The 72,089-nt window shown below is 39.0% G+C and overlaps 1 protein-coding gene and 1 long non-coding RNA gene across 2 annotated transcripts; both read left to right on the plus strand.

Annotated features, from left to right (window-relative positions):
* The first annotated feature begins 3,002 nt into the window (after positions 1 to 3,002).
* On the plus strand, positions 3,003 to 19,699 carry LOC139721309 (uncharacterized). Its single transcript, XM_071632634.1, has 14 exons — positions 3,003 to 3,088; positions 3,542 to 3,652; positions 5,468 to 5,587; positions 5,977 to 6,093; positions 6,867 to 6,986; positions 7,861 to 7,977; positions 12,562 to 12,681; positions 13,107 to 13,223; positions 14,092 to 14,208; positions 14,610 to 14,720; positions 15,468 to 15,584; positions 16,784 to 16,912; positions 18,249 to 18,368; positions 19,524 to 19,699. Exons 4-14 carry the CDS (start codon positions 5,994 to 5,996, stop codon positions 19,697 to 19,699), a joined length of 1,344 nt encoding a protein of 447 aa, XP_071488735.1. The 5' UTR covers positions 3,003 to 3,088; positions 3,542 to 3,652; positions 5,468 to 5,587; positions 5,977 to 5,993.
* A 37,248-nt stretch (positions 19,700 to 56,947) lies between these two features.
* LOC139721159 (uncharacterized) lies at positions 56,948 to 61,473 on the plus strand. The gene is made up of 3 exons (XR_011710209.1): positions 56,948 to 57,273; positions 59,629 to 59,726; positions 60,168 to 61,473. It is a non-coding gene; the product is annotated as an uncharacterized lncRNA (long non-coding RNA).
* The last annotated feature ends 10,616 nt before the right edge of the window (positions 61,474 to 72,089 follow it).

The following is a 72,089-nucleotide window of genomic DNA, read 5'->3' on the forward strand; positions in this document are numbered from 1 at the left end:
CATCGGGAGCAGTGATTTGCTCGTGTAGAATGTTTGAGTCGTCACTTTAGATGCATATATTAGGTCAGCTGTGTCACAAAACATTTTACCATTTAAAAAATTTGCAATAAAGCCTAAAATGTAAGGAAAATATCTCTAATTTTCTTTCTAAACCATAAGTGTAAACATGGTAAAGACGGTTTAGTCTGGAAACAATTTTATTATAACTATCATATTGTTGATGTTTTGTATACTTAACAATACTTAACCTTGATTATACTGATTGAAGATTTTACATTGCTTTTTTCCAACTCATATTTTAGAACCATTTTGAAGCTTTAAAGCTGGGTTTTGGTTTATTTGCAAATGATAAATAATGCCTTCAATGAAAATATCCATACAATGGCGGGGGATGAACAGTTCAGATATTTAAAAAAAAATTATAACAGCGGGCACTGAAAAGTTAAAATGTGGTAATATAGATGTGTAGGTGCGTCGCAGGTGTAAAATTTTCAATTGTCTATTTGATTAATCATAGTTGATCTTAGTTTTGGGTCTGGCATTTGGGATTCTGGTAATGGCTTCTTCAGTAGGCCTAAGAAACTAACGTCATTCCCGTTTTTACCAACATTTCATTACCACCAGCATCAGTAGATCCCTGCTTTTCACTACCGTGTCTGCATGGAGGATCGTGTCGGAATGCAACATTTGGCGTGTATGGAGGCTTCGTGTGCGATTGTCTACCAAACTTTTCTGGTCTATTCTGTGAAGGTATTAGATTGAAACTCAAGCTTCTCGTTTTCATTCAGGTTTTTTTTTTCATCAACTATTTTTAACAAAACAAGGAAAGCAAAAGGTATTATACTGAGACAATGATTGTACCTTCGCCAACTAATTTTATCATGTATATGATGCCGGCTTATAGAGCATTGATTACTTAATTCTCAAGAAGGCAGCATTACACTATTACTTAGTCACGTTTATTAAACAAGACACCGATATAACATGTGAACTCACGAGATTACAGTGCACTCCCGTTTTAACGAAGTCCTTTGTTATATTGAAATAATTTCTTTATAGCCGAACATTAGAGTGTAAAAAGATATCTAGATTACATATATCAGACATGGATTTTATTTTTTTTTTTTGTAATGAGAATTTCGTTATAATCATGTTCGTTATAACGGTAGTGCACTTTGGCATGTATTTTGGTTCCCATCAAATGTGATGTTTACTTATTGTAATAATCTATATGTTCCATTTGAGCATCCATGATCATTGCGCTTCTTTAACTGCAGTGATTTTGAGTGGGCTTTGTAAATATTTGTGCTATTTGATGTTATGTTACGAAAGTGAAAAGTATATCCGCCTTGAGTTTGGATTCTTTTAATGCATGTTTCGAGAAACTAGAGAAACTAGTAAACTTTCCCTTCATACAATAGTGCCATCCGGACCAACAGATTATTGCCTATCACAACCGTGTCTGAATGGGGGATCGTGTACGAATGATATGTATGGAGGCTTCACGTGCGAGTGTCCACCAAACTTCTACGGTCACATGTGTGAAGGTATCGGATAATTCATATTGCAACTTTATTGCTGTGTTTTCCGTCAGAGCTGGGTGGGACTATTTTCAATAAACCCATACCCACAGAAATCCGTTCTAATATTCTGGAGGTGAAAATGATTATGGTATGTTGACAGGTTGAAAAGTTTTGGAAGAGAACGAAAAGATATAAGGGGTCGTACAACAGTGGAATATTCAGATTTATGACAGACAATAACAGGGGGCTTCCTTGCGATATTTTTTTTTCTCAGGTGTTAGGGTAAAATTTCCTTACGTGAGTTCTTCATGTGATACAAGCATTTTCGAAATTACGAAATAATCAATGTTTTAAAATGAATGACACTAAGACCAACGGAATGCTGGCAAGCAAAAACCATAAGATATGGAAGTATTTTCAGGAGGCAGAGATAACCAAATGAAATTTCCTTAAAAAAATCCGCCACAGCGTCAACACTCGTCGAGCAACATATGGACAAAAAGTATAAACTTATCATATTTGCATATAAAGTACAGTAGGTTAAGAATTTTGCACATTCACTGAAGCAAGTTAATCAGAAGATACCAACGAATGTCATCTTTTTTAATTACCTGGTCAAAAAATGTCAAAAACGGTTTGTACACTGAGAAACAAATCGTATTGTTCGCCTTGTTGTTTCGCAGTGTATCACGTTGTAGTTTAAAAAGGAGGCTCTTCACCACTCCTCCAACATCACACATTAATAATGAAACCTTATTCATCGACAGGCACCCATCCAAGTAGCTGTGACCCCCAACCCTTGTCTTAACGGAGGCACCTGTTGGAGCGGCAGCTACGGCAGCTGGTATTGTCAATGTCTTTCTGGATACTACGGGACATCATGTGAACATTCAAGTAAATATATATCATATTATCATAATGCGTATTGAACTTTAATGATAGAAAAAAGGGAATTGTGTCACGTTTATTGCATGATGTTGGACTTAATTCCAGAGTCATAGCTCAGCAACGTTGCGTGTAATCATAACGTTTGTGTGACCCATACCGTCCGATCTAGTATAAGAGGCAAAATACTCTGACCTCGGAGAGGACATAAATGAATCTCCTGTGTGTGAGAGAGTCGCAACTCATGTAGGTAAAAGATCCCGCTTCTTTCTCCATCATGAAGAACAGGGTACATCAGTTGATGCAGTGGACCCGCCTCACACCCAAATGGACCCCATGTTAGTCCAGTTGGTGCAGCTGAATATGGGCTATCCAGCCATTTTGATTCTTCTCAGATGAAGAATGAAAACAAACAAATTTCAACTCATCAGCCTAGAATACTGAGAAGTGAAAAGTGTTGTTCCTCTCTTGTCTCATTATCTTGTATAGTTCACAGACAAATACCCAAAACAACTCTTCCAACATAACGCACGATGGAATCTTATTTATCGCAGGTACCCAGCCAAGTAATTGTGACTCCCATCCCTGCCTTAATGGAGGTACCTGTTGGAACAAAAGCTCCGGCGGCTGGTACTGTCAGTGTCCTGTTGGATACTCTGGGACATCGTGTGAACATCCAGGTATGAAATGGAGCTGAACATTAAAGACACAAAAAAGCCATCTTTTTGTATTTATCATAATGATGTTAGACTGCAACTTATTATTATTACATGATACATATACAAATATTTTTAAACATACGTGTTAATAAGATTATGTGCTTAAACTGTGCACATTTAGCTGATAACACAATATGTAAGTTTGTGTATAACTACAAGGGATTGCATGTAAAGGCATGTGCATCATTTGGAACACCAAGGGTTGCATGAGAAGTCTTCCCCCTTAAATTATAATTTTCTTTTTTGATAATCATCAAGTCTGTCCAACAATAAATAAGTTCAGTGAATAAGAGTATAACCAATTGCCATTCCTCTGGAGATTTCCGAAATAGGGGAATAACCCCCACACTTACAGCATTCAAATATTCAAGTACCTCTAACATTTCAACCCTGCATGCCACCCATCTGTTCCAGGCGATCCCTGTTTCTCCCAACCGTGTCTTAATGGAGGAACGTGTAGGAATGCAACTGACGGAGGATTCGCGTGTGACTGTCTACCCAGTTTCCATGGTGCGAGGTGCGAAGGTACGAAGAAAGGAAAGAAAGATATCTAGATGCGTGTATATTCAAATATATATTTGTAGCTCCCGTATTTACAGATTTACTTGAAATAACAAGGCTTTGGATTAACTTGGATTTACGTGAAATAAGTCGATCTTGCGTTGTGGTGTTAATCCTTGCTCTAGATGAAACAAGAGCGCACAAAATTTTAATCGTAGCTTTGAGCGACCCCAGTTTCAATTGATCCCTGCCTGTCACACCGTGGTTTATAAAAATTGTTGAGTTTGCTGAAATGGCGTGTAAACGAACTTAGAATGTCTGCTGAACTTTCACAGTTCGTTATGTGAGGGAAGAGAAACCAGCCACAAACACGGGAAAAGTCAATAGAGAATCTATCAATGGCCCACCGTAGTCAGAAATCACACGTTTTGGTCAGAGCACTGTGATTTCATGACAAGTAGATAGATGAGGTTGCGATCGTTCAGTACTGTCGGCTCATTTTGACTGATTCTTCTGATTCTGATTCTGATGATAAAATGTGAGACCATACAGCATCAAAAAGGGAAATTTGTTCAGAATGTGAATAAAGTGCAATGACAGCGTTCAACTCCAGGTGTTCAACTCATATCAGGCGCGCCGGAAGCAGTTTTGGATTGGGGGGGGGGGGGGGGGGCAAATATTGGAGGAGGCTCACGATAGACCATTTATGTTACACAATACACACACACACACACACACACACGCACACACGCACACACACACACACACACACATATATATTATATGTACAGTGGCGTACCGTGGGTCGAGACATTTGGGGGGGGGGGCACCTTGTGGAAAAGTAATCTTGAGGGTGTGTATGCTTGTGCGTGTGTGCGTACGCTGTCAGTCTCTGCAAACTTAATGGGACTACCATACATTACGGAGTGTGATACATTCAACAACGCAGTCATTGAACAACATTGTAAGTTTTCCTTACATGGATTATGGAATGACGGTGTGAAACGGCAAATTACTGTCAGCAACATCAGGAGAATTGCATAACAATAAAATGCGAGCGAGCTTGAAAATTTGACATTTTACAGTCCCAAAACTGCCGTTTGTAGCTATATCTTTCGCTTTGGAAATTAAGGGGGGGGGGGGCACCGGGCGCAACTGCTGGCAATTACTGGCAGCAACATTAGGAGAATGGCATAACTATTCAATGCGAGCGAGCGAAGCGAGCGAGCTTGAAAATTTTGACATTCTACAGTCCAAAAACTGCCGTTTGTAGCTATGTTTTTTTTTTCGCTTTAGAAATTAAGGGGGGGGGGGGGTGGCCCAGGCCCACCTGCTTGCAATTACTGGTAGCAACATCAGGAGAATGGCATAGCGAGCTTGAAAATTTTGACATTTTACAGTCCAAAAACTGCCGTTTGTAGCTATATTTTTTCGCTTTGGAAATTAAGAAGGGGGGGGGGGGAGCGGTGCAGGCGGGGGTTAAAACTATTTTCCGCCGGTCGCGCTACCTACGTCAGGTGTCACGTTAGTAACAACTAGCGGTGAAAGAGGGACGTATGGAAGATTTTTTTTTTTCTCAAGGGGGGCACACGTTTAAAAATGACATAACAAAGAAGAATTTTTAAAAATTGCTTTAAAAGGAGGGTTGGCATGGGCCGGTTTTGCCCACCTCTAAATCCGCCAGTGCTTAAAGCTAATATTTTGATATTTACACGATTTTCCTAGCCAAAGGCCTCTAAAACTGCAACGGTTACATCATCGGCTGACAATATTCAGATGTTTGAATGAAATAGTCCATCAATACCCCCTGACTAATGTGTTTGGGTTTATTTCCATCAGCGTTCATACATGATCCTTGTTACGGTTTGATCTGCGAGAATGGTGGAACTTGTTCGGCCCCCGCCGATTACCCATACTGCATCTGTGCCCATGGATTCACGGGAGAGCATTGTCAAGATGGTAAGTAACTCGTAAAACAGACAGCAAACAGAAAGACAGACAGACAGACAGACAGATAAACCAACAGAAAATAAATTTTTATGACCATACATTTAAGCTGAACTCATTTGTATAATGCATATCAACACTGGCTAAAGTAGTGATGATAGATATATTATATTGCACATTAATATTCATATACATAAAATGAATAAACCCATAGATACTGTACATCAATTCATATCAATATTCTGGATAGACAAAATTTTGTATAGATTAAGATATCATTTTGTAACTTCCGTTTCACAGTTGTCCGAGCAGAAGTCTGTTTGTCATGTTTAATTTGTTGTTTTTAAAATGCCCTTACGATGAGAAACGCATATTTCACTTTCTACTTTGTTTACCACCAGTCATAACTGATCCATGCATGTCACAACCGTGTCTCAATGGGGGATTCTGCGTGTATGACGTGTACACCGGATTACAATGTCATTGTCTGCCAGGCTATCACGGTCTGAGATGTGAAGGTAAGAAACCAGAGACAGACACAGTCATACCAGGTGGAAAAGTCAGTGGAGATTTTTTCTCATGTTCATGACAACAATTAGATTGTTACTCTTGCAACTGTCTTGTGAGCACCATTTCGCTTGGCAAAAAAAAAAAAAAAATGTTCTGTTACGCGTAAGGGGATCATTCTCTATAAATGTTTTATACAACACCTCGGAGCAATGATCGGAACAATGGTCCGAGCCAAGACCTGAAAATAACAACGATCGTTTCTCTCGGGCGAAGATAACAGGAAATACTAGTTTGATGACGAGTCTGCTCCTTCGGAATGAAGTATACATGCTTGGTGACGTCATCTTTCACTATCTGAGAATGCTTCGCAGTGGTATTACATACTGACTATAGAGATAGTGTGCACCGGTCCTTTTTAAAGCTAAATTCAGGAGATGTGCAATAGGTCCATGAAACAAGTGGATATAGATATTGTAACTTCGGGATGTTTAAAAAATCACTTCAAAATAATATACTATCATAATCTGCTTTTGAGAATAACTATGTGGTTGCAAACTTATTGTCAATTCTAAACATTAACAATTGTTAAAGTAGGGTCTATACTCTTGCCCTAACTCTTGACCTTATTCTATGCTCTTGACATTCATCCCATAATGTGATGGAACTTGTTTAAGTTTAGTCAGTTTTAAGAGCATAATATGCTCAGAAGTTGACAGCAGCCAAGAAGTACAGCACACTGTGTCATTCGGGGTTTGATTGTTGCTGTTTTTTTTTTCATCAGAGCACGTATCTAATCCTTGTGACGGTTTAATCTGCGAGAATGGCGGATCCTGTTTGGCCACAGCCGATTACCCATATTGCATCTGTCCACATGGATACACAGGAGAACACTGCCAATATGGTAAGTATAACTGGTACGAATGAACACACATAGACAAACAGATAGAATGACAGAAAATGCCATGATTTTATGATATTTACGTAAATTTATTCTCTTTTCCATTCATTATGAAATCCCCCCCAAGAAAAATTTTTTGTAACCTACGTCTATAGATCAGTGAATAGCAACAGATATGTTAAAAATCCAGTGTATACAGACTGAACTTTAAATAAAATTTCATGATATAGAATGGATTTGATGATATGTCATAATATTGCATATACACTGAAACATTAAAAGTATTGTTTACCATTGGGAGCAGTGATTAAAAAATGTCCGAAATATCACATTTATTTTGATGCAGATGTGTAGGTCAGTTGTATCACAAAACATACCATATAAAATGTTTGCAATAAAGCCTAAAATGTAAGGAGATATCACTATTTATCTCAATAAACCATTACTGTAGACGGTTTAGTCTAGAAACATTTTTATCATAACTATTGTTCACATTTTGTGTATTTAACAATTTAACATTGAATAAACTGATTTAAATTTTTACATTGATTGTTTTTATCCCTAACTCATATTCTAGAACTATTTTGAAACACTAAAGCTGGGTTTTTGTTTCATCTGCAAATGGTAAATAATGCCTTTAATACGAATTATAGCTATACACTGCTTTTATAGTATGCGATGTACAGAGATGTGTGCACACATCAAATCGATAAACAGATGAACTCATTTATGTAATGAGTTATGCACATATACTTCAGATTTGTTGTTGCCGTTTCACAATAGTGTCCCAGCAGAATCCTGATGTTTGTACTGTGAGGCCATCACCATCCTCACTGTGAGAAACGCATATTTCACTTCTTACTTTGTGTGCCACCAGATGTTACTGATCCCTGCCTGTCACAACCGTGTCTTAACGGCGGAGTGTGCGAAAATGTCATCTACCTGGGCTTCTCATGTCATTGTCTGCCGAACTTTTACGGTCCGACATGTCAAGGTAAGAAACCAGTGAAAAACATAAGTGGGAGAGTTAATGTAGTATCTATAATGGTACCTCTGCAGCCAAAGTCTTCAGGGGTCATCACAAAATCTTTATTCGACATTGGGTGATTTCAAGTTTGGTGCTAGTGCTAGTGCTAGTGCTAGTGATAGTGATAGTGATAGTGATAGTGATAGTGCTAGTGCTAGCCCCCAAATGACGGCCTTAAATCGAGCTCTAACACCGACGGTCAGATTAGCGAGGCGATACCGATCAAAATTATCGATCACCAGCACGAGGTGCTAGCATCGCTCCACCGCAAATTCCGCGGGAATTGTGCTACGAAAAAACTGATGGCGCATAGTTAAAGTCAAATATAAAAAGATGTAGCCATGACTGCTCAGTTTTAAACACATAATGAGGAAAAATGATTAAAATGCCACAAATTTCATCCGTTCATCAGGACCCAATTATCTTAATTTTGCTCCCAGGCTCAGATTTATAGCCATGTCGAGAGTGTTCGTGTACATTTATACTTGGGCGACCATTGCATTAGCATAGACTTTGCACGCAAAACGTGCATCTATTATGGAAGTGAATGTGGTCACGCACGGCAACGCTAACACCAGCACCGAACGTTGAATGACGAAAATGATAATCCCTAGGAAAAAGCATGTAAATCGCAAACACAAACGGCGGAGCTCGGTTCAGCAGACGACATTCAACACCGAGCCTAGCACCAGCAATCGGAAATACGTCATAATTTTGAGGTCAACTCCCAACACCGACGTGATTTCAAGTTAGGTTTTATCGCCGGCGCTATTGCTGAGATAGCACCGAACTTGAAATCTCCCGTTGTACGAGTAGATTGGTACAATAGTGTGAACGATTTCGCATGGTGAAAATTTGATCCGTTGTTCGAAAATAGACCATACTCTCTGAATGTTATATATATGTTTATTTATACATATATATTCTGTTAAGTTTTCTTTGTTTTTACTTTTCTCTCCTTGTTTTAAGCACTTTGCTTTAGTTTTGCTAGTTTAAGAATTAGATATTGTTCTTGAGGAGACTGCAAATTACAAGGAAGCTTTTCAGCGAACCCCTTCATTACCAACAACTTTTCTTTGATACAGTGAAGTCACAGTATATGACATGGGCGTCACCAGGGGGGGTGCGTTGGGTGCGAACGCACCCCCCTTCAGATTAAAAAAAAAAAATAAAAATCAGTCTACGAGCGACCTCAACGCCGGACACTAAATAATTATTCTTTTCTATTTTTTTTAATATTTTACACCAGGGACAAAAAAAGAAAAAAAAATCGTCGGCAAAAACAATTCGCACCCATGGTTCTGGCAGCACTGATTTTATACATAATATCTACTAGTATTCTACAGTGTTTGAAAGAAAACAAAAATGTTGCCCCCATAAAAATATTGGAAGGCAAGCACACCATTTGCCCCACCCCACATAATCATAATTCCCGCGATGAAAAGATTTTCTTGCTTTTTTGTTAGAATTCAAGAAATCTGTCCAATTATTTCACCCGAAAGCAGTGGCGTAACTACGGGGGGGGGGGGGGGGTGCGCCCCCTCCCAATCCGCTGGTAAAAAAAAAAAGACTTACCGAAATAGTATAATGCAAGTGTTAGTAAACTGCTTTTGAATGAAAGGATGATCAAGAGATAAGATATTTTTCTATGATTTCTTTTAACCATAATTGAATAGGTATATAATGTGAAACATTGTTCAAAAAGCCCGGACCCGACAAAAGATTGTGATTCAGCGTGATTCCTGGTTGGCATTCTACATATAAGCAGGATGTGCGCAGTGTACTCAGTACATCCGAACGAAGAGTCGCTACAATGTTGCGCAATGTGATGTAGAATGTACACAGGTCTGTGTACCTTACGCTTCGTTATATCAAAGCTAGATCATTGATTTTGCAGTGTTGCTTTACATACTAGTCTATATAAAAATGTCTTCCATTGCCAATAAAAAGACTTGACCTGGGCTAATTCCTAACTTTTCCATGTATATAATACACACACACAGTCACAAACAAACACGCACAATTAGTTTAGGGATGCTCTAAAGTGCAGATTTTGGACATCCTTCCCCCGCTTGGTCACTTCGACGCCACCTCGCTGGTCATCACCTCCCCCAGTCATGAACATAAACCCACACCTTTGACTATCAGTGGCGGATCCAGGGGGAGGGGCGCACCGGGCGTCCCCCTCCCCTTTAATTTCCAAAGAGAAACAAAAATAATATAGCTTCAAACGGCAGTTTTCGGACAGTAAAATGTCAAAATTTTCAAGCTCGCTCGCTCCGCTCGCTCGCATTTAGTCGTAATGCCATTTTCCTGAATTTGCTGCCAGTAATTGCCGGCACTTGCGCCTGGTGCGCCCCCCCCCTTAATTTCCCAGGCGAAAAAATATAGCTACAAACGGCAGTTTTTGGGACTGTAAAATGTCAAAATTTTCAAGCTCGCTCGCTTTTGATCTTTATGCCATTCTTCTGATGTTACTGCCAGTAATTGTCAGCAGTTGCGCCCGGTGCGCCCCCCCCTTAATTTCCAAAGCGAAAAAATATAGCTATAAACGGCAGGTTTTTTTACTGTAAAATTTCACAATTTTCAAGCTCGCTAGCTCGCATTTAAATTCTTCTGATATTGCTGCCAGTAATTGTCAGCAGTTGCGCCCGGTGCGCCCCCTTAATTTCGAAAGCAAAAAAGCTAGAGCTTCAAATGGCAGTTTTTGGACTGTAAAATGTCAAAATTTTCAAGCTCGCACGCTTTTGATCTTTATGCCATTCTTCTGATGTTACTGCCAGTAATTGTCAGCAGTTGGCCCCGGTGCGCCCCCCCCCCTTAATTTCCAAAGCGAAAAAATATGGCTCCAAATGGCAGTTTTGGGACTGTAAAATGTCAAAATTTTCAAGCTCGCTCTCTTCGCTCGCTCGCATTGAATCGTAATGCAATTCACCTGATGTTGCTGCTAGTAATTGCCTGCAGTTGCGCCCGGTGCGCCCCCCCCCCTTAATTTCCAAAGCGAAAAAATATGGCTAAGAACGGCAGTTTTTGGACTGTAAAATGTAAAATTTTCAAGCTCGCTCGCATTTAATCGTTATGCAATTCACCTGATGTTGCTGCCAGTAATTGCCTGCAGTTGGGCCCGGTGCGGCCCCCCCCCCTCCTTAATTTCCAAAGCGAAAAAATATGGCTAAGAACGGCAGTTTTTGGACGGTAAAATGTAAAATTTTCAAGCTCGCTCGTTCCGCTCGCTCGAATGTAATCATTATGCTCACCTGATATTGCTGCTGCCAGTATTTGCCAGCAGTTGCGCCCGATGCGCCCCCCTTAAATTCTAAAGCGAAGAAATATAGCTTAGTTTGTTTGTTTTTTAATGTAAAATGTCAAAATTTTCAAGCTCGCTTGCTCGCTCGCTCGCATTTAATTGTTATGCAATTCTCCTGATGTTGCTGCCAGTAATTGCCGGCAGTTGCGCCCGGTGCGCCCCCCCCCTCCCTTTACTTCCAAAGCGAAAAAATATGGCTCCAAATGGCAGTTTTGGGACTGTAATGTCAAAATTTTCAAGCTCGCTCTCTTCGCTCGCTCGCATTTACTGTTATGCCATTCACCTGATATTGCTGCCAGTAATTGCCAGCAGTTGCGCCCGGTGCGCCCCCCTTAATTTCCAAAGCAAAAAAAAAAAAAATATATGGCTACTAAACGGCAATTTTGGGACTGTAAAATGTCCAAAATAGTAATTTTCAAGCTCGCTCGCTCGCTCGCATTTAATTGTTATGCAATTATTCTCCTGATGTTGCTGCCAGTAATTGCCGGCAGTTGCGCCCCCACCCCTCCTTTATTTCCAAAGCGAAAAAAATATGGCTCCAAATGGCAGTTTTGGGACTGTAAAATGTCAAAATTTCCAAGCTCGCTCTCTTCGCTAGCTCGCATCTAATTATTATGCCATTCACCTGATGTTGCTGCCAGTAATTGCCAGCAGATGCGCCCGGTGCGCCCCCCTTAATTTACAAAGCAAAAAAATATGGCTACAAACGGCAGTTTCTGGACTGTAAAATGTCAAAATTTTCAAGCTCGCTCGCTCCGCTCGCTCGCATGTAGTCGTTATGCCATTCTCCTAGCTACGCCGGTGCCCTTTCCCCGCTTGGTTTCCCTCAAAAAACAGTAAAAGTCTTGGGATTGAGAGCTTCCTATATTCTGTCCAAAAAATCTCGTAAACATTTAGTGTCAAAACGCACCCCCCTTGAAAAAAAGCTGGTGACGCCCCTGTATGATTGTATTTCCTTACACAATATTTTCTTCTTTATTTGATAAATTGAATTGTATTGATTTTGTATAAATATGCTGTAATTATTCTTTTGTTGGAAATGAAATGAAAAAAAATACAGTGAAACGAAATAAATTCGATTTTTTATATTCTATTTCAATTTTCAAAATCTATTTCAAGGTTCATCCCATATGGTGCTAACTGATCGTCACCGTTTAATCAGTCGTACGAACTGACACAGATGAAGTTTCACGATTTCGTATCTATTTCAGTTTTCACAAGTTTTTTCTCTTTATTTCCATCAGATCAGGTATCTAATCCTTGCGACGGTTTTATCTGCGAGAATGGTGGATCCTGTCTGGCCACCGCCGATTACCCATACTGTAGCTGTGCTCATGGATACACGGGAGATCACTGCCAAGACGGTAAGTAACTCGTACCAATACAGACAGACACACAGACAGACAGACAATTTCGCAATCATACTTACGTATGTTTACTACGAAATGGATGAACACAAACACAGGGGCGGGTGGGGGAGGGAGTCGGAGAGAGAGAGATAAGTATAACTTACATTTGTTACTCCCTAAAATAAATGTAAGTGAATAGGATAAGGCGATGTATTTAATTTTCTTTTAACAGTAATCTGATAACATGGATAAGCCATCTAATCCGCGATAACGGCCTTTCACGTTGGCCCATTGCATCGTGTCCGCCCACAATTGTCTCGAGTTCATCCCGTTTTGTCCACGGTGGCTGAAACGGGACTGCCGTGGCCGACGGGAAAATGGTGTAAACATTGCCGTTAAAAAAATCAACATATTTCACTTGTTATTTTGTGTGCTACCAGTTATAACTGATCCCTGCCTGTCACAACCGTGTCACAACGGCGGATTCTGCCAGTATGACGTGTACTCCGGCCTAGAATGCCACTGTCTACCGAACTATCACGGCCTTAGATGTGAAGGTGAGAATCCAGATACAAACACTGGAGAGAAAATTCAATGGTACTGAATCATAGGCAGTCCATGTCTTCTGTGCCAATCAGAATCTACTACTCAAACAAAGTATAGATGCACACAAGTTGTGTTGTAAATATGGGAGTTCACACGAGGTGAAACCTTGTTGTATTGCACAAATAAATGTGATTCATAATTAATACAATAGTAATGCTCTGTAAGAAAAATATCTCAGAGCACCTCCGAAGTTAGTTACAGGCATGGTTCGTTTTTGCAAGAGAAAGCATCAGTAGTACGATCACATACAGACGTATCATGACTTCAATAGTATAGCTTAAACCGCAAGATACCAATTTTAATTTTATAGTTCACTTTCAAGAGCCGTGTATTACGGACGTTTAACAATATTTGCCTCTTTCATCAAACCCTTTGGCCCGAATTCACGAAGGTGGTACAATCTTTGTCCATGGTTTAAACCAAACCATGGACAAAGATTGAACCACCTTTGCGAATTCGAACCTTTCAGTCTCATGGTTACACCATTAAATGATCTTGTCTATATGCTTGTCTGCCATGTTTGCAGATTGATGTGAATATTAATAAAACGTTCTCAATTTTCAGGCTTTACCTTTAACATGTAGATGAAGTCAAGGTACTGTAGTTGGACTTTCCCTCATTTTTGGTTATCGATCGAGAATAGTGGATAATCGGTTCAGGCAATCTTTTGAACAATACAGTGAACTGACTTTTGTGATCACAAAAGTTTTTTACTTTTCTATTCTTTTCTCTTAATCTGTTGAATCATAAAGCAGAAAAAAAAGAACAAACCAAATTAGTGCGGTAATAAAATCATCAGCGTGCTTTTTCCCCCATCAGAATTCGAAAATCCTTGTGATGGTATGATCTGCGAGAATGGTGGTACTTGTTTCTCCGCTGTCGACCAACCACATTGCATCTGTGTTCATGGATACACGGGAGATCACTGCCAAGATGGTAAGTAATTCATACGAATAAACAAAGGCAGACAAACATACATAATTATGTTGTTTGTATGAAATCAAGAGTCGAAACTAACGGAACTTTTTGGTGGCCTGTTTGGGTCACCACATACACGACATACTCATCAAATTAATTCAATTTTGGTTGGCCAAACAAATAAATTTGGTATTTTTATACTAATGGGAAATGGAAATAATTCAAATCTACTTACAGAGAGAGATTTAGACGTGGATTTATTACTTCCACTTCATAACTTTACGTGAAAATTTGAGATGAGTATTTCGACTTCACAATAAGAGAAAAATTATGCTTCTGTTGCGTTCTTAGTCCCACCCCTTGCCCAAATAACTCACAAGTGTTTTATTTTTCATCCTGTTTGCCTATATTTTTTTCAGCAAATCCCTGCCTGTCACAACCGTGTCTTAATGGAGGATGGTGCGAGAACGACATGTACGGAGACTTCGAATGTCAATGTCTGCCGAATTATCACGGTTCAAGATGTGAAGGTAAGAAACCAGAGGTAAAATAAGAAGGTGCAAAAGTCACCGTACATGTCAAGGCACAAGCTGTTGTATATGCCGCTGAAGTCTTGCATGCTGATGATAGATACTATACACAAAAAGATGACGGTCGCAAAGTGCGATTATACAATTTTTCTCACCAGGTAGTTGAACCGAACATCATCGAAACAATACTATACACATCAAGGTGATGGTCGCAAAGTGTGATTATGCAATTTTTCTCACCAGTTACTTGATTCAAACATCATCAAACGTCGTGTTTGTGTAAATGCCCCTGCATCTAAGTCCGGTCCCCATTCTACGATGATTGCTGGTGATGCTGAAAGGTCCTTTGCATTGTTTGATCACAATGAATATCAAATGAATTGATTTGATATTGATGGACTTATTATTCCCATTAAAATGGTTGAAAAATTTGGGATTTGTAGATCTGTTCACTTCAGCAAAATTTAGTATGCGATAGTTTGTCACGACACTTATAAGGTCGGGGCTGTAACAAAACTGGATTAGAAGGTCACTTAGCCTATAGATGGTGATATATAGATATTCTGCACAATACAATACTGTAAAACACTTTCGAAAGGTAAATAAAGTAGTCGATGATCCTATCACGAATTACTGATCGATAGTAATCGACGTTTGAAAGAGATTCTCTATTCAATCATAAAAGCTAAGAAAATTAACAAACCTGATTTGTGCGGCAACGAAACCAAACGTGCTTATTTCCACCAGAATTCGTAAATCCCTGTGATGAACTGATCTGCGAGAACGGTGGAACTTGCATGGCCCCCACCGATTACGCATATTGCAGCTGTCCACACGGATTTATTGGAGCTCGCTGTCAGGATGGTAAGGGGCCTATACGTACCTCTATCTTTCTTTGCACAAAATTTATAGATATTTTTGAGTTCTGTTTTGGTGAATACTTATGTGATATTTTGAACTTCATTAGATGTAATTCAAGATTATGTCTAAAATTATTTAACTCACATGTTACTGATATAATTCTGTTTATGAGTGTTAATACAGGTTTACCGTAACTGTATTTATATCGGTTGTTTTATTTTTATTTTGTAATTTGTCTATGTGTCTATGCTGTGTGATTAATAGCGATTGCAACTGATAACGGATGAAACTAATAAAAAGATGCAACAAAACTAAAACATCCCTATAATTCACTCCTATAGTTACTCCACAAATAGGAATCCCTTGTACAAAGGTATAGGAATTTGTTCTGTTGGTATTCCAAAACCCTCAAATTTCCTGTACCTACACACACACACACACACACACACACATATATATATGTATATACACTCAGCAAAAAAAGTAAATTCCCCCCTAACATTTTTGGATATATCTCAAAAAGTATTTTACGGATTTTCATAATTCAAACGGGAATGGATAGGGAATTTCATTACTCATAACATGAATGGCATATCAGTGCCACCAGATATCATTATTGGTGTAAAAAACGCATTTTATGTCAAAAAGCATGGGAAAAAAGTTGCACTTCAGGCTATATGAAGCATATTGTATACATTTCCTATGTAGGTTAGCAAATGACCTTTTTAAATTGTGGAATTCTCAGGAATTTTTTCAGGTACAATGTGCTTCCCTATTAAACAGATGTAATGCATACTTTTTAAACAATATGTTGGTAGAAGCCATGTGATTTGTAATTTCAATCTGGGTTGATCACATAAATGTGCCTATGGCCATTTTGCATCATGCGCTCAAGTTGTAAATACATAAAGGCATTGTTTATGCTGTCACAAAGAGGGATGATAATTTGACTGGGCATTACATTTTTTATATAATTATGGGTAACTTTAAATGGCTCTGAACGTGGTTAGACATAACCATACTAGCATCATCGTTATTAGAGTTGTTTATTGGTATCAAGAAACATATTATATATATATATATATATATATATATATATATATATATATATATATTATTGGTATCAAGAAACATATTATATATATATATATATATATATATATATATATATATATATATATATATTTCTTCCTTTTTTTTAGCGTTGCCAACCCCTGCCCCTTCTCCGTGCGAGGCAAGTCCGTGTGAGAACAACGGTATCTGCATATCACTAGGAGAGGGGTACCAGTGCTACTGTGCTGATGGATTTTCCGGACCTCATTGCGAGCTGGGTACGTGTACTACGAATTTCCTTAAAGAGGAATTCTTGTCCTGTTATAAGTTAGTTAATAAAAAAGAGTAAGATCTTACGAGTACGACAGTGGAAATTTGATCAAATCGGATGAAAATTCAAGGAAGTTGTTAAATTCTATAAGTTTTCGCTAAATTTTGCTAAATAGTTCTCAAACAATTAGTGCGAATATGCAAATGAGTGATCCGATGATGATGATTTCATGACCTTACAATTTTAGAGTAATCGTTAAAAATGATAAAAAAACATTTTGTTATTCCTGGCTGAATATCTTAGAAATAATGATCACATACTGGGATTTGGAAATTTTATTATTCGTTGTTGAAAGTGAAAATGAGTAAATGACATGAGATGAAAATTTGAACATGAGGCAGAGTTACGTTTGAACAAAAATTATGGTTATTTGAAAATTTTTCATAACTGTTAACTTTAATATATTTAAAAACTTATTAGACACACCGCATTCGGGTTTTCTTTTTAATGTATAATGGAAATCCCGGCCTATTATGTATTTTTGCCAAAGATTTCATTGGCATTACCATGCCTCTAATATACTGCGGCATGCATTGAATATTCTTCTGTCAATTGAGTATTGTATTTCCCGTCATAAGTAGGCCTACATTAATACAAACAAGCAGCTGAGACGTCATTTTATCTGAAGTTGTCTGACATAAGTTGTATATCAACATTGAAAAAAGGAGAGAGTTGGGAGCTGAAATGTGGTGTATCCCTTGTGAACAGATACAGATTTATATAATGCATACACATCGTGCTCTCATCAACAAATGATTCAATAGATGCAGAACTGTCTGTTTATAATCTGATTATGTAAATTAAATCTGAATCCCCCTCCCCCCCCCCCCCCCCCCCCCCCCCGAAAGAAAAATGTACTATGGCAAAAACACTTCCTTGAAGATCACGAATTTTGTGTGAATCCAAATTTTGGTTCCGGGTGTATTTCATGCTGTATATGAAGGATGAACAAATAAGATTTATCTGGAATACCATTGAATACCATGGGTCTTTGTGTCGTGATTTCATGGCATAATATGAGTTTTTAATATTAGATCCGTAGATATGGCAATGCTTGTACGTGTGTTTATGTGCGTGTGTTAATTTTCAACTACAACAATTTTTTATTTGTATATGATATGAATGAAATCGGTGAAGATCACTGAAATAAAGTGTGTGTGTGTGTATGTGTATATATGCGTGTGCTTGTGAGTGTGTGCGTACACGCTATACCATTTCTTATCACAAAATGGTGACATTACCTGCTCTCGATCCCTTGTAACACATTCGCCTCTGTATTCTAGACGTGTCGGCGTGTTTGCCAAACCCGTGTGGAGAGGGAGTGCTGTGTGTCGGCGTACCGGAGACCGAGGACCCAACCGACTACATCTGCAAATGTCCAACGGGTGTCGACTGCTCAATAGGTAAGGCTTAAATATGACGACATTCACCCACAAGTAACATAATTATCCCAATGCTTTCCTTGTTCGCCTTCATGCAAACGAAGCTTGCATGTTTAAAGCTCATTGTGCATTTTTTCCCTAGAAATATTTTGAAAAACAACTTGTTGATCTGTTGATAGTAGTCTTTTCTTCATCACGGTTTGTAGCAGAAACGACATCACATATACAAAAAGTACATCGAAAATTATTCGAATGCAAATATTGCTATTGAAATATCTGAGAAGCAAGAGCCTTTCCAGGTGCACACACACGTACACACACACACACACATACGTACACACACACACACACACACACACACACACACAAACATGTCTGTTTGACGTCTGTTAGATCCAACTACACTTGGAAGCTGTTAACGGAAAACAATACCGCGACCCAAACGACAAGAGCATCATCCAGCCATTGACTCCCTTCCTCCTCTTTTTTTCTGAGGGTGTCAATGACGTAATTGCAATTGCTTGAAAATGAAATTGAAATATTTTCATATTCCATATTATATCATATACAAACAAAGTAAAATCTAAAGAAATATAGTGATTTTTTTCATATAATCACAAATGTGGAAGTTACTACTGAGAGGCGCTTCTTTTAAGATGTTGACCCCCTGCGGTATACAGATTATAATATCAAAGAAAAGGAAAAGTATTATAACTTAAAAATTAATGTACAAGGGCTCAATTAAGAACCCTGATATGAATATACATGTAATGTTACATAATGAAATATGTACAGTATATATAGTGTATATATTACAAGTTTATTCACATAATATTTACCGAGTGCATTGATATGTCATTGGAATAAGAATAAAGCAGAAAATAACCATTCGAGTATACGAAATTAAAATACTTCTACAAAATATACAGACATCAATTACCGTGAAATCGATTATCAATACTTATAAAAAAAAAACATTTTTTTTTTAATAGCTTACACTTGAAGCTATCAGAGCTTTGAGCTTTTTTCATTGAATGGTAGAAGGAATTCCAAAGCATGATAAGGACCCGTAAACATAAAATTTTTGTAGCCGTAACTAGTTCTGTTTTTAGGAAGATGACAATTATTCGCTTGCCTTATTCAGTAATCATGTATAACTTTATTCTTTCGGAACAGGTGGTGGGAATTCTCCTCTTACGACCACGGCCAAGATTATCGTCGGAGCTGGATCTGGTGCCGTCGTGATTCTGGTCGTCATCGTCGTCGCCGTGGTAGTTGCGCTCGCTCGTAGAACATCCACAGGCAGTTCCCTGAAGTCTGCCAAGCAGACGGAGAGTAAGGTGAGAATGTGAAAAACACAGGTTTATGCCCAGAACCCAAGTCCAACATGAAAAGTCGAAGGTTAATCGTTTTTTGATATTTCGTAGTCTAGAGGGGGACTGTCGTAATTGAGTACCATATGAAGTAGCTGCTGCACTGCAGCGGTATAATAGGCCTAAGTGTGTATGCAAGTTGTTTCTTTTAAGGCATAGATTTGTTTCTGCAAGTAATAGTAGAGGTAATGATATTAAATCACTACGTCTTTTCACGTTTTTTTTTATTGTGGGGGGGGGGGGGGGGCGGTGGCAGTGACTTTGCCAACAGTCAGAGTTTAACTACGTTACTGTCCTGAGACGAAGTCAGTATGGGTTTTGATATTGTGTGTACTCCTGACAATTATCATTATATTGTTTCGAGTGGAAAGTCACATATCTTCTCGAATGTGACTGTGTCCATATTATACATATGTGTTCATCATCTTCACTCTCGAGCTTACAAACGCAAATTGTACAGGAATTTTGTCCTTTTTTACTTCATGGTCTTGAATGAAACGGACATGTTACCTGTTATATTTTTTTAGACTGAAACAGAATAGTTGCTATTATGAAACAAGAACGTTGACGATGAAATGACTACACACATTCAACGAGGCAAGGCTTTAAGACTGCAACACTCACTTCCTTTTTTTTTTTAGGAGAAATTTGCTGAACCGGATGTTGACCTGCCTCCAACCAAAGAGGTGCTTGCTCCAACTGGGAAAGAAAACGAGTACGTGGTCTAGACACCAGTACTTCATGGAAAGACATGGTGGGTGCATTAATATCTCCTCCTTAATTCATATCTTCTTGAAACTAGTTTTTGTGTAGAGCTCATATGCAGACACACTTTTTATAGTTATGATCCATTTTGTTTTGTCTTTTGTCTTTTTATTGTTTTACTTCAATATCAAGTGAAATATGAAGATAAATATGCTGGAACTGTCCATTTACTATCGAGTGTGAGCCCGGTGCAGTTTTAGTATAAATCAAATTAAATAAAACAAAAATTTCAGTTCCACATTTTTTTTTCTGTTTGTTTGTTTGTTTGTTTGTGATTATTCCATTTTCTTGCTTGGTTAGTTGATAACATGGGTTGCGGGCGGAATATTTTTGTTCATTCTTTAGTGGGAGGGCTAGCCCAGATGGAGGTGATGAGGGGAGTAGAGATCGAAGGTGTTAGGGGTAGTGCTCGTGGTTGCTTTGAGGGGCAACGCCCCCCCCCCCCTCCCCCATTTATGTCATTCATAATGTGCACACAAAAAGTCACGCCAGTGATTAATGGTAACAGAGAAAAGAACGACAAACAATGAATCCACGACGCTTTTATCTGAAATTCGGAGTGTAAAGACAATTAGTGAGAGTGATCTGTAATTTTGATGTAGTCGTGAAATATTTTATTGTTTTTTCTCTATCTATCTATCTCCGTCTATTCCTTTTCTTCAGTGTCACCGTCATGATTGTAACCGACTTAATGACTGGACAACGGGATTCATAAGCAGATCCTGTATGTATCGTAATCAAGTACTGAATGTTGCAGCTGGACTCTTCATTTGATACTTCTGACATGATAATTAAAAGCACAATGGTTGTGCCAGTTGATGGAAGATGCGGTGTGATTTTTGTAAAATTGATATTATTTGATTTTATTTGTGCCTGCTTCGCTATATGTTTAAACGCTTTTAGACCGTATGCCTTGCCAGCTGAAATAGACACGAGGCTTTCTAAAGTGTGTAATATATTCGTACCTTTTTTCTTCCTTTCAATTCAGTTTATTTCCATCAAATACAAAGTGATATATAAAGCAACGTATACAATCAGACAATTGTCAACTCACATTGTTAGGCAATTTGAAAAAGAAAATACAAGTCATGGAATATGATTTAAAATAATTTTACGTACGGATAATTACGTAACGGAAAGCAATGCACACTTTGCAATAGTCACAAAAACAATAATCAAAGCGATGGATAAGAGTGATCTGAGATTTGATTGATTTGATTGAATTGATTTTTTATAGAGGGGAACTTTGCACATAACATAATTTTTGCATGAGACGTAAACGTGATGTATAAGTCAAGCTTAATAGTACGGCAAACTTTCTTTAAAAATTGAAAAAAAAAAACACTATAAGCAAAGTTAGATCATGAGAAATGCTCTTGTAAATGTCAGCGCTGAGATTAGATCAATCCGTAGATTTCTAGGATTCATTTTTCTCTCGTTACAGAGTATGCACTACACACGTATACAAGTACGATGAGCATAATACTAACCTGAAGCAATGGTGTATAGTTGAAAAGGAGCTGTTCACATGCGTACGAAGTAAGCAGTATAATGTCGGGTGTTCACAATATTTTTCGAATCACAGCTTCACTTCTTTAGCTCTCGCGTGGAATGAATAATTGGATGTCAAGTTTAGTACTGCATGACAGTCATACACCATCTCCACTATTTTAACTTTAATGACAACAAAATCAATGTTTTCTAATACATTTTTTTTTTCGGAATACATTGCCAATGTATTGTCCCCCATGGGAAAAATAGTATGACCATACAAATGTATATTTGCATTTCATATAAAAGCAAAAAAAAAAATATGATGGCCAGTAATTAAAATTCCAGAAGCAGATGCAGCTAACCATAATTTTCTACAGAAGCAGCTTTTCATATCATATCGATTCTATCACATATCTTGATAATTCGTAGACCTATGCATGTTATCTTAGTTATGTACACAATTAAGTAATGCATTGCAATTAAAATATCCACAAATTCTTGCGATTTTGTGTAGACTTTATTCCTTTGTTCGTTTGTTTGTTTGTTTTTGCATGTGAACTTTGCATTCTTGTCCGTATATTATGAAGATTTTAGAACATTGCATCGGGCAACACACATGTACACATACATACCTGAAATATATATATATATATACACCAAAAGGTGCCGAATCCGCTTGAGATGGTGGGGGGAAAATGGATTTTAATTTCGTATGTGTCCACAGTGATTTTTACAGAATCTGTATTTTGATGAGATTAAGGCTGCGTTTATCAACTCCTTTTCTCGGCAGAAACAGGTTATCCAAACAGCTTTCAAGGAATTTTTACGAGTTGATAAACGCAAAGCTGTTTTGAAAGCCCTTTAGGAAAGCCTTTTACGAAAGGGTGCGTTTATCAGCTCTCCTTTCTCGGCAGAAACAGGTTATCCAAACAGCTTTCAAGGAATTTTCGCGAGTTGATAAATGCAAAGCTGTTTTGAAAGCCCTTTAGGAAAGCCTTTTCGAAAGCCCCAAATTTGTGACTATCCAAACAGGTTTCCTAAACAGGTTATCAGAAACCTGTTTGTAAAAGCCTTTCGAAGTTGATAAACGCAAAGCTGTTTTGAAAGCCCTTTAGGTCGCCCTACTGCATGCGGTTACGCAACCATGCGTTTCCGGTTTCTGAAAAGACGCGCGCCACGTAAAGTGCACACGAGTACGTGTACACAGGTGTATACATACAGCTGTGTATAATGCACGCATATGCTTGGAACAAGGTGTTTCTCTCACCAACAAGGTTTGAGAAATAGAGTAACAACAGTCTCATTCCCTTTGATCCCATGTCTCATGCCGTCACTCAGAAATATTTGAAGTATGTGCAAAACTGGAGCTGCCTCACAGATAGGAAGACAATTGATTCATGTGGCATTGTATCATGACTCGTCACTCTCAAAGGAAGATATGTCTTTATGATGGTAATTGCTTTTCGCCGTCCGTTCTTAGAAAACAAGCGGCACATTAAAAGTACAGGCAGTCAGGGCTTTGGAAAGGGCTCTCGAAAGGGCTATCGAAAGGGCTATCGAAAGCCGTTTAAACAGGGGAAAGTTGATAAACGCAGCCGACGAAAACAAGCGGCACATTAATAGTACAGGGAGTAGACAGGGCTTTCGAAAGGGCTATGGAAAGGGCTTCCGAAAGGGCTATCGAAAAGGCTATCGAAAGGGCTATCGAAAGGGCTTTCGAAAGTCGTTTAAACGGGGGAAAGTTGATAAACGCAGCCTTAGTGGATTTAGCACCTTGTGGAAGAAATGGCCAAAAAGAAAATAACTAAAAATACTTATGATGTTTTAATGACAAGTTTTCTGTGACTTTGTATAGTATGTGGAAAATTATAAGGCTAGCATTCATGGAAGAAGAAGACAGGCACATTCTAATACCAGAGGTGGTGGAGGAGATATGTGTTTGTGTTCCATATCATTCATGGACTCCCGTTATAACGAAGTCCTCGCAGCTTTCTTTCGTGATATCGAAATTTCGTTTTAACCGAACAAATAAACAATAAAAAACATATTTTAGCGTATAATGTTCCGGCCTGAATTTTTATACTGTGTACTTCGTTGTAACCGGAATTTTCTTATAACTGTGCACGTTATAACGGGAGTGCACTGTATAGGTATTGATGTTTAAAGAATTAAATAATGTTCAATGAAAACAAATTAAATAAAGACATAACTAAAAACTTTTGTTGTAGCCATGGGTATAGTTAAACAAAGTGATGTGATAGAAAGTAAATGACAACCCAACCCCCCTACACACACCCGAGGAGTGTGTGTGATAGAAAGAGAATGTCTGTGTGTGTGTGTGTGTGTGTGTGTGTGTGAGAGGGAGAGAGGGGTAACTTTAGATCTGCCACCATCTTTGGTCTTCATGTTGTCGTTATAGTATCTGTTTACTCTCTTTCTCGTTTGGAGACTTAGCACTGCTCGTGGGTGTGTGTTTGAAGTTGTGTTGTTATGTCTCACAGTCTGAGGACATGAAATTCATTAGAGCTTGTGGCAAACAGCTGTGCTGTCCCTATTAAAGTGGCCCTCATATGTGGAACACTCAATAGGCCTATGTGACTTGACTTGTGATTTGACCATTTTACGTGTTGACGTCATGACATGTCATACTTTATTTGAACATATAAAATTTAGGTTCTTGTCTACCGAGATTCTAGTATGTTCTGGCTTATGACCCAGCAGTGCAAGAAAGAGGGACCAAGAGAGGAACAGGGTAAACCTTTCATTGATGTACATCTATTACTTCGTTGTGTCTATGTGTGTGTGTGTGTGTGTGTGACTGTGTGTGTGTATTTGTGAGTGTCCTGTTTGGTTTTAATGCATCCAGTCACTTCTTATTAAACTACATACTTTAAAATGAAATTGATGTTGAATTTACCAATACTGTATAGGGCCCCAATGTTAGTACTTACCAAAAGTTTGGACTTTTCATACAAAATATTTGACTTTTCATAGCAGTTCAACATTTAATTCGATTTCATCAAACATGCGATATCAATTTTGACTTGGGAGTAATGCAAACAAACAGGTATATTTACAAGTCTATATAAGCCTACACAGTGATTCCTTTTACAGCAATACAACAGAGCCTTTACTATATAGGTGGGACAACACAAAAGAATTAGGCTCTTACATGTACGTTCTCAGCTGCTTCTGCTTTGCTTCTTCTTTGATATTTCTTCGCATGTGTTCTTTACTTCCGTATCTCTACAAATTTTCATCCTGATTTCTCGGTTTTTTCAAGGAATTCGTACCCATAGACATTACACATTTCACAGCAAATGTCGATCATCTTTATCTACACAAAAAACACTTTTGATTATAAGTTGCCAAACAAAAGGCATCAAACAAACTAAATGCTGTACTTATTGTTTCATGATTTTCTCATTTACCGGTCAAAGGGGCATACCCCACCCACACTAGGGAGTTTGAGATTTTTGAATTGAAATTCAGTCATGTGGAGCACACTTCTGTAATAGTGGAATATTTTGAAAACTGTCAATCAAAAAAGTGAGAAAAAAATGAACATTCAGGAAAGATGTAAATGTGCAAATTGTTGCATGCCATCTCTTGTTCTACTTGTATGTGAGCCTTTCCACTATGTACAAAGTCTGCGGGAGGCTGGTCACCGGCAATGACAAAGTGAACGGCAGTCAATGAAGTGGTAACGGATATCACAATAATGCCTTGTGTATTCTCACAATAGGGTAAAGAAAAGATTTGATAACAGAAGAGTAGAAAAAGTAAACTATGTTCTGCAATTGTTACGTGATTTTCTAACATACTGATTGAATCATTTGAAAGTGTAACATCTGAATCAACAAAAGGGAGTTATAGATAACCCTTCCTCCCTGCTGCGTACGGCCATGGTTAATGATGGTCGAGTTTGGTTCATACTCGCTCTGCCATTCACTCGGAAACCATAATAAAACGCCGACGACGTGGGAGGTGTAGAAATCGGGGTTCCACCTATCAAGATTATTTGCTGTAGTATATGATTTACATGGATTTGGATTTTGTAACAATTTGAAATTGAAAAAATAGGCCTACAAAGAACAAAATCAAAACAAAATAAAGTACTGCTTTGTTGCAATCGGAGATTTGAAGAAGTTTTCACCTTCATTAATTTTCCTTTAATTGTTGTTGTTGTTGCTTAAGCGGACCCTGCTATCAAGCGGGGATGTGTGTGTGTGTGTGTGTGTGTGTGTGTGTGTGTTCCACTTACGGGCCTGGATGTCTTTTATAGTTATGTTTAACCCTTTAGCAACTGAAGATTCTTTACATAATGACCTATGTTTCCATGGAAGGTACAGCAACATTACTCTCATTTTTTACAGCTTTCTAAATTATATAAAATAGCTCACTGCATGTTTATTTTTGTCTATCACAGGTTATGTTTATTTGAAAGCCCATTAAGACTTTACCAAGCGAATGGTGTGTCAAAGACGTAATTCTGACATACTTTTGATGACCTTTGACCTCTTTCAAATTATATATGCTATATGAAAACAATAAAAGTGGAAAACCATAAAACTATTTTTGTCCCCGCCGAACGAGTTCGAGCAGGGGACTATGAAACGGGCTCCGTACGTGTGTGTGTCCGTGTGTCCGTCCGTCCGTCCGTCCGTCCGTCCGTGTGTGCGTCCGTGTGTGCGTCCGTGTGTGATCAAAATCTTCAATTTGCTACTTCTCTGTCATTTATGAGCCAATTTTGATTCTGTTTGCTTTATATGATAGCACTACATGGGAGCTTTGAAACTTCTACACAGAATTTCAGTCGTGACCTTTGACCTTGACCTTTGACCTATATTGTACATTTTGCTACAAAATGCTACTCCTTCGCCATTTCTAACCCGATTTCGATTCCGTTTGCTTTATGTGATGGCACTAGGTGAGGGCTTCAAAACTTCTACACAGAATTTTGACCTTTGACTTCTTTGACCTTTGACCTTGATTTTTGACCTGTATTGTACATTTGGCTACAAAATGCTACTCCTTCGCCATTTCTAACCCGATTTCGATTCCGTTTTGCTTTATGTGATGGCACTAGGTGAGGGCTTCAAACTTCCACACAGAATTTTGACCTTTGACCTTGATTTTTTGACCTATATTGTACATTTTGCTACAAATGCTACTCCTTCGCCATTTCTAACCCGATTTCGATTCCGTTTGCTTTATGTGATGGCACTAGGTGAGGGCTTCAACACTTCTACACAGAATTTTGACCTTTGACTTCTTTGACCTTTGACCTTGATTTTTTGACCTGTATTGTACATTTTGCTACAAAATGCTACTCCTTCGCCATTTCTAACCCGATTTCGATACCGTTTGCTTTATGTGATGGCACTAGGTGAGGGCTTCAACACTTCTACACAGAATTTTGACCTTTGACTTCTTTGACCTTTGACCTTGATTTTTTGACCTGTATTGTACATTTTGTTACAAAATGCTACTTCCGGCGGGGACATATATTACGCACCGCGTAATTTCTACTTTTCCTTGTTTAAAAAGCAGACGGGTGGTTTCGGGTGGTTCAGTTAGTAATTTGGAAGTGAGTACTACCTTTCAATTTACAGAGACTAAAAACAACAACAACAACAACAACAACAACAACAACAACTTAAATCCGGGGGGGGGGGGGGGAAGGGTCCTGCCCCTTTTGACACCCTTTCGTCAGACACTCTACATCTTGCAAAATTTTATGCTTTTTGCTGCATACCATCAAAATAATTAAGGTTTTAATGAGCCAAATCACATGTGCATTTAACAAAAAATAAATAAATGTCGTTGCATTATCCATGTGGCATTGAATGTGATGGGAGGTTACGATAAATGTCTGCCATCTTGAAATTTGATCTTATTTGTGTTTTTCTTACAATACATAATGGGGGAGGGGCTAAAACTCTAATGATGAATTTTAATAGTCTCCCAAGGACGTCGCGTGCCAAATTCGATGCTTTATTCATCCGCTGTGTAGCGATTATTTCACTAAGCCATCTGACTGTTACTCGTAACTAACATTCTCATTGTGATGATACGACAGTCGGCGCGGGGTCGTGCTAAATTGCCCATGTTATTATATCCAGGAATATTTCTGCTGTAAACAGTTATTAAACAAAAAACCGAAAAAGGGCAATTTATTGACTCTTTTATCTAATATATTCTGTCACTTGCATAACCACTTTGACGGGAACCTGCTCGAAACACTGCCAGGAATCATCAATATCGTGTTCCAGAAAAAAAGGGTAAGTTGATCGACTATGCTCGTATGAAGGAATCACGATCATGTAACATAAGTAGAGGTTTCTAACAAAATTCTCAAAACTACAAAGTTGTAGAAATCATCAACCTTGTTTCCATCAGAGTGGTGTTCGTTGTTTGTCAGCGGGCGTTAATTTTACGGACAATTTCCCAAATCACTGCTTGTAAACGTGAAGATTATACATAAAGTAACATCTTGCTAGCAAGTCAGAGCTCAGTTTCAATTCTTTCTGCTTATGTCATCAACACCACAGTGTCTAGAAGGGGTCATCCCAAGAGAGTGACGAGACCGACACCCACGAGTCATACAGCCCACGAGTTCGACATTGGGAAAAAAAAAAACAACGTCCATGAGTTACGCAGCCCATGAGTTCGACACTCATAGGTATATGCATCCAACGAGAGTTCGACCGTTGCAACACGGCTCTCAACGTGTCGGTCTCGTGGACCTTGTCTGCTCAGTGTCGAACTCTTGGGCTACATGACTCGTGGGCTGTATAACTCGTGGGCTGTATGACTCATTAGTTGCATGACTGATCGTTGGCTGTGTGATTCACGAGTGTTGAATTCGTGATGTATACACATGTCTAGAACGCACATTGGATGACTCAGAATGCATCTTCTGTTGTTGTTTTTTTCTTTCCTGATTAACGTTGTTTGCTCGGATTGTACACCGATGATGATATCATCAGGTACTATTAATTTTCATCTTATACTTTGAAACGATAATAGATGCTTAACGCGAAAAAGAGGGAGTGAAAAATAAGCACTTAACCAGCTCACAGCGGAGAATCTTGGTGTTTTTTGAGGGGAAAAAAATCTATTATGTTTTACTCATGAGTCAAATCTAATTAACCAAAAATGATCAACAAGAAGGAAAGACTGTGTCATCATACTGGCATTCACAGGTCTCCCCACGATTTCTAATGTCAAAGTAAGTCTTATAAGGTATACCTATGTGAAAATTTTAACTTCAGAGTTTGACATGACAAATGTTGTATTTTCATTTCCTTGACCTTCCTTTTTATTTCTTAAATCGATATTTTAGAGTATAGACAGAACAAATTTCCATGATTTCAAAATTTCAGGCAGGCATACTTTGTTCCAGAAGAGTTTTTCCTCGTAGGCTTATATACTTATATCGTAGGTTGCACCTATAAGTATAATGTATCATTATCTTGTTTTATTGCATTAACGTCGTTCTAGCTTATTAAGCACTAGAGAATGTCTTCTTTTTTGTTTGTGCATTTCTATTAGAACAATGACGTTATTCGTGTTAGTGCTGTGCATCGGATGTACAATGGTTCCTGCGTGGTGTGGTAAGGATAAGATTGATTTCATCTATATCCAAGATCATCGGCCATTTACTCCCAAATGTGTTATATGGATTAACGAATTAACTGTCAATAAAGGTCAATGAGCTTACAATGTACCTTCTAAAATGCCTTTGTTCTCATGATAATACCACAATTATCCTGCAAGTTACCATGTTGGCGACCGATTTAGTTTCTTGGTCAAGTTGGTGTCGTACTATATATTGTGCCATAAAGGCCATTATCGCAGAAAATTGGCGACCATGAATGCCTTGACACCAGGGCATAACACAAGTAATCTTACGACGCGTCGAATTTGGGAATTTCATAATACTATTTTTTTAATGCAGGACTTGTGCAGAATATGTATGTATGTATGTGTGTGTGTGTTTCTTTTTGTAAATCGGTGTTTGTGTATAATCCTGCCTCCTGTTTATCTTTAGCCCTTTGATTGTTATCTACTAGTAGTTTATTTTCTAGCTTGTCTTATTGTCCCGCCGAAACAGAAACAATATCGCAACAAACAACACTTAAATGATTATATTTATATATTCCCGTCCACATCTTTGTCTGGTGTCTGGGTGCATCAAATACCATTTCTATTACTTTCTTGACTTGTTTCATTTTATTCGATCTTGTTTTTATTCTCTCTTTCTTTTTGTCTCTTCATCACAGCATCAATGGATCACATCTCTCCGATGCCGCTCGGTATGGAGGACGAAACAATCTCAGATTCTCAGCTTTCAGCCAGCTCCTGCTCTGGGTATTCGCTCTGTGCGACACTGAGTAGACTCAACCACCATGCAAGTGAGTCCTTCCTATAATACCCTAACTGTGCTTTGCTCGCCCAAAGAGTGTTCTATGTGATAATTGTCAGTGTGTACATCCTATTGGAGAGAGAGAGAAAGATCATTGGGGCGAAGATTTGGGTCAGTCGGTATAAAGCCCGTCTGCCTCCAGATCCAGAGGACCCGGATTCGATTCCCAAGTCTAACCATGCACTGCTCGTGGACTGAGCAATGTTGAAGTTTGGGTACCAAATCCAGATTTTGGGGTCGACCTTGTTTGCCGTATGTCCAAATGGATTTTTTTTTCATGATTTTACCCTATTTCGGGGATGTTGAATCCGAATCTGGACTCTTGTATCTTTAAGGGTTTTGAGATATTCAATATGGGCGCCATAATGGCTGCCAGAAACAGAAATTCCCGAGTATTTTCTTCAAATGGTTAAAAATTTAAAACCATTGATGGTTTTACTGTACTTCGAGGTTGCTGAATCCGAATCTTGATGAAGATACTCTTTTATCCGTGAGGCCATTTCAAATACTCAAGCTAAGGGGAGTGAGTTTTCTAACTTTGCAACCAGGTCAACTATGTGTGGATTATTAAAATAATAAAAATGCTTGGAGACTTAACATCAAAGCCAAGTGCCGGCGCTGATTATTGGGCATGGTCGCCATTGAAGAAGCATTATTAGAAGGAAAAGACGAAGAAGAAAACAACTAGTATTTTTTGAACTTCTCAACCTAGACAGATTTGTTACTAATTTTATGCATTATTATGTCATGAGAAACAACGCGACATTCATTTAGTATGTCCAGGGCATTATGACTATAAATGTTTACGAAGCTTAAGCGAAACGAGCTAAGCCATCATGAAATATGATATTATACAAATGATGCAAGAGTGTGTTAGTGTAGGCGTGGTTCACTCGAGGGTATTTACAATTGTGAAACATGCACGAGGCGAAGCACACGAAATAATCCTGTGCATCATTTGTTTTATAAAATGGGTCGAAAATTCGAAAACTAACATCATTTTTCAGCGTTTTTCACGTACCTTTGTGGGTCAAGACGTCCGAAGATGTTCATCCCAAACATTTACGCATGCACGTCGCACTCGCGGAAGTCCCGCACATGCAGTATAAGTATAATGGGGGGTTGGGTTTCCGGACACTTAAGTTCCCGCATGAAAACTTACTTATTTTACATAGAATATGCACCCTTTACCTTAAAGACTTGATATAGACTCCTCATATAGGCCTACTAGACAACATACTCTGAAAACGGCGTGAGAATTAACCTGCTAAATCGTTGGATTTGCTCTTCAAAGTGACTCCATGTACGCGTCCGGTCCCATAACGCTTGGTCTAACTGTACTGTACAAAGTGTACGTATAGTAGAGTATACGTACGTACGCCACACATGTTATGCACAAGGGAAGACAGGCCGGCCGGCCGGCAGCCCGAACTAGAAGTCGTTTACAGGATTGACAGCGCGTATGCATGCAATTCATCAAAGGAGCCGCCGCGCGCACAGACGATCGGCAATCTACCATATAGGATTACAGGCAGTGCAATTGTACTGAAGTAAAGGAAGGAGGTGTGTCTCATTTCAGCGCTTCCTATCGGCTACATTCTTGAACCCATTTTATAACAGTAAATATAGTCAACTGCATGGACTCACTTGTGTTTTTTTGAGTAGCGACTATTCACGTCCTCTCCGGGACGCTTCATCAGGCCGACTAATCTTTGGCGGCTATTATTGGTTGTTGACTCGTGACAGGGTGGGGGAATTTCGGAAAGCGCCGAGAAATCCTCCTAACTGCCGAATTGCAGGCTCCGGCTAAACTTGTGTCTCTGCAAGCCCCCTCCTCGGTTTAGGGATGGTTCCTTTCTTTTTACGTATAGCCTCTTTGACTCTTCTCTACACTGTCTAATTTACCTAGATGACTGAGAACATTCACAGACATAACCTAAGCTCTCTTTCTCTCTCTTCGAAAATCTACTTGACGTTATTATGTAATTCTTTTCCATGATTGCGATCACTTCTGCAGCCGACGGTCACGGAGGGGCGTGGACTCCGGCAGGAGATGACCTGTCGCCATGGATACAGGCCGACCTATTGAAGAACTTCCTGATCACCGGGGTCATCACTCAAGGTCGTTATCCGGACCGTTCCCAGTGGGTGACGAGTTACCAGGTGCAATACAGACCAGACGGGGAGTCCCAATTCTTGGATGTTTCCGCTGACGGAACGAAACCGTTTGTGAGTCTAACGAAGTCACATAATGAATGAGTAAATGAATGATTGAATAAATGAATGAATAAATAAATGAATAGATAGATAGATAAATAAATAAATGAAATAGATGAATATAGACAGAAAAATATAGATATAGATGTGGATGTACATATATATATATAGATATAGATATAACATGTTGAGAATTCACGTATTGGCTCTACGAAGAAATGAAGAAATAAACTCGTAATGCATTTTTTTTTTTTTGTGGCCAGAAAAGAATGAGTTTATTCGACTCGAATTTTCAGCGGCCTCCGCCTTCTTCAGGAGTCTTGACAAAAAATGCATTACGAGATATATATATATATATATATATAGATATAGACATAGACATAGATATAGATATAGATATAGATATTGATATAGAAATAGAAATAGATATATAGATACAGATATAGACATATACATAGATAAAGATGTAGATATAGATATACATTGTAGTATACAAATAATGAATGTTTATGAGTGCAATGGACAGAATATTTCATGAGGTGAAAGATGAAATGATCCATTCAACGAGGCGCAGCCGAGTTGAATGGATCAAACATTAATCTTTCACCGAATGAAATATTCTGTCCATTGCACGAATGAAAAACATTTATTATTTGTTTTATATAACGCCTGAAAGAGATCCTTGTCCTTTCATGTTTTATTTATTTAGAACAATAGAGAATCTGAGATAGCGAGAGTGCTCACTTAGCGCCTTACGCTATAGGTAGCGCGCTGTCGTATACATACACTGCAAAACACAAGCGTATACGCGTAGTATGCCGGGCTCTCAGTGAGCGTGCAATGGAGCAAATCGTATGGATCCAAAATTGCACGGTAAATGGAGCCACAATCGCACGGATGATGATGTCATAGTGAAATGGACCGAATGATCAAACCAATCAAATGACAAGGATCTCTCCAGGCGTTATATAAATATTATTATTATTATTATTATATAGATATAGATATATAGATATATATCGTCGTATATTAGATGATTAGATAATCAGTTAAGTGATGTACTGTCCAAATTATACCTCTCTTACCCGAAAAATGAAGCCACTACGCTACGCCAGAGGAAAGGTTCTCCCATTTGATATAGTGCTTTGGCTGCCATGTTTGTTTGTTTGTTTTTTTCTCTCCTGAACATTTGACACTTTGTAAATACAAGGTCTTGTCTCCCCAGCATCGATATGCTTACATGTTTATTTTATATCATGAACTATAGCATAACATGTATTTAATTAATGATATCAAATGTTATCACATTGTCTGCCCATAACCGTTCATGCAGCTTTGACTTTTGAATTGCAAACACACATACACACACATACACACACACGCACACACACATACACAGGTGATTTAATCATGGATCATTATAATAATTATCATCTTTCACGTTGTGATGCTATCCTACAAAATTGTCACACATACACATCTAAACACGCAAACTCATATAGTAAAGTCAAGTTGAAGTGCATTCGCTTTATTCAGTTAAACTGACAGCATGAATTCACAAATGGAAATTTGTAAGCTCGTTAAAAACTATTCAAAGTTAATTTATTTCTAGATCGATCAATATGTCGCTCCGTATTTACAAACCTCTAGAGAAGGCTTTAATCCTTGAGATATTTGTTCTTAAGTTAAATAACACTCAATTCAATTTAATTCAATTCATGCTTTATTTCATTTTTCGAAAAGGACATAAACATTTCACTTTCTTTGGTAGCAGAGAATAAGGTTGCTTAGTCAAAACAAAGTAAATTGAGAAAAATATAATCGAGGAACCTTGGGATAAAGAAATACGTTGTAATGAAAATTGACTGAAGTGATAAAGACGATATAATACGTAAGACATCGAAAAATGGAGGGACCCATTTAAAAGACAATGCTTGTAGAATGTGGGCCCCTCAAGTACAGAATGTCAATATAAATTGAAATGATGCAAAAAGGGGAAGAAAGACTAGGAATAAAGTGAAAAAGAAAAAAGTCTGGAAGCCCACTAGGAAGATAGAGTATCAAACAAACACATATACTCAGGCGAGTAAACATAAAACGAGACTGGGACAACGAAACTAATAAAGGGGGACTCATAGACAAGACAGAACGAGACAAGACTAACATAACAGGAAGACAATACAACGGACAGAAAGGCAAAACAGATCCAGTGATCCTCGACAGAATTCATTGAAAACATGATGGGATACGTGAAAGGGATACGATTATATAGAAAAGTATAGAGAAATAGAAGCAGAAATAATATAAATTAAATCAAATACAATCTGTAGGTGTCTGAGGACAAGAGGGACGAGAAAATACGTGACAGTATATCACTTGTAATCCAAGTTCTTCGAAAAGGAATTGAAATTTCTTTGAAACATAGAAGCAAAAATGGATGGGAGTGAGTTGTTGCTGTATACATGTACATAAATTGCCCCAAATTATATAATAAATGAAATAAATAATGAAAATGCTGTTGTTTACTTTAATGATAAAAACGGTTTCTGTTACATCTTGTGTAAATTCTCTGGTCTACATCAATATGATTATTGACGACAATTTACCTCATCTTGCTCATGGCACTGTAAAGTGTCATATTATGTTATCGTAATTACTATAAACAGCTAAAGGATTGATATGCTATATTACTTGAGACATTCTTCCAAGATATATTGTGGTTATTCTATAGCATACTTTAATCATTTCTCCATTTAGGATCATCTCCAGGCGTTAACGGTTAAGAGTGTTCAATAAGAAAAAAAAAGTGGATGAAATGCTGGAGGGTATTGAATTTCAACCTAATGATCATAAACATGTGGATGTCAACAAGGTTATATCTATAACAGTGTCATTGATATTTAGGAGCGTCAAGTGATAAAAGATAGACAATGCGTGGGCAATACTTTTAATTGATAGCATCTATCTTAATGTATTATTCGGATGATCCTAATTGGAGAAATGATTAAAGTATGCTATAGAATAACCACAATATATCTTGGAGGAATGTCTCAAGTGATATAGCATATCAATCCTTTAGCTGTTTATAGTAATTACGATAACATAACATGACACTTTACAGTGCCATGAGCAAGATGAGGTAAATTGTCGTCAATAATCATATTGATGTAGACCAGAGAATTTACAAAAGATGTAAGAGAAACCGTTTTTATCATTAAAGTATACAACAGCATTTTCATTATTTTTATTTTTTCTTCTTAAATACCATAAACTGGGTTTTGGTAACATATCACTCAATATATCACTCAAATGAACCAGTTCATGATAAAAATAATTCTGTTGCAGTTGCTTGAAACAAAATAAATGAAATTAAATGAAATGAAAATTATCGTGCAGCATGAGCACACTAGTGTCATTAGCAAACAACAACAACAAATAAACAAACATAACAGCAACGTAAAACAACAAAAAGAGAATGAACTACAATATTACGTGAGTTAATATCTATTTGCGAAAATCACTAAAGCAATTATCTGAGATTGAAACCCTAGGGCACTCCATATCAAACAGGAATAAACTGATGATTAAAAAACAAAGAGTTTGTGCAAATAAATTCTGAATGATACTCTATTAAAACGCTGTGCGCTAGGGCTATTTTATCCTATTATTTTTCAAGAAGTACAATTTAATGATCAAGAGTATCGGCGCCCGTAACTATGGACTCAATTACTGCAGCAAGATCAGTGACACATCAATAAAGCTTTTACTAAGATTAAAATCAGACAACCCGTATGCTTTGTTTCCTGTTTCTTGTTTTCATTGCTTTAGTTCATGGCCAAATCCATATGACGATCCCCTCCTACAGAGAATTAAATGAAGTATCATTGTCATGTGAACGTAAATATGCATACACCTGCCAGAAATACGATGTCTCACAACAGGGGCGGATCCAGAAATTCCGTAAAGGCAGTGAAATAGGAGGCGCCTTTACAAAATCAAAAGGGGCCCCAGCGCTCCCTTTTTTCCTTTTTATTTCTGTTGTTATAACAAAAAATAAAGAGGAGGCGCGCGCCCGGTGCGCCCCCTCTGGATCCGCCACTGCACAATGTGTTATAGGTCTCACACCCGCAAATACAATGGAATGCCCCAGACCCCTTCACAAATTCGTACCAAAGAAACCAAAATAAATGAAAAAAAAAATTAATTAAAAATCAATGATGTAGTGTGGCCAAAAACTGAATAGCTGTAGATATTGAGTATGAATTCCTCTACATACTACATGTTGGTTGGAAGATGAAAGCTTTTCTGATGGAATTTGAGGGGACTATATTTCATTGGGTACGTGTACGCAAAATCGGTGATTTTTTGAGTGACAAGAACTCGAAGTCTGGCTTTGCGGACACCTGGACAGAATTTGGGCTGAAGATTCCACCCTGAAAATTTGATGGATGAAAGGGTATATCTCACTTATCCAGGTTAGTGAAGCTGAAACACCTCATTTCTCCCAGCTATTTTACAGAATTTTTTGAAATTTGATTTTTAACACACATCCCTATGGGGAAATATTTATGGGTGTGAGCCCTTTAAAGAGTGGTTTGCGGTGTGTTCTTATAGACATGATAGTCAACTCTGTGAGCACACTGCGACAGCCTAGGACCTTGTGTTTAGACATTCATTATTATTGTTTATCTAATCATAATGTTTGATTTATTTAAGATCTGTTATGTCTGATTTTATTTCAGTATTGTCTGGGGCAATTTAGTTGTTATATCTTTAATAAGGTCCCATTTTGATCTCTTTGGCTTAGAGTCGATTACATGAACAAATGGCATGCGGAAAGTTCAATAAGTCGACTGGCATCTAACCGCGTTCTAAAGCGTATAGGGTCTAACGGTATCGAATTTTTTCACTTGCTGTTCACAGAACTTCACCGGTAACACGGACGTGAACACACCGGTGGAAAATGAGCTGCCCACACCTGTGATCGCCCGCTACGTTCGGATGCTGCCAATCACTTGGAAAGCTGCAGCCAGCATGCGATTCGAGTTGTTGGGATACAGTAGGTCATTATTAATAAATAAGTAAAAAGTGTATTTGTAACGAGATTACTGGTCAAATTGATACCACTTGACTTCTACTAATTTTGTCACATTTCACGATAGTGAACTATAATAGGCTTACATATTGAGCTATGCACGGGGAGCACCGTACGTGTTGATACACTTTATTTACAACTACAAATTCTACTTGCTCTTTCATGCACATTTAATGAATATACCCGCCAAGAATATTCATGTGCAGCCCTCGTGTATACACAAATGCATATGTACAAAGGTGATGCAAATCACAATATTTTAACTTTTGTTTAAAAGTCAAAAGCTTCCTTTTTGTATATTTCTATTCTTTATTCTGCGTCTTCTAAAGATCATTGTGTTTCTCTGTCGGCGGGCTTTCTTATTTTTTTTTATAGTTTCAGTTAAAAAAACCCAACAACAACGCCCTTACTAACGAATTGGAACCAGACAACTGTTTTAGTTTAAAAAAAAGAAGTTGATAGCAGAGTATCATGAATCACTTAAAAATGATTTTATGCAATCCCTCCTGTGAACATTCCTGTACTACAGTTGTATTGAAAGCATTATTTTTATTTCATTTTATCTTTTCATATCGTGTCTTCTTTCCCAGACATTTCTTCCTTTTTGGAATCGAACGCGACGATACCATGTAACCTGACTGGCATGGACGTACCCTGTGACGACGAAAATGGCGGCTGCATCTTTGCAGAGGGCGCTATTAAATGCGAATGTATTGCCGACGGCTATCGCCTCTCTGCAGATAATGTGACGTGTGAAGGTAAACAGTATGACACTTAAACCATGATTTTCGTGCCGAAAGTGAATGTAATTTTCAGGGATGGGAAATATATAGGATAGACGAAAAGAAAGGAGAGGTTTGCCAACATGATAACAATGACTGTCTTCCGCTGACAGACAAAATATTCCGGTCCCTTTTCAGTTGCTTTTACCCTTTGTTGATATGAAACAATCATGCATGGCTCTTTTGATTATCATTTTTTTTTTCAAGACAAATCATTGTTCTTCATAAACAATGTTACTATACGTGCGGTTTTTTGTTTTGTTTTGTTTTGTTTGTTTGTTTGTTTGTTTGTTTGTTTGTTTGTTTTTTTTTTTGGGGGGGGTTCTTAATAATCATATCAAGTTGAAATCAAATTACATTCTTTTATTGTTTCACTCTAAAAAAAAAAACCCGAGTGAGAACTGACCCGGAACTGGGTCCGTTGGGGTCATACACCGTTCCGGGTCAAAAATGACTTGGAATTTGGTCATGAAGACCCCGAATGGGGTCACCCTGACCCAATTCATGACTCTGAATGGGTCATATCTGAATCCATTCCTTGTCATTTCTGACCCGGAACGGTGTATGACCCCAACGGACCCAGTTCCGGGTCAGTTCTGACTCGGATGTTTTAAGAGTGTTCTTTATTTGTCTTAGTAGTCTTGTAAAAGAGAGTAAACAGAATCTTTATTAGTGGAAACGCGCGGAGCAAACAATTGCGCTATAGCATAGGGCATTGTATTTACTTTTAAATTTTGCTCTCTCTCTCTCTCTATCATGTTTATGAGCAGGCGCGCCGGAAGCAGTTTTGGATTGGGGGGGGGGGGGGGCAAACATTGGAGGGGGCTCAAGATTAGACCATGCATATGTTACACAATATACACATACACACACACACACACACACGCACACACATCTATCATATGTATATATATATATATATATATATATATATATATATATATTATGTAAAGTGGCGTACGGTGGGTCGAAACATGGGGGGAACCATAAAGTAATTTTGACGGTCTGCATGCTTGTGCGTGTGTGCGTAAGCAATAATGGGACTACAATACATTACGGAATGTGAAACATTCAACAACGCAGTCATTGAGGAACATTGTAAGTTTTCCTTACATGGATTATGGAATGGCGGTGTGAAACGATCGACAAATTATATACTGTCAGCCACATAAGGTGAATGGCATAACAATAAAATGCGAGCGAGCGAAGCGAGCGAGCTTGAAAATTTTGATATTCTACAGTTCCAAAACTGGAGTTTTAATTGTAGCTATATATTTCGCTTTGGAAATAAATGGGGGCGCATCGGGCGCAACTGCTGGTAATTATTGGCAGCAACATTAGGAGAATGGCATAACGATTCAATGCGATCGAGCGAAGCGAGCAAGCTTGAAAATTTTGACATTCTACAGTCCCCAAATTGGGGTTTGTAGCTATATCTTTCACTTTGGAAATTAATGGGACGGCGCATTGGGCGCAACTGCTGGCAATTACTGGCAGCAACATTAGGAGAATGGCATAACGATGCAATGCGAGCGAGCAAAGCGAGCGAGCTTGAGAATTTTGACATTTTACAGTCCCAAAACTCCCGTTTGTAGCTATATCTTTCGCTTTGGAAATTAATGGGACGGCGCATCGGGCGCAACTGCTGGCAATTATTGGCAGCAACGTTGGAGAGTGGCATAACGATTCAATGCGAGCGAGCGAAGCGAGCGAGCTTGAAAATTTTGACATGTTACAATCCAAAAACTCCCGTTTGTAGCTATATCTTTCGCTTTGGAAATTAAGGGGGGGGGGGGGCATCGGGCGCAACTGCTGGCAATTACTGGCAGCAACGTTAGGAGAGTGGCATAACGACTCAATGCGAGCGAGCTTGAAAATTTTGACATGTTACAGTCCCCAAACTCCCGTTTGTAACTATACCTTTCGATTTGGAAATTAAGGGGGGGGGGGGGGGCATCGGGCGCAACTGCTGGCAATTACTGGCAGCAACATTAGGAAAGTGGCATAACGATTCAATGCGAGCGAGCGAAGCGAGCGAGCTTGAAAATGTTGACATTTTACAGTCCCAAAACTCCCGTTTGTAGCTATATTTATCTTTCGCTTTGGAAGTTAAGGGGTGGGGGCATCGGGCGCAACTACTGGCAATTACTTTCAGCAACATTAGGAGAATGGCATAACGATTCAATGCGAGCGAGCGAAGCGAGCGAGCTTGAAAATTTTGACATTCTAGAGTCCAACAACTGCCGTCGTAGCAATATTTTTCGCTTTAGAAATTAAGGGGTAGGCGCACCGGGCTCAACTGCTGGTTGCGAGCGAGCGAAGCGAGCGAGCTTGAAAATTTTGACATTTTACAGTCCAAAAGCTGCCGTTTGTAGCCATATTTTTCCCTTTTATTCATATATATACATATCTATTTTATTTTCTCTGTTTATTCATTTATTTTTATCATTATAATTATTATTATTATTTTTTTTTTTTTTGGGGGGGGGGGGCTTTTTGGGGGGGCAAAAATGCGTTTTGCCCCCCCCCACTTTTTGGATTGGGGGGGCGGCCGCCCCCCCCCCCTGCCTCCCCACTTCCGGCGCCTATGTTTATGAGTAGCATTACAAAAGGCGTCCAGAAACGATATGCCCTAGCAAAGCGGAAATAAAATCTTACTTTAAAACATGGGATACCAAGCCGAAGTATTAGAAAAAATATGATTTTTTTAAATAGTGTTATCAAAACTAAAGCATTATTAACTCAGTCATTTTTTTGTCTTTGTGTTTGCGACCGCATGAAGCTGCAACGTTTTGTCTCAAATAAGCTACTGACATAATCTGCTTATCTCCATGCCGATTAACATACATGAGAGATGGAAAGTTATTATTTTAAGCTCGGACTCAGAATCAAATTAACTGCATCATCTTTCTTTATTAAACACCACCACCTCAGCTTTTTTGATGCAGAAAAAGAATTAAGAAATTGCCTTGTTTTATTTTATATAATGTAACTGTCTAATTCCTTATGTGAGCATGAACATGTCAGCTGCAATCGTGCTATATTTAATTTCTCTCTATAGCCCCCTCTACGGCGGACGAATATTGCAACGTCCGTCTTGTCCGTCAGAGATACATCGGTGCCGTGATTTTTCTCTGTCTCATCAGCATCCTCCTTTTCATCGTCCTGATCATCGTTCTTTGCAGAAAATGGGACGGCAACAAGAAATCCTCGGCCTAAACTATTTTTTTGGCCTATACTTGTGCCAAGGAAAACCGTTTTTGATGAGATTTTGGCCCGACGTCTGTGAGATCTGGGCCCTTCAAAGATGTTAGGATGGCAACTCCTGCTGGAATGGCAACTTCCCATAGCAACAGCCAATCAGGAAGCTGGATTCTTGTCGTTACCATGACAACTGCCATTCCAGCAAGAGTTGCAATCATATTAACTATTTATGAAATGGGGCCCAGGTGATGGAAGTTACTTTAACAGTTCTATCAAAGAGATAGTGGAGGTCTTTTTTAAACTCCTGAATGGCTTTTTAGAAGAGGCCAATTAGAATTCCTGTCCTGTAGTCATTTGACATTATTTTTCAAAGTACAGTGTAGTGAGTAGCCATTATGCAGTGTATTATTGTTACTGAAGTGGCAAAATTTAAAGGTAATTAAATTAAATATGTATGACTTCTTTAACAGATTGTAGGTTGTAGAATAAGTTGTAGAATGAAAGAAAAATCTGCGTATACTATCTACCTATACCTATCAAGAAAAAAAAAAATATTCGGTAAAGGAATAAAGAGAAAATGCAAAGGGACATCTTTTCCTCTAAACTTGTAAGGCTAAGCGGAAGCAGTCGTGGTTGTCGAGATGACGTGACCACCCAGACTCTGAGTTTTAATACTGTCGTAACTATAACACTGACATTAATTTAATCACTGCATGACTGTATTGCTGATACTATGCTATTTTGGTACATGTACTATTTAAAGGGATCGTATAGTTTTGGTTGAGACCAAATTTCATGTTTCTAACATTTTTTGGTGAGATAATGAGAAACCTCCTATATGAAATGTGAAAGAGCATGCAATTCTAATGAGGAATTCAATGTTTATTTGATGAAAATTGGTTTTGAAATGGCTGAGATATCCAAAAAAAGAAGCGATTCTAATAAAGTGTGGGACCCACATCTCAATACGGTTGCTTTGTTTTACTTTGTTTTTTGATGTTTCAGTAATTCCAAACCCGATTTTCATCAAATAAACCTTGTATTCCTCTTAAAATGGTATGCTCTATACTATATCATACGTGTTTTCTTGGTATCTCGCAAAAAGTTAAAAGCCCAATTCTCACCTCCACCAATACTGTAACATCCCTTTAATACTGTTGGCAATATGCTTTTATAATAACAGTTAACAAATCTTTTTATTCATATGCTTTTATTTATAGGTACATTTTGTTATGCGTATCTTCTTTCTTTGCCGAGGGATCCACGTGTACAAGCTATATACTTTTTAGTCGATCACTGTTTTTCAACGCTTTGTTTACCCATTTCTACAAAGTATACACTGTAAAAACATCGGTGTTAGATTTAACACCATGGGTGTTAAATCTAACACCGATCAAACTTCAATAGAGGACCACACCCACAGGTGTTGAAAATGTATTGTGACGGTGTTAAAAAGTGTTCGCCTGGCACTTCGTGGTGTTAATTTGACACTGTGGCTGGTGTTATTTTTGATACTGCGCCAGAGTTAATTCAATAATGACACCGCATGGTGTTGATTTGATATTGGTGGTGTTAATTTCAATGGTATAACACCCGTCCAGCTTCAATAGCGGACCACACCAACTGGTGTTAATGTGGTGTAAATGTGTTTACAATTTTTTTTTCAAAAATCAAGTACTTTATTGGAAAATTCTTTATCGTCTTGTTGAAGTTCAAAATTAACAAGAAGTGCAGTAACTAAGAAATTATTCAAAAAACAATTTTAAATTTTGAAATGACACCCGGACGTGTTAATCTAACACCATGAATGAGCACCGGATATTTAACACCAGCTCGGTGTTTCATATTTAACACCGGACTTTTTGCAGTGTATGCATTGTTTTTTATACTCTTATACATTTTTTCTCACATATATTATTTAGTACTATTCTTTATAGTGTATGTTTATTATACTTCTTTCCCTTTTGCTTGCATACAATATAATTATGTATCGCCTTCTGTTCGATGGATAGGGAAACATGGAACTGAAATTCAAATAAGGACCTATTACAGTAACGAGGCAATGTGCATGTTGGGGAATTTTGGATGGCTTTAGGCGGGTAGAGGAAATCATAGATTTATAAACAGTACGTGGACCTGGACGAGTATCGGCTCGTTTGGATGGAATCGGTTACCTGTGAGATGCTACGATCATTACTAGTATATGTTTAAGGAGATTATAGTTCTCCATCGCATCTGTTGATTGAAGCTAAAGTAGCTATATTTTCAATTAATACTACTTCAGATTTCATGGTTATAATTTCATTTGTTCAATTTTGAATTATTTCTGCAACTTTTTTTTCAAATACACAATGTTCAAACAAAAATCCCTCAATTACATGGACATTTTCAGCAAATCAAAATCAGTATGAAAAAAAAATCAAGTTTTATTAACAAATTTGAAGTAAATCATTTAAATAATCATTGCTGAAAATTGTTGCATTTTCTGTCCTGCGACACGTTCCATGTAGCAGCGTAGGGGCTTTTATGAGAAACATATGTAATGATGCATGCCTTTTCCTCGTGATGTTTATGGCGAGCATATTCCACACAGTGTCATCAGGTCTTTAGTGTCTTATGGGATTCGTGAGCTAACAGAATTCTGTATTATAGGGTTGTTAAATGAATGTTAATGTGGGTATACGTGTTGGATATCAAAGGTTTTTTATGAACAATAAGGTAGCAAGTTTTTTTGTGTAATCAAACATAAGATGTTTCTGTTAAAAAGGGCACTGATATCATCTAATATGAGAAATTTTAATTGGTGGATTAAAGGATCAGTATGTGTTATAAAGGGAGAATTTGTACAGCTTCTTTACTATTTACATGAGTCTATCTGAGCAATGTTGTGTATATTATACCGCCTCTCTAGCTTGTCTAGTGTAACTAGATGCAAAATATTCTGTCCCTCGGATCGGACAAAGGAGTCCCCGTGTGTGAGAGAGTCATATCTCATGCAAGTTATCATGGTGAAATATCCCGCTTCATTCATTAATCGAAAAGAGCAGGGCACCCAGTGAAGTGGCCTCGCCTAACATCAAACTGGACCCAGAGGAAGACCAGTGTATAGTGCAGCTGAATATGGGCTATCCAACCATCTTGTCAGATTTTAAAAAAAATGAAACGAACAAACAAATAAACAAAATGCTATTCTATTCAATTTAGACTTATACAAATTCCCCTTGATACTGCAGTATGCTAAGTAAAGGGTACACTATTAAGTACTATAAAGCATTAAAAGGGAGTAAAAGCAATCAAAAAACAAAATGTATGAAGAGGGGATGAAAGTGAGGTTGTAAAATCTATGGACCTAATTTACTATTAAATAGTACATTCTGCATAAGCAGACTCTTAGCCTTTAATGGTCTATAACTCAATTGAAATTGATTCTTCTAACCTATTTGAATGTTGGAAAGAAGTATACACACTCTGGAAAAGTATACTGAGAAATGGGCTCTGAAATATCGGGCATACTTAAGAGATTAAAATTACCAGTACCATGAAAGAGACAAAAGTAAAATGGAACGCTCCATAGCAACAGTAGTGAAGGGATTGTCAGATAAAGCTGATAATATTAATGTGAACACAAATTAAAGAATCAGTCAAAAAAAAAACGAGCAGTCAACATGTTTTATAAATTCAATATTATACATGTTATTTGAAGTAAACACATGGAATTTGAAATTCATTATCATGTGTTTGAACTATACCACACAACAATAGACTTTTTCTTATTTTTTCACATGATAGCCTAAAAGACTTGATATTGAACTTATTTGAATTTGAACTTACATGTACTTGAAAGACATAGTATTTCAGAAATTTTTGTTGTGTTGGAAGATTTTGTCATAATGATCTATTAAAAAATCACTATGAAATCTGCATTCACGACTGTCATCACAGGGCAAGCAAAAAAAAAAAAAAAAAAAAATCATAGCAGCCAAAACCATCATATCTTGCACTCAACTTGTCAGCATCACCCTCAGCAAGATCCATGCCTTGAGAATCTATGTTTAAAAGAAGAGAAAGGAAGAAAGAAAACGAAAGAAAAAAGGGAGACAAGAAAAAAATACAGAAATGCAATTAACATTGATTACATCCTGAAATTTTATGACACTCAAATAACATCCACTGTGCCTCATGCAGAATGGTATATGTAGGTATAGGGTTTCGATTGAATGAATACACACACAACTAGCACAGATATGCAGAGCTGCTTTTCAGTACTCTGATATGTAAACAACAGTTATAAATCAAGCAAAAAAAAAATGTCTAGATTTTCATACACGAGACTTCGTCTCGCAGTTTCATTCTGATAACAAAAAATCTTTCTCTAAAGGCATGACCCACATGCAATCTGGAAATGTGATTACAAATAAAGACACTCCTTTGACAGAAATTTACGTTCATGTCAGTAAACACTAAATCGATTTTTTGTTTTTGTTGTATAGCATTGTAACTTACGTCGTGTAAATTGGAGGTTCCGAGATAAGAACAGAATATGATTCAACAGGTTATGCAACAAGTCAGCTGCATTGCTATGCCAATGCATTTATCAATTTCATTTATTGATAGCAATACTGAGGCCCCAATTACGAACTACACAGACTTCAGCATAAAAACAACATCCAAGTGGGGTCTATGAATGCACTAGTTTCTTCACTACTTCTTTATAGAACAGTCCACATAAGAGGTGAGATGGCCTGTCACCTAGTCTACAATAATAGCTAAAATATGAAAGAATGAATTCCCCGCATCTCATAAGCCATCACCAGAAATTGGTTGATTTCAATCTTTATTGAAGTTGTTTATTTAGGGAAAGTCTTAATACTTTCAGGTTTAATTATTTGAGAAAAGCATGCCTGTGTTCTTTTATAGATGGATGTCAATATACAGTTTGTAGTCCATTTCTTGTTTTTAGAGCTAAAAAAAAAATGATTGAACATACCAAATGAAGACAGTGGAATATCCATGTCTGGGACTTTTCCATTTGCACCTTGACCCTAGTCCTTCACTCTGAAATGGATGAAGTTCACCTGTTTTCTGGTCCTTGACTGTTCGGAGTTTATTCAAATACAAGAACAGCTGAGATTATACAAACAAAACACAGAGTGCCTGACATGGTATGATTAGAAAGTATGTTAGAGATGGGTGTATTTCGAGCTTTCACTATAACTAGCAATAACATAAAACTGAAAAGCCCTACAACTGATGTTGAAAGATTGAATAATACACTACGTATCAATAGTGACAAGGTGTAATAAGGAGTTTTTACAGTTTGAAATGATTAACTCTGCAGAATATTTTTTTTTCAACATTGTAATAGCAGGAAGTTGTTTCGATATAAGAAATGGGGGTTGTAATCACAAACAATCACAGCACATCACAGAACAAGTTTGTTTTAGGAGCTGTGAAATAATTACTGAACATACCAAATAAAGACAGCAGGACGTCCATCCCAAAGTCACTTGACCATTTGATGAACACCTTGCTCTCCTGCCCTTACCTCTGAATTGGATGGAGTGTATCAGTCTGATTCTTACCTGGATGAGACCCAGCTGCAGCCTGTCTCTCTACAGCTGGATGAAGTTCTACCATTGTCTGGTCCTTGGCTGTTTAAAGTTCATTCAAATGCAAGGAGAGTTATATTTTGGGGGTCTACATCGTAATACAGATTAAAAGCATACACATAGAGTATTGCAGTTTGCAGGGTGATTGAAGCATGTTGGAGATGCTTTTGGGCAGTCTCCATCAAAGAATCTATTTGCAACCAACAATGAACTGAGGAAATGCATAGTTGTGAAAAGGAGGTGTACTAGTTTCAAATCATGGATAATGCAGGGTATTCCTGTTGCAGCTTTGTAATTTAAGAGCATGAAAATATTTCAGTACTGAATTAAGGAAATTTAACAGTACACTATTGTGTGTACTTTATAACTCAATTTTGTTTCTAGTGCTAGGAAACAATCATTGACGATAACAAATGAAGACAGAGAAATACTTGTCAGTGTAATTGTCATCTGATGACTGATCGCTCTCAGCATTTTTTCTTTTTATGACAACTTTCCATCCTGATCCTCTTGACCCTTATACAGTATTTGCCCCTTCCCCCTCCCACAGGCCTAAATTGACTTATTTTGATGAAGACAAGTGGGTCCACCCAGTTTCATGATATTTCTCTTTTTGGTTTGATCAGTATGGCAAATTTAAAAACAAAATGCATACAATTATTCTTCCTAGAAGTGTCACTTTTGATTACAACATTATGAGTACCAAAAAAAAAAAAAAGAATGCTTATTTTCAATTACCGGTATCTAGATTGACATAACAAAAACCATTGTTTCTTTTTAACTTGATTCTCCTGACTGTGACTATGCAACTAAGAATTCAGAGACAATGTCCAAATGTAAAAAAAAAAAGTTGTAATTGCAGTTTTAGAAAATACACATATGCTGTGTAGTAGTTAAAAGTTTAAACTAAAACACTTGCATTTTGCTCTAGATGAACCTTGACGAGCTCGATGGACTTCCATAGAAGTCTAGCTCTTGTGGGGACGTACTCAGCAGCTTGGTTCTGGGCCGGCTAAAGTTCAGCGGTCTGACTCTGGGCTTTGTAGCAAGGTTCAGAAGTCTGGTTGTAACACTGCAATCAATGACGTGAATACAAAATAAGAAGTGTGCATCACAGCTCTTGTTTGAGTACAATTTTGTATGTATGTTACATATATATTACATGTTATTTCTGGCATCTGTATCAAATTTGAAATCTATTAACATGATTATGCACTACACATGCACACAAACCTTATTTTTGTTTTGATTTGAAGCTTTTGATTATTAAACAAAAAGACAATTCATTTTTGTTGTCTCATTTCAACATGTAGGCCCATAGTTTGGGATTAATGACCTCAGATTATACTAGGTCTTATCAATAAGCATCCTGGTTACAAGGTCTACATCTACCACGGTACCTCAGATCTGTATCTATAAATATAGATCAACACACAGTTTTTTTGTGGTCAGAATCTTTATGTTCATCTATCTACTGTAGATTTTATAAATAAATTCTTGCATAGTTAAAAGTACACTAGTAGGTACACGTAACTACTAGTTTTACAGTGGTAGGATCTGGACCAAGTGGTATCTATTATTCATACACACGTTGGCAGTATTGAGAAAAACTTGGATGACCATCTACACTAGCTTTGTCTTAGACTGCCATAGGGCCTACACTTTGTCAAATGCCTACAACATATTTTTTATATGTCTAAGGATTACCGGTACCAAGAAGAAATCCTAAAGCTACATTATCCGCACCAGTTTTGTTAAACAATGATTGAGATACTGGTACCAACAGTCCCCAGGCCTGAGTTACACTGTCTGAGGAACCATTTGTACCATTATCATACAGGGTACAGTTATATTGGTCTAACTGTGGCTTTCCAGTGGGGTTGGACACGGTTAGGTCAGGACCTGAAGTGCAGCCACATGCAGTCAGACTCTGATCACTTACTGTTGTCATGTCATTGATTTGCTAAGATTTGTTGCCTGTTGTCTCCTAATACTTCTAGTTCTACTACTGGTACTACTCTTATACCAGCACTGAAGTATGGGCCTATAGATGGGCCCAGATTTGATAGTGTACCGGCCTAATTAAAGACTCTTATTCTTAAATTTCTACTACACCCAACCGTTATACCGTTATACCATTTAACTGGCAGTTAAACTAGATTCGTTAAGTTGATCTAGTCCTAGAACCCCTACTAGGTCTAGGATAGACTATAGTAAGTGTAGGCCTAGAATTAAAGACTCTTATTCTTAAATGGAAAAACGGTTAGGTGTAGTAGAAATCTCTACTACAGTCTCTACACCTGACCGTTATACCATTTTATAAGAATAAGAGTCTCTAATTCTCCCTCTAGGCCTAACGTTACACAGTCTATTCTTTCCCAGACTGCTAGGCCTAGGGGTTCTGATAACTTCTACACTTCTAGATCAACGAATCTAGTTTAACTTCTAGTTTCTCAGTCCCAGCTCTAAACCACGATTTCAGACATCCTGTAGATTTATTCTAGACTCTCTAGATAGTACTAGTACTTGACAAATATTGGTCGTAGAACTGTAACTCTCATTTCAAATGTAAAACAGTGTCTGACAGTGACACGCAGATTCTCCGTGACATGCCAGGGTCAACAAGCAGATTTTATGTATGTGTGGGACCAAGATGCCTAGACCTTAAACAACGATCGTAAACATAGCGATTGAGCACAAAATGAATATTTGTACCCTTTCTGAATAATATCAGGGTACATTATATAAGTCTTAAAGGCATTTACAAACTTATGAGAGGATAAACTACGAAACCTACATTTTCCTTCGATTACTTACTTACAAATCCACAATTTCTGTAATCTGTTTTCTTGGTGGAATTGAACAAATAAAATTGAATTGAATTTGAATTGAAGGGACTTGATTCGTCAGTTCGTCAACTTCATACATGCAATTCACTCCATGCATAAACAAAGCCGGCGAAGCGACGAACACGCTTTGCGTCAGTTCGTCAACTCTCGATATGCCAAGGTCAGGATTTTTACCTCCGCCAAGGGAGGAGGTTATGTTTTCGTTACCGTTGGTTTGTTCATTAGTTCTGGTTCTGGATGTGTACTGTGCAGGACCGTTGTGGTATAGTGCACCGGAGAGAGAGAGAGAGAGAGAGAGAGGGCTGATGAAGATTACTGGTACTGAAGAAACTGGTCCCCGACTGCAGCCTTGAAAATTGCTACTGTTTGGGAAGTTGCTATGGTGTCTGGAAGATGATTCCAGTCCACCGTTGTCTTAACAAAAAAAAAGAGTTCTTATACTGATCTGTATTTGAACTTACAACCACAAAACACTTACTATGATTTGTGACTTGCCTTTCTACTAGGTTGTCTGCCTCAAACCCAGTAAATTTCTTTGCTTTGATTTGTCTTTTTGGTCGTATAGGTCTGAGAAAATCATTTACAGGGAGGGCTGGTACCAACCCCCCGACCACTTTGAAGTAGGAAGATATAGCCTTGCGCATCTCTGCCTCGATGCTAATGTGTGAAGGTCAAGATTGGTCAGCATCTGCGTCATACTTCCCGGGTCTCTCGACTGGTAGTCTCCAGTGATGAAACGGGCTCCTCTTCGTTGGATTTTTTCAAGGGAGTCTATGTCCTTCATTAAGTATGGATCCCATACTATGGCGCCGTATTCCATGATGGATCTGACGAGTGCTGTGTAAGCTGTTCTCTTGCAGTTCTTTGGACAGAACCATAGATTACGCCTCAGAAGTGCACGTACTGCATTTGCTTTGCGAGCTGTCTTGGCAACATGTGGGCTCCAACTCAGCTTCTCATTTAGAGTAAGTCCGAGGTAAGGGTGTTCTGCTACCTGCTTTAGGATCTGATCCTGTAGCCTGTAAAAATGTGGGTGGACTTTGAGTTGATGCTCAGTATCTTACATTTACTGGTGTTGAATGCCATGCCCCATGTTTCAGCCCACATCCCCGGGCTGATGAGGTCGTTCGGAAGTATCTAGTGATCTCTTTGCTATTCGTTCTCCCTATATAGTAGGCAGTCATCAGCAAATAAGCGTACAAGTTTGTGATTTCACGCAGGATGGAAGGTCATTTACGTGACAGAGAAAAAGCAATGGGCCGAGGATTGTGCCCTATGGGACGCCAGATGTAACAGGCACTGCCGCAGACTGGACAGGTGTCCATTCACTACTACAGACATTTCCCTGGTAGTGAGGAATGTTTGCAGCCAACGATGTAGGGGGCCTTTGATCCCATATTCAGTAAGTTTGTGTAGTAGCTTGTTGTGCGCGACTGTATCGAAGGCCTTCGAAAAATCAAGTATGGCAACGTCTGCTTGCTTCCTTTTGTTACACGTAGGCTGTCATAAAATCATGGACAGTAGTTAAGAGTTGAGTTTCGGTGGAGTGACCTCATCTGAACCCATGATTTAGAGATGTTAAGATATTGTGTGTCTCCAAATGGTCCATCATATGCTTGCAAATGATGTGCTCGAGGAGTTTGCAGATTACTGACGTGAGTGAGACTGGTCTGTAGTTTTCTGCCAAGTGTATGTCTCCATTTTTGTAGACAGGTGTGATATTTGCCTTTACCCAGTCAGGGGGTAAGGTGCCTTTTAATACAGACAGTTGAAATATCTCGGTCAATCCCGGAGCTAAGTCGTTGGAGCAGTCTTTTAGGACGATGTTTGGGATGTTATCTGGGCCGACTGCTTTAGAGATGTGGATACCAGCTAAAAGCTTTTCAACTCCTTCCACAGTAACAGTTAGAGGTTCGATTTGGTGTTTGCAACTCTTGGTAGTGGGTAGGTCACTACTTGCTTTCTTGAAGACTGACTCAAACTGCTTCACAAGAATCTGGGCTTTATCCTTGCTGTCATGTAGGAGTTTCCCATCTTTTTTGAGTGGTGGAAGTCCTGTCCTGTCTTGCCGCTTGGCTTTGACGTATCTCCAGAAGGGCTTGGAGTTGTTGTTGTCAAGCCCTGTGATAATGGAAGTGTTGACATATTCCTCTTCTGCTATGTGAAATGCTCTCTTGCATTTTCGTTGGAAGTCTTTGAATTTGCCCCAGTCGTTGCTTCTCCTTGCCTGCTTATACAGTCGGGCTTTTCGACGTACCATGCGTTTCTGTTTGTGGTTGAACCGAGGGAGGGACTTTCTCCTCTTTGTTGTTCTTGAGGGGACACTTTCATCAATGATGTGAGAGAGTGAAGTTTTGAAGGTGGTCCATAATGAGCATATATCATCCCCCTGTTTCTTTCTTTCTAGTATGATGGTGGAGAGGTGAGAAGTTTCAGAATGAATTTTCTTCCAGTCTGCTTTGGAGAAAACATAGAGACGTCTAGCATTTTGTGTGGTGAGTTGAGGCAAGATACAGAAGTCGGTCACCACCATCGCATGATCACTGATTCCAGGGATACTTGTGGATGTTTTCACCAAAGATGGATTATTGGTGAGGACCAGGTCCAAAATGTTCTCTAACCTGGTGGGCTGATCATGGATTTGTGTCAGTCCATAGTCAGTGGCGATGTCAATGAGCGCTTGTTGTACTTTCCTATCCGGTGCGCCTTTCCTCACTGTCAGATGCTCCCAGTCTACATGTATGTCAGGGTAGTTGAAATCCCCCGCCAGCACTATATGCTTCTCCTTGGGCTGGGACAGCAATTTTTGCAGTGAGTCTCCTAATTTGCGGATGCTGTCCAAGTGTCTATGTGGCATGTAGAAGGATGCAATGTAGAGGTCCCTGCTCCCTTGAAACTTGGCTTTGGTCCAAACTACCTCGCATTCCGTTGTAAGTGACGGCTGGCTTTCAGATGTCATGTCCTTTCTAACACCAACGAAGACCCCACCACCGGTGGTCTCTCTGTCGTTTCGATATAAGGCATGCGTTGGTGGAAACACTTCGCTTGATTTGATGGCATTGTGTTCGGGATCCTTGCCAGGCTTGATTCCAGACAGCCATGACTCCGTACCACATATGATATCTGGTTTCACATATTCAATTGCTGCTTTAAACTGTGAGTGATTTCCTTTCACACTACAGCAGTTCTCTGTGAGGAGTCGGAGATTGGTTTTATTTCTTGGTCTTGTGGTATGAAGGCTGCACGAGTTACTGGATGATCTGCTACTAGATGATGATGTTGTAGAGGAGTTATCAATACTGGTGGTTGCTTGATCTTGCTTGAACCGAGGACTGCTGGTGTAAGTGGGGCTGAAGGGATCTTGTGATGAAAAAGAAAAAAAAAAGATGTGAAGGACAATGGGTAGAACGTGTTTGAGGTTTGCAGTTCAAAGCTGTCGAAGGTAAAACTGTCCACACTAAGGCAGTTGCACTTGTAGCAGTGCCAAACTACACTGTCACGTCCAAGGTGTGACATATCCCTGCTGCTGATTTCTTCACAAGAAAGGTGATACCAAATGCTACAGTTAGTGCAACAAACGGCATTTTGTGACCAAGTGACTGGTTTACTGCAGTATCCGCAAGGGTAAATAGCGCTACCCAGTGGCCCAGGATTCATCTGGATATCCCCTGCCAGTAAGATAGTACATAGGCAGTAAGATGCTTCTTAGAACGTGGCATGCGGGCTGGTTTATTAGTTGATGTGGCCTGGATATTACTGCATGGAGACCTGGTAGGTTTACAGTTAAAACATTCCTGTATAGAGTCTTGATCGTAAATCTATGTAACTTCCAGCTTACCATGGTCATAGCTGTACATGACGGCGAATGTGATGTATCATGTGATGGTGAAGAGATGGTGTATCCTACGCAGAAGACAAGCATCCATACTGCAACTAGAGCCGGTTGTGTGTGTGACAATGTGGTCGCCATCTTGGATTCGGTGAGTGGTCGGGGGAGGCAAAAACCCTTTAAAAATTAGCAAGTCATGATTACAAATTTACTATCAGAGAAGAAAATACTTATGACTGCAGAAATATCAAAAATACAAATCAAAATCAAAAGATTAAAGCCCAAACAAAGTACTGGTACGCCTGCAAAAGTTGTCAAATTTCGCTCCCAAATGTGAACGTATGCTTAGGAAATGTGCAGGATAGCGATGTTATTACAAGATATTCGATGGGTAACGACGAAAATGCGAAATATTAACCAAAAAGGTTCAGTCTCAGTACTTACCCGAACGGGGTCAGGCTAAACTCGATTTCGGGGATAACTCGGCTTCGCTTTGACGGCGGGATGAGTTGTAATGGTTGTCCCTCTGATTGTACAATGTTGTCCTATGGGAGCGGCCTGTACACTGTATAAACTAGCGCTTCGTGTTCTGGCTACTCGCAGTAATGGTCCGAGTTGATACAACGCGCGCATCAAAAACCTCTTGCGCGCATGCAAAATTAGTGTGCGCCTATCAAGCACCTCTAAAACAATCAAAGGCGCTTGATAAACAACAACAAAAACTCCAACGACCGCGCGTCTCAGCAATTGAGGACCGCGCGCTGTCATTTTTAGCCATGTCTACAGTCCCAAAAACTTGTAGTTATGCTATCTACGAGCGCAAAAATTCCTTCCCCTAACCACGACAAAACTTCGATGCCGTTCACACCTACATGCAGTTAACAAAACCTCGAGGTAAAGCTAACTACGATAGAAAATAAAGGGCGCCTAGTTTGCACATAGGGTTGCGCACTATTGTGGAAAAAAAATGAGCGTCGTGGTTAACAAAACTCCGTTCACATCTGTCATAGTTTAAGCGCGCTGCCACAGCGCGCTTAAACTACGCGCTTAAACCACGACAACACCCTAAGAAATCTTGTGGTGTTGTCGTGGTGTCTTCGCCTTAAGGTTTTGTCGTAGTTTTCAAAACTACATGCGTCTACATCTACGATAACTTGGAGTTTAGTGCCTCGTGGTTTACAAAACCTCGAGGTTTTGAAAACCTTAAGGTAAAGGGATCTAGGTGTGAACCTCACTATCAACGGCGTAGCCAGGATTTCATCTTAGGGGGGGCGGTTAGTCTGCGAGGGAGCGAAGCGACCGAGCCCGAGCGAGCGGAGCGAGCGAGGGGGGGGGGGGGGGGGGGGGGGAGGGTGTGGGAGGGGGGTGTCCCCCCTCCCACGGTAAGAACTTTTTGCATTTTGATGTTGTAAATGGTGCAATTTGATGCATGTTTTTGCGCGTTATATCGACGTGAAACAGTCCCACTTGTTTAAGGTAGCAGTTTATTTTGATGTAGATTATTATTGAACAATTTGCCTTTAAAATGCTATAAGTTAAATACACTTCTTGTATTAACTCTTTTCACTGAATATCATGAACGCGACTGAACCCGAGAGAGCGGAGCGAGTGAAGGGAGGGGGGTGTGCCCCTCCCACGGTGAGAACTTTTTGCATTTTGATGTTGCAAATGGTGCAATTTGATGCATGTTTTTGCGCGTTTTAACGAGTTGAAACAGTCCCACTTGTTTAAAGTTGCAGTATATTTTGATGTAGATTATCATTGAATAATTTGCCTATAATATGGTATGATTTAAATACACTTCTTGTATTACTTCTTTTCACTGAATATCATGAACGCGACTGAACCCGAGCGAACGGAGCGAGCGAGGGGGGAGGGGAGGGTGTGGGAGGGGGTGTCCCCCTACCGTGGGAGGGGTGTCCCCCTCCCACGGTAAGAACTTTTTGCATTGTGATGTTGCAAATGGTGCAATTAGATGCATGTTTTTGCGCGTTTTATCGACGTGAAACAGTCCCACTTGTTTAAGGTAGCAGTATATTTTAGTGTAGATTATTATTGAACAATTTGCATATAAAATGGCATACGTTAAATACACTTCTTGTATTAATTCTTTTCACTGAATATCATGAACGCGACTGAACCTGAGCGAGTGGAGCGAGTGAAGGGGGAGGGGAGGGTGTGGGAGGGGGTGTCCCCCTCCCACGGTAAGAACTTTTTGCATTTTGATGTTGCAAATGGTGCAATTTGATGCATGTTTTTGCGTGTTTTAAAGAGTTGAAACAGTCCCACTTGTTTAAGGTTGCAGTATGTTTTGATGTAGATTATCATTGAACAATTTGCCTATATAATGGTATAATTTGAATACACTTCTTGTGTCAATTCTTTTCACTGAATATCATGAACGCGACTGAATCCGAGCGAGCAGAGCGAGCGAGGGGGGAGGGGAGGGGGTGTCCCCCCTCCCACGGTGAGAACTTTTTGCATTTCGATGTTGCAAATGGTGCAATTTGATGCATGTTTTTGCGCGTTTTATCGACGTGAAACAGTCCCACTTGTTTAAGGTTGCAGTATATTTTGATGTAGATTATCATTGAACAATTTGCCTATAAAATGCTATCATTTAAATACGCTTCTTGTATTACTTCTTTTCACTGAATATCATGAACGCGACTGAACCCGAGAGAGCGGAGAGAGCGAGGGGAGAGGGGAGGGTGTGGGAGGGGGGTGTACCCCCTCCCACGGTGAGAACTTTTTGCATTTTGATGTTGCAAATGGTGCAATTTGATGCATGTTTTTTGCGTGTTTTAACGTGATGAAACAGTCCCACTTGTTTAAAGTTGCAGTATAATTCGTCGGTGTTTTCACGAACTGACGCTATTTCGATTTTGGTCAAAATTTTCAAAATCGAGATATTGGTACCAAATGAAAGTGCTTTCAAAACTCTACCAAATCCCAAAATTTTAGATCACAAAATTAATTATTCTTAATTTTATCAAAGAAAGAAAAAAACGACGGTACTCGAAATATCGAGAAATTGAGAAAAAGGGGTTTCACGAACCGACGCAGGAAAGATACGCCGGTTCGTGAAACCCGAATTGCTACGGTGAAGAGCAATGCGGGTTTCACGAACCGTCGCAGTTGCATTATTTTGAGCTTTGTTCAACTTACTGGCCTAGAATTAGGTTTTGGCCCTAATCCAGATCTCAGAGTGAGAACCAAACCTTCTGAAAGATGAATGACGGCCTAAGCCAGCCCACTGTCCACGAGTGAAGTGAATGGTAAGCTATAATCCTATTAAAATCATGCTCAAAATAACAGTTTCAGTTGGACTACCATAACCATTAATTGCGGTAGTGTGTAGTCCCATGTATTCAATCGCGTGATGCTTATGAAGCCTAGTCTGTAAACGCCATCCAATTTCAAATTAGATCCCAAATCATATTATTTATTGTTTCTTTTCAACTTATGTCGTTACTTCTGAGACTACTGAGTACTGTAGTCGTAACGTCTGTGTGCAAGACATGCAGATTGCAAGATTTCAAAGTCTCGAAGACACTAAAAGCCTTGACTTTTGAGTTGAAAATGAAATCATGAGATTGACAAAGTAGGCGTACTAGACTAAACAAAAAAAATAATAAAAAGTCTAACAGTAAAACTCAAAGGAAGAGTAAAGAATAAAGTTAGACATGTTAGACTTTTACTTTCAAGTCTAACTATTAAGTCTAAGTTAAGACTTTACTTGTAATACCGGTACCAGTTACTAAAACTAAGATCAGCTGAAGTCTAAGACCAAGTCAAATTAACACAGTTCAGAGCCATACCGGTACACGGTAGTCTAGCTCTAGATCTACATCTAGACTAGTGGTAATAGTAGGTAGAGTCCACCCATTTTTTCCCCCAATCTTTACTGGTCCATTCCTGAAAAAGTTACTGGTCAGTGTCCAACAGTGATTTTTCCTGGTCAGGGACCGTCGGACCAGTGCCAGTGTGCAGCGTTGGTGTAGATGTCATCTATGACAGTATGTGGTCTAGTGATACTACCTAACGCTAAACACTACGAGTAGTACTCTACAGGTTAGGTGGCTTTCCTGTACAGTGCAGTGTTATAGTATACTTGTGAATTCAGCCCTAGTACCGTACTGTGTGTAGATATGTGACATTATGTCTAATGTTAGTTCGAGTGGAGTACCTTTGAAGCACAGCGGTGGGACTTTTTTTCCCTAAAACTTGTGAATGCGGCCCAACCAAATGGCGTTTACATATTCATGCGTGATTGATAGTGATACAGTAGCGCTGTCGATTTCCACAGCATCCATACATAATCTTTTGTCCTTTCTTCTTTCCTTTTTTCCCTTTGTTCTTTCACCCTTTTTATTCTTGGAATCGAAGGACTTCTAAGAAATGTCCCTCGACTGATTTAACCAGGACTCTTGAGTCCTGGTAAACCTAACCTAACCGAGTAACCGTTAACATTTGTTAGGCCTAACATAACAGTAACACTGTCTTAGCCCTGTATTGACTTTGTCTTTGGCCGACTTACTGAGATGGCGAGTCTAACTCTTTAACGTTAGTCTAACGTAGTCGTTAGATCTGTCAGTGTCAGTGTCACCGGCTTTTGTATATGGTGCCATCTCTAACGTACGTTAACAAGTTGATGTTAGTTATCTATGTCAACTTACTGAGTCAGTAATAGTGGTACTGTCATCCTGTTGGATATCGCCGCAATATCATCCGTGACGTGTTAATTTCGTGTCACAAAGACAAAAGTTGCCAAGATCTAATAGTATTAGATGTCTAGATCTAGATGTAGTCTAGATCTATAATATAAATTTTGTGAACCACTGGTAACTTAAAAGTGAAAGGTCTAGACTTCACTTAGTCTATAATTAGACCAGACATTCATGAGGCAAAGGCCTACTTAGTAGATCTATTCTTATTCTATTTTAAGAATTTAACGTCAATTCCTACTAAACTCGCCACATGTTATTTCTAAGGCCAAGGACTTCGGGTTAGTGATTTTTTTTTTCATAAATACCAAACAGCAGACGTGTTTCATTTGCATTCTTGTGCAGACTTCATGAAAATATGTGCAGTATCAAAGAAATATGATGCACATGACAATGCCAGTGTTTTATAGGTGAATGGTTAATACCTTTAAAAGCTGAATGATAATGTAGAGTCTAGGTCTAATTAAGATGTTACAGTCTCTGATAAGAAACAGGTTTGATTGTCATAGACTGTTTCCCAAATGCAGGTACATGTAGTAATATTCAGCTATTTCAATGCAATGCCTTGTTTACAAATACATGTAGATTTATATTCATGTGAATGATAATTCAATTTCTACATGAGACATACCAAGTGCTAAACATAATATCTTGCATCAGTAAAATGTGTAAATGAAGAGGCAATTTGAATATGCATCAAATACAGTACGAACAGCAGCATTTTTTGACATTCTTTGATCCTGCATAGGCCTACCATTTTGTTTTATGTTTAATATAAATAGAGCAAAATAATTTCAACTTCAGTTTTGTTGGCTGATTTTTTTTTCTTCTCAAAATTAAAGTTGTATCTTGTGCCATGATGTTTGATTTTAATCAAAAGTTCTTAATTTCTTTCTTTTCTTTCAGATGACTGGTGCCATGTAGTAGCGAAGAACTGGACTGTCTCAGAAAAGAAAAGGAAAAGTACAGGGTCGTGTACATCACCAACGGATGTGAATACAATGGTAATGTAGAGTCTAGGTCTTATTAAGATGTTAAAGTCTCTGATAATAAACAAGTTTGATTGTCGTAGACTCTTTCCCAAATGCAATTAGTGATATTCAGCTTTTTCAAAGCAATGCCTTGTTTACAAGGACATGCAGATTTATTCATGTGAATAATAATTTAAATTCTACATGAGACTTACTAAGTGCTAGACATAAGATCTTGCATCATTAAAGTATGTAAAAGGCGAGACAATTTGAATATGCATCAAAAACAGCAGTATTTTTTTTGACATTCTTTGATCCTGTATACCGTTTTGTTTTATGTTTAATATAAATAGAGCAAAATAATTTCAACTACAGTTTAGTTGGCTGATTTCTTTTTCTCAAAATGAAAGTTGTATCTTGTATCATGATGTTTGATTTTAATCGAAAGTTCTTAATTTCTGTCTTTTCTTTCAGATGACTGATGCCATGCAGTAGCGAAGAGCTGGACTGTTTCAGAGAAGAAGAAAAAAGTACAGCATCGTGCTGATCATCAAGGAATGTGAATACAATGGCTTAGGAAAGAAGACAATCTACAGATAGGATAGAAGGGAGAAATTGGGATGAAGGGCGACAACATAAGGACGGTATATCTACAGTGAAATGTGATTGTAAAGTGGAAACATGAAAGGAGATCCTAAGATTGAAGGTGAAAACGATGCATTCCATTCTGTGATGTCGTAATTACAATTTTGCTACACTTTAATAACACTACAGAGAGACATTTATATCAAGGAAAGCTTCATGTGGATGTGGAACGTTAGATTTTTTTAAGTGTTCATTGGTATGTATTTCATGATAATAAATCTTGAAGGTTTTGTGTGGTAATCATAACCTTGTGATAAATCTTGATAGATTTCTAAGTGCACATTGGCAATATTTAGATGATGCTGTAATCAGATTAAGTTCTATTCTCCTTTATTCTTTTATTTATTATTTTGTTGTCTTCAACCCACTTTGAATGTGTCACGTATGATTCTTATAAACATGGGAACATGCACTCCATGTAAATGATAGGACTTATAACAATTTGACATAATTATTCAACCATCACTAGACAGTTCTGTTATAAGATGTTCTTTATATAACTAAAATTGTAAATTATGATACGTGTATGTTCCCATGCAAACTCACAACAAAATACAGAAATTTGATTTCTTTTAATAATAATTCATTATGTCTCTAAATTTACAATTAAAGAAAGTGATTGCAATAAGGATGTCAAACATCGTATATTAAAATAATAGATTATTCATTTGTCTCCATCCGTAGTAACGCACGCAACTGCAGTGTGCAGTTTGTAGGCTGCTGTGAAAAAAAAATCACAGGCAGCCCAAGCAGGATTCGAACCCACGACCTCTGGATTACTAGACCAGCGTCATAACCACTAGACCACCAGAGTGCCCTGGCGCTACCTTTACACATGAATAATTAAGTATAGAAGGGCTTGGGGGCGCTTCGAAGTTTACTGCTCTTATTAAATATGTACATGTCATTTGCAACTCAACTAAAGATGATTAAACACACTGAAATTCTTACTTTAAATGATATTCATAATCTGTTTTTTTTTCTTTAATAGCTTGGGATGTACACTTTATACACTGTATCGGTCTACATTTCGCCTACAATATGGAAAAGACGTTTGTTTTTGAACAAACAAAAAATTAAGAGTCCTTTAAAGGTGCTGTAAAACAGTGGTGTTTGTTTGTTTGTTTGTTTTTTGGTGGGGGGGGGGGGGAGGGGAGTCAAATTAGCCTTGGCCCCTCTCCGCCGTCTTTTTTTTTTCCTTTAGCTGCATATTTTTTAGTCATCACATGAAAATTCGTCTGCATCCACCCCGTAGTTTTGCTGATGACCTTTCTTTTTAATTATTTTAGCCACACACAATTTTGGCTGAATTTCCCCAACCCTCTTGTGAATTTGCTAGTACATGTACTAAAACACATTCTCAGAATGTGTTTATAGTACTGGTGGATTAAGGATTCACAGGGAGGGGGGGGGGGGGGTCGGCCAAAATTTCTCTTTTCTCATAATACAAGCCTTCGGGGCGAAAGGCTGATATTATGGGCTTTCTACACACATTTTTAGATGCTAATTATTGGTTAACATGAGCATGATCATTTATGTTGTGATTAATTTGTTTCCTTATATATGTATGACTTCTATTAGAGACTTAATTGGCTTGGCACTCCTTACATCGACCTATTTTAGACACCCATTTCCCTCTCTCTCTCGTGCTTTTTCTCTACTGTCCTGTGAATAGTGTAACTACATGTACATGCAGTACCTCTTCTCTTTTGTATGATATACATCAAGTTTTTATCTGAGCATATGGGTGTTGCAGCACTCTCAAGCTTCATGCATATTTAAAACCTGTATGCAGCAACATCTTTGTGTGGTCATATACATACATGTAGTTATGCTTGATATATTAATTTGAGAATGTTATTCTTTCTCTTGTATATGTTCCGTCCGCACTCTATAGATGTAAATGTACGATGTAAGATTTGGTGTGCATGTTCGAACTGTGTTCCTCTTTTTGTGAACACACAAGAACTGATATAATAATGAACTTGAATTACACATATTCTTGAATCTTGATTCCATCTCCATTTGCCATTGGATATGTATTGATTTATGGAGCTCTTCCACAATTGTTATCCTTCCCATTGTCATTACTCATCTCTGAATAATTCAAATTTGATATTCTACTGAGGACCTATGTTTCTTCGATTACATAATGCACCTCTTCAATATATTGCTGCAAAAGGCATAATAAAACATGACCATTGTTATATATTTAAAATGAAGCTTGAAATTCTGATAGTGTTGATATTCATGTATTTTTAGGAGTTTATCAGTTTCGAAGAGTGCATGCAGGATGAGTTTATGTCTTTATATGATCAGGTGCAGCTATCATAGAATCTGTTGAGCAGGAAAGAGAAAGATGGAAAATGAGGAATTATGAGTGAATTCGCATGCGAGCCAAATGACAATGACACTGATAAAAATTGTGACAAAGTAAATGTCACAAATATGTGGAATAATAAGAAATAAAGAAATTAATATATTATTTCAGAGAAAGAAATAACAGAGTGCATGCATGAGTATGAAAGATGAGTAAATACAAGTAATTATTACTGACTGGCACATCTTTTTCCCAAGATTTAGCGGTATCCTTCATCTTAGAACAAACATTCATAATTATTATGAAAGAAGTGAACTAAATTTGAATTAAAAATAATGTGAAAAAATGAAAAAGTAAGTTAATTAAGTAAAAAAAAAACAGTAAAAAAATATGAAACACAGTATACCGAATACATGTATTACCATAGATGTCCAAACGCAAAAGTGTTAAATAATAATATATCCACAAAAAAAAGGGGGGGGGGGGCAAAGAAATCTTTGGAACGATCAACCACAGCTATAATAACAATACATGCGTGTACTAAATGAAGATGAAAACAATGACAACACTCTTTTTAGAACAATCAAGAGAAACTGGCTTGTATTATCATCTTAGTTATCACTAAATGTATTGTAATCATCACAACAATCATTACATGACAATTAATTTCAATTAATAAGGTTATTGTTGATAAGCAGGTATAGCCCTAATAGTATTTGTATGTAAACACATACGAAAATGAAATAGCGACGGTTCGTAAATACACGCGTATTGCACGTTACCTATTGTACAGGCCCTACAGCGCGGGTCCCACGAACCGGCGTAATACAACTTACGTCGGTTCGTGGGACCCGCGCTTAAGTACATAACCTATGGTGCGCGCAAGAAACGATGGATTTACGAACCGACGCAGTGAGTTTGAAGACAGAAATATCGTAAATTTTTTGAATTCACACTAAAATTACACTATGGATAGGAAGAATAACTTCCACTCTCATCACCCTGTCAAAATTTTCACACACAAGACAGGAAAAGTCATTGAAAACGTTGTCTAAAACTTGTGAGATCTTTAAACGCGATTTTCTCAGAACTGCATTTTCGCTCAAAAACGAAATAGCGTCGGTTCGTGGTAACACCGACGAATTTAGTGTATATTATTATTGAACAATTTCCCTATAAAATGGTATCATTTAAATAATCTTCTTGTATTAATTCTTACACTGAATATCATGAACACCATCTGTTCAGCAGTCAAACAGAAAAAGCATGCACACGAGGGTGTAGATCTCATATGGCCGGCATATCCCCTCCCACACGAAGGTGATTTTGCGTTTTCAGACCTGAAATTCAGCGATCTGTTGCAAATTTTTGGTGCAATACTTTTTCATCGAAGTGATAAAATCACGGAATTTAGCTCTTATTCCGAATGTGCACCATCTGTGTGTATGTATAAAGTCTAGTGAGGTATATAGAGGAAGGGGGATTCCTCCTCCCGCTCGCGGAGCTTTTGCGTTTTTAGAATTGAAATAAAGCGATCTGGATATATAGCCACAGTCTATACTTCTTATGCATGGTGGAAGGGGGGAGGGGCGGGGGAGCAGGGAGAAGGCGTGGGCGAGTGTTATCCCCACCCTTCCCTTCCGATCGAGCTTTTGCCTTTTTAAGGTTGAAATTGAGATATCTCATCTACGCATTTTTGATGGAATCAACATTTGGGAAATCACACACACACACACACACACACACACAAAACTGATTAGGGGGGGGGGGCTGAGGGAGGAAAAAGTCGATTAAAAGGGGAAATTCCCCTTATACATGAGGGAACCTTGAGTTTTCGGAATATAAGTGATAAGTCTTGTGCACTCAGAATTATTCATAATTTTTTGTAAATCTAAAAAGTGTACTAAGCTAGGGAAAGAGGCACAGAGGGGGAGGGTTTGGGAGGGGGTATCCCCCTCCCAAGCACGAGAGATTTTGCATATTTTGAATTGAAATTCAACGATCTGGTGCACACTTTGAGTGAAATATTCAAAAAATATCTTATTTGATGAAAGGTTGCAAAGGAGACCCGCTTCATGTGCATGCATATACAGTATACACGCATTTTTTTTTCCGCCTCCCAAATCCCCGGTCCAAATCTTAGGGGGGGGGGGGGGCGATCGCCCCCATCGCCCCCCCTGGCTACGCCAGTGCTCACTATTATTTTGTTTTGTACAGGATTACGTTAGCACGCACTTTCCTGTCCATTCAGTTAGGCCTCATTTGGTATTATGCAGTGGCCAGTAGAATGTGGCGATCACTTACTGCGTGTGGATTGTCTGAAGTAGGGTCGAATTTTTCCCGAGACCGAGTTAGTCTGGAGCCTTCTGGAATAAAAGTCGGTTTTCCTACTACAGATATTATTATTTTTCTCAAAATACTCCAAACCGACTCATCATTCCGGCAAACCGCGTCAGCCAGGTAAGTTTCTTAGTGGACTCTTTCGATATATTGCGAGTAAAAATGAAATGGTGCTAGACGGGTTCTCAAGCACTTACCGAAACTTAGTTTTCACTTTAAGACGGATAGTTACTGCACTGGATCAGAGCTCCCAGAAATCACGTCCGTCTCAGTGCCGTATATTAAGATATCGTAATATACGGCACTGGTCCGTCTCACTGGTCCGTCTGCCGCGGGTGCGCCCTCTCTCTCTTAGTTTGTCCGTGTGCAACGGATTGGGATGAAACTTGCAGGAAAGGTTGAGAATGACACAAGTACCAATCAAACGATTAACTTTCGGTAGTGATCCGAGAATTATTGGGGAATTTATGAAGGATTTTTGACATTTTGGCAGGTAGGGTCAATGAACTTGGGAGTTCAGGCTGCGCGTATTTGAGGTTTGCCTGCGCGCACTAAAGCGCGTGCTCTAGTTTCTGCTGGGGAAGGCGCGCCGTGCCGCTGAGTGTTTATGACGTAACAAAGGCTTCTATATTGGGAAATCTGGCAACTTTCAGCACACAATGCTATAAGTACGTATGGTTGGAAATCACTGATATCTCTACGGAAGAACAAGATCAGTGGTGAAAATGATTTGCATGCTTGGCGGAGGTCTGCGCTCTCAGAGTGCTTTTCTAGTTTACATTTACATTTTCTCATTTTTCTCAAAAAATATGAGTTTTCATGGCACGAAATTTTGATAGTTGTTAGAGTACCTCAAAAGCAATCTTTTAATGACGAAAACTCGAAATCGAAAATCTGACCAAAATTTGGGTTTTCGTCACTTCGCCGTATCAGCGACGATATCTGCGAAAGTGCACACTGTCTTGTTCTTGGTAAACAGTGTACATCGCATAAGAGCATTCAGCATTATGAAAACGGGTGCTGTTCGTTATTCCGAAGGTTCGCTATTCCAAAGGGTCGTTATTCCGAAGGGTCGTTAATCCGAAACACGCAATTCACTATACCTAGAGGTTCGTTAATACGAAAATAAAAAAGGGTTCGTTAATCCGAAAATTTGTTTCGTTATTCCGAAGGTTCGTTATTCCGAAGATTGGTTAATCCAAAAATGAAATTCTGAACAATGAACCTTCGGAATAACGAATCTTAGGAATAAAGAGCCTTCGGAATAACGAACCTTCGGAATAACGAGCTGTAACCATGAAAACAATACAAGTATCTATGTTCGACAAAACTGGAAAGAGACAGTGTGTCTGTGTCTCCATCACGTCTTGTCATCAATCGCCCATCATCTAATATGTTGGGGGGGGTTGAGTAGCAAGCTTAATTTACTATGCTGTATACGCCATATATTTAGCAAGTATTTATCAAGACTTTTAGACAATTGTGCAAGTACTTAAATTCATGATTGTGGGGTACACAGTATACTGAAATAACTGAATGTACAGATATATGTATGCAGATGCCTTCTCATGTCAGTGTCAGTGTCAGAATTGATATTTTTGTGTGTTTATAAATTCAGGGATACATGTAGCGGCTGTCTTGGGAAATTCGTGAAGATAATACCTTGCAGAATATTGAGCGTATACAGTAGGTTAATTTTAGTGTGGTGTAGTAGTAGCGCCCCCTAGCGGTTTCACCCTAACCCCCCTGTCGACACAGGGGAGGTATAAAAGGGATTGCCTGTACGCGCATCCCTCAGTTGTGACCTGGAACCTGATTGAAAGACATACTGACTGAGCTACAAGACAAGTTACAGTTGCAACTCACCAGTAGTGCCGGTAAGTACTACCGTTACTACAACAGTGGCGTCACGGACAATTGTCCTACTTCCTGTGCCATTGTTTTCGTGGACATAGAGCCGCAATTTAAGCTGACTCCGCTGCCGCTATTATTTTCGCCAACAGGCGTTGCACTCCTATAGACCGATTCAAGTGACTGTTCATGGAAGTGCGCCCTCTTAAGGCGACGCCATAACTGGGGGCCAACCAGGCCGGGTCGGCAAGCGCCATGCGTGCTTGGCAAGGGTGCCAACGGCAGCCAGTGCTTTTACCACCCGGCGCCAGCCGGCCAGCTAGCTATCTCTGGCGCTGGTAGCGATCGACGCATCTGGCTTTGAGAGAACTAGAGTCTACATTTTAAATATAAAATTCAACAACCTATACCGAATATGAGCGAATGGGTATAGATGTCATATATGGATGTAGCCAAAACTTGAATTTCAAGGTAAATATCGGTACGATCCGTGAGTGTTTGTAGACTCCATTTCCCTTGCGATGACTTGGGTACTCGCGTGTAAGCCCCATATAGATCTATACAGCGAGGATTATAAGAGCATTAAAAACACCTTGGGAGAACTGGCTAGGCGCAGGTAGACGTCTAGATAGTAAGCCTAATTTAGACTGTTTAGAAGTTAACTGATATTATACAAATAATGGATCAGAATCTTGAGCTAGATATGGCGCTATCGTAGCAACTAGTTAACTTAAACCGTTTTAAGGTTTGCCTTTTCTCGGACCAGAGGGGTAGAGTCTGTCTAACGTTTTTTAGATCTTGTCTAGAATTCTAGGCAACAGTCCAGACTAGATCTAACCCGTCTAGACCTATTGACTTCTAGAATCCTAGATACATCCTATATCATTTTCGGTTGTCACTAGCTTCCGGCAAGTCTAACTAACTTTTAAACCAAACTGAAGGCAAATCTAGGCGTTTCTAAGCCGTATAAACTAAAGGAATTAATTTACTTCGCCTGATGCCAACAACCAAAACTTCTTCTGTTTAAGGTCTAATCATTACTTTTTAACATCGCGCTAACGCCTAAAATTATAATCTACAATTTGTGCAAAAGTGATTTTCAAATCAAAACTTTCTTGATATGAATTATGATAAGGAACGGACGTTTGCCACCATTCATGGCAGATTAATATCTATATGTATCTCTTCATTAATTCAAATTCAGAGTTCCAGGCCAGAATTGAATATGGTCAATTTGACGCTGAACGCTTAGTGAAGAAGTAAAAAAAATTATAAAATTTTTTTTACACAATTTGAAACATTCATTTAGCTGTAGTGTAGGCTTTAAAATGTTTGTCATAATAGAAACTAGTACAGCCAGGAAGTGTTTGGTAAGTATTGCACCAAGCATTTAAAAAAAAAAATCAGTGAATTCTCAAAATCTTTGATCTGAACTTGTCTTCTAAAATGAACAACTTTATTTTACGAATATGCAGTGATAGCCTATTTAAATAGAGATTCTAGTAGGGATAGGCCAAAGTTTGTTTCAAAAATTTGGGCCCCGTCTTATAAAGCCTTCAAATCGATCACAAGTCCCCAAATCAATCGCAACTTTCATTGCAGCACACACAAGACTTGTGATTGATTTCTATCACAAGTCTTTATAAGACAGGCCCCTGTGCATTTTTTATTCCGCTTTATTTCACTTAAATGTATATATTCATCATGCGTCAGTAGTGTCTGAATTTCACACACTGACGTGCAGCTTCCCTTTCCGGCTTTGCACCCAACAACTGCACAATACATGTATGTTTGTTTGTTTGTTTGTTTGTTTTTTCTGGACCTTCCTTTGAAGCTTTCATTCTAGATCGATATGTTTGAATTACTCAATTTGTCCAAGAGAAAGGCAGTAAATGTCGCTGAATGACTTTTCCATAGTGAGTAAACAATCACAATTTTAGCGCGGCGGTCCCCGATGCAGCGGCCGCCGGCGGCGCATGCGGCCGCGCCCGGCTAACTATGCGCGATGGGTACGCTAGGCTGCTAGCTGCAAGTGCAACTCGCTGGGTAGCTAGGTCGCTGGAAGCCCCCGTTGGCCCCCAGTTATGGCGGCCGTTATAGCGCCGCCAGCGGCGGTAGGTGAATAGGCCATCGAAATTGAAACGGTCTATATACCGCACCGATACGCGAAGGGTGGAGCACATGCGACGGAGCCGAGGCGAGAGCTCTTGGCAGCGCGAGGGAGCTTGGCGGTGTCCACGTTTGTCGATTGTTCCTGTAGTGTAATTTGTCTTGTGCTTGTTTTGTCTAATTGTCTTGGTGTAATCGTTTTCATTGGTAATTTTGCTTGTTGGGGAGGAGGAGTGTGTTGATTGTTTGAGTGACAGTGCGTGATTTGTAACATCTTGCACTAGACCAGGCCCACCTGTATTCAGGGAGCTCCAAATTCATTGAAATATCATCTTTTCTGATTGTTCTAGTTGCAAGCGTGTTTCGTTTGTTAGTTTGATTGTCGATGGTGTTTGCTGAAATTATTCTTCGGCGTGATTTCAGCTTGTGAGTGCGATTGTCTTTGTTTGCGTGGTGCGTTTTTCTTTTTAAACGTGGTCCAGGTCTAGATCTCGGTCTAGCCCTGTATACGCGTTACGTGTATTTGCGTAGTGGTCGTCTGCGTGCTAGATCTACATTTGTCATATTTGTTTCACGTGTTTCGTTCCACACGTGTGTCTCGGTGGCTTGGGTAGGTGGACCTCCCTTGCCCCATTCGTTGCGTGATATCACTGTATTCGTTGCGTGTTGTATCCCTGTGTATACCTGTGTGTCCCAGTTCTGGCGAGTTTTAACTTGCTTGATATTTCGCGCGATAGCGTTGCCGGATAGCTCGTGTGTGCGGTGTGTATTCACTGCACTCGCTAGCCGTTCTGTCAAAGCTTCCAGTGTGTTCAGGCTCTGGCGTGCACAGTTCTCCACGTCCATCGTGTGTAAGGAGGGAGGGTATTTCCCTGCGGTGAGCTGCGCGCCTGTTGTGCTGGACCTCTCTGGCATCGCGTTCCCCTTTCAGTGTATATTCGTATAGAGCGGCTATTCGTGTTCTTTCTTCGTGTTTTCTCTGTCGCGCTCTCCTACTTTTCGCAACCTGCGAGATTCGAGGCGCGATCTCCTTTCTCTCTCGATCGAGTTTTCTATTGTCGCACTCATTCTTTCTTTGTTTGTTGCGTCGACATTTTCATTTTCTACTGTCATTCTGACTTTCCTTGCTACCTCTATTTCGCCCTTTCCAGTGCTCTCCTCTCTGTAAGCTGCTTTACTCGTGGAACGTTCGTGTTTTTCTATTTTCGCGGGAGTACTTTGCCCCGCGATTAGTTAGTGGCAGCGGAAGTCTGTGCATTTCCCCACCTTTTGTGGGAGGTATCCCCCCCCCCCCCCCCTACGTGAGGGAGTGCTACGTCCTTCTTTTCGATTGGGAAGGAGGGAGGAAGTTGGTGGGCATCATTCACTCCTCTTGGTGAGGAGGGCCTGTCATTATTTTCTCCCTTACTCAGGAGGACTGGATTGCATTTTCCCTTTTGCTGTGCGGAATTGCAACCGTTTATACAATAATTTTTAATTGTTTGTGTGACTGTCCTTTGCCTGACTGGTGCTACAATTTGGCTCATTCATTCTGCATCATTTTGCGGTGCTGAAGGACATCATTCCGGTGAGTACACTGTATCTGATACATTACTCCGTTAACTTTTGATTTGTTTGTTTGAACTATAGATTATTACTACTTGTTTTGAGTATCTGTAGTGTATAAACCTTCATGCTGTTACTGTCATTTTGGATTGTTTTGCAGATACGAAAATAGTTCTGTATCCGTAACCACATTTGACTTGGGCCTAGTTTTTACTGCTTATGACGTGTGCTGTATTGCTGGTGTGCGTCGGGTGTGTCGCATGATACATTGATTGCGTGTTGTTCCTTTCATTGGTGCTGGTGGTAAAGTTAATTGTGACTGATTGTTTTGCTTCTGCTTTTGTGTTTGTACGGTAACTTCTAGCGTAAAGAGATTGTGTTTTCATCTTTATATCTGTTTTCTTGCAAGCACAGATTTATTTCTCTAGCATTGCCATATTCTATTCTGGTTTTATATTTGTGGGTCCTAGACTCCTGGGTCTTACCCAAGTTGAGTTGTCACTGTGACCTCTCTATTTTTGTGATAAGGGAGGAGTGAGATCTGAACAGCTGTGATTATTTTTCAAGTGACATCAGGCAATAGAAACGAATTGTAATTTTCCATTTTAGGTTTGTAATTCGTAGCCATATATGTTTACAATTGTATCTGGTGTTTGTTTTGAGTAGTATTTTGGGAGCGTTTGAGTAGTAAAAACTAAAGTGAGTAATAGTTTGTGTGTCGAATGGTGTGTCGCTGATTATGATAATTACAGATTGTGGTAATTGGTATATCATTGGTCAGTACCAGTGAGTATATGTTCAAGGTCTCTTCATTAGTACATGTGGATTTAGTTTAGTTATTGGTACCTGTTTTAAACATAGTCGTTGAGTGAATAGGTTGTTTGTATGGGTGCTGGTCATGGCGATGCCAATTAATTATTTATCCCGTAGTGAGTTTGTACGTCTTGGATTGTCGTTAATCCAAGTCAATGACATTTTGAAGCTCCGGAATGAGCATGGAAATGTCACTCAGGACTTGTTGGAGTCCTCTGATATTCCAGGGCTCGAGGATCTCATCCCGAAATTTGTGTTCTGTCCGCAGTTAGAGCCTGAAGAGTCTTTACCTTCAGACACTGCGACTGCTGATCCCATTGAGACATCAAGGGGAGGAGTCCAATCTCGGGGGACTTCCCCGTACCCCCATGATGCATATCCTCCCCCCAGGGAGGATCACACAGGGAAGACCCCATCTTCCCATGCAGGGCAGTTGCGTCACTGCTCAGTGCAGCAAGATAGATCCCTACAAGACACCCTCTGTGGGAAGTCATATGGAGGTGCTTTCGATCATGACACCTCTGCCTCCGACTCCCAAGAATTTGAGGGTGTAGCAATCGGACAGAAAAGGTTTCAGCGACGTGGAGCTCCCAGAGGGAGGAGTTGGAATGATAGGGAGTACTCCCGAGATAGAGAGAATATTCACTCCCTACCCCAAGAGCATTCATACACACGTATGGGTGGAAGGGCACCGCGATGGGATTACAATGAAACCCAGCGGGGTAGGCAGGAGGGGTACCCTCCTAGCTCTGCCAGGAGAAGTGACTCCCATG

This window comes from Diadema antillarum, unplaced genomic scaffold, assembly GCF_040938485.1.
Source record: "Diadema antillarum isolate AM-2024a unplaced genomic scaffold, OU_Dant_1.0 scf00000013, whole genome shotgun sequence".
Lineage (NCBI taxonomy): Eukaryota > Metazoa > Echinodermata > Echinoidea > Diadematoida > Diadematidae > Diadema > Diadema antillarum.

Bases quoted from the DNA above. Each gene is read 5' to 3' on its own strand.
- LOC139721309 (XM_071632634.1), top strand. From the start codon at position 5,994: ATGTCACAACCGTGTCTCAATGGGGGATTCTGCGTGTATGACGTGTAC. The intron at 12,682-13,106 runs GTAAGTAACTCG...GTGTGCTACCAG, and splicing joins GGGAGATCACTGCCAAGACG to TTATAACTGATCCCTGCCTG. The intron at 15,585-16,783 runs GTAAGGGGCCTA...CCTTTTTTTTAG, and splicing joins TGGAGCTCGCTGTCAGGATG to CGTTGCCAACCCCTGCCCCT.